Source organism: Lutra lutra, chromosome 4, assembly GCF_902655055.1.
Source record: "Lutra lutra chromosome 4, mLutLut1.2, whole genome shotgun sequence".
Taxonomy (NCBI): domain Eukaryota; kingdom Metazoa; phylum Chordata; class Mammalia; order Carnivora; family Mustelidae; genus Lutra; species Lutra lutra.
The window spans coordinates 50233285-50305373 of NC_062281.1; the positions used below are offsets into that span (position 1 = coordinate 50233285).

At 38.5% G+C, this 72089-nt stretch overlaps 1 non-coding gene across 1 annotated transcript; it reads left to right on the plus strand.

The window, feature by feature from the left end:
* The first annotated feature begins 24168 nt into the window (after window positions 1–24168).
* LOC125099444 (U6 spliceosomal RNA) lies at window positions 24169–24275 on the plus strand. Its single transcript, XR_007127171.1, has one exon. It is a non-coding gene; the product is annotated as a U6 spliceosomal RNA (small nuclear RNA).
* Window positions 24276–72089: the final 47814 nt, after the last annotated feature.

The following is a 72089-nucleotide window of genomic DNA, read 5'->3' on the forward strand; positions in this document are numbered from 1 at the left end:
ACTGGCCTATCAGCCACCACATAACACTAGTACTGGGCATGTGCCGGGGGTCTAGACTCAAAATAACAAATGTCAGTGGAACTGGAGCTAATCCCACTGTGGTTGTTACTGAAATCCTTAACTTTTCCCTGTAATTGTCCTGGTCTAGGGAAATCAGGGTTACACGGAAGGGTCAAGTTTGCTGGTTTGTTTTTGTTTTTCCGTCAGTAGACTCGTCTTGGCTGGCATTAAAGCTGAATTAAGAGCACTTATCAGCTGGGTGAAATGGAAAAGATAGCTGGAAGTAGACACCATATGGCTGGCAGTGAGGAAGGAAGTCAGCTCAAGCTTTCACGTTGGCCTTTGCTGATCAGTAGGGAAGATCAACTACGTAAAAATGAGTTAACAGTATATTAAAATGTGTGTATGTGTGTGTATTTTCTGGAATGTCTCTCTTTTAGAAATGCTTTCATGAGTTCTACACAGCCTATTTGATAGTCCTTAGAATTTTTTAAAAATTGTATTTATTCATTTACATCAGACCTATTTTCCAAAAACAATTTAAATTACTGATTCATTTATGAATTCCTACATCAATTTTTAAAAATTTTAAAATCTTGATAATTTGTACTTGAAAGTATTTGATGATCCCACTTTTATTTACATAGTTTTCTAATAAAATTTAACTTTTAAGCATGCCCTTGAATGATAATATTGCAGGTAGGGTCTCATAAAGTGCTCTTAAACTTTATCTTTAAGGCACTTTCCTGAAAAGTACACTTCTGGACAATTATACCACCCACTTGATCTGGGGTCCTTTGGCTGGCCAAGATATTGCTGGAAGAAGTTGCGTGAATCCAAGACTATGGGCACTTTCACCTCTCTTCATGGTGAACTCAAAACCCAAGGCAATCCTTGAATAGTCTTTCCCATCTTTAAATTGTTTTTCTCACTGTGGCCACTTGGCATGCCTTTCTGTCTTAGGGCTCAATGCAGATGTGAATTATTAAAGATCAAATAGTAGACTGATCAAGTGGAAAAATAGATTATAGACTGCAGAGATCTTTCAGCCCCAAACCCAAAGTGAGGAGAAGCTTGGGCCACAGGGCAAAAAAATCCAAAGTGATTCCTGAAATACAATTCAGCACTCTAGAACATCTAGACATATACTAACAAATAGAAAACAAAGTTTTTGTTTGTTCTTTAAGATGTGTCTTTACTAAGGGCTTATCAAAACTTTAGTCCCCAAATCAAGCAGATAGAAATAAATATAGAGGTCACTCTAACAGCTATATTCTCAAAGCCACATTGGTCCATAGTTGTGAAATACATGTGTTTTCCAAATTATATGGAAAGATAATTGGCTAGAACTGTTTTTAAGATATTAATTTTTTAAAAATTTATTTTATAGAATTAATTCAGTTGGGTTACATTCATCATTCTTTGGATGTTTTTAATCATTCTTTGGCTCTTTAATAGTATTTATCCAAAAAGCATTTTTAAATGCTTTTAAAATAAACATAACAGGATAGGGTATCATCAGCAGCATGCCCAAGCACACAAATCAGCCCTGTAATGCTTCTCACAGCCATTGACCCAGCATGGAGGGCAGAAGCAGGCTGAAACTTACTGCATTCTGAGCTCAGCCACATTTCCAATAGAATCTCTCATTTTTAAAAATATATCTTATGGGGGCACCTGGGTGGCTCAGTGGGTTAAAGCTTCTGCCTTCGGCTCGGGTCACGATCCCAGGGCCCTGGGATCGAGCCCCGCATCGGACTCTCTGTTCAGCAGGGAGTCTGCTTCCTCCTCTCTCTCTCTGCCTGCCTCTCTGCCTACTTGTAATCTCTGTCTGTCAAATAAAATAATAAAAAAAAATAAAAAATAAATCTTTAAAAATATAGCTTATGGTTTTGTACAAAATCAATCAGTGATCTGAATTGTTAGAGATCTAATTTAGCTATCCCTGACTTTTTTTTCATTCTCAAAATGCAAAACTGCCTGAGAATGTTAAAGTCCCAGCAAGAAAAGGCCAGTGCTATTTTGGGCTGTCTCTGAAGACTATCATGGAGAAGGGAGGGAGGAAAACGGAGGTAGACACATCTGGGATGCTATTTTCAGGTTCCTGGATTCCAGAAAGACTCTGGAAAGCTGGAAAGAGACCAGAAGTGTAAAAGGAAATGATTAATGAGTAAAGTCAGGACAGAAGAACTCTAGATTGCTTATTCAGGGTATGACTGAGACCTTGAAAACCAGAGAGAACAAGGAAAAGCAGGAAAGAAACCCTCACCTGTGCCAGTCCCTGGTGGGGTGGGGAAGAGCTATTACACATTTTAAATGAACCAGAGCTAAAATTATGTTAAGGAGAAAGAGGGAGAGAGAAAGAGAGACATTTGTCACATTAGTTTCGAATCCCACCAAGATCCTGAAGCTTTGGATAAGATATCCTAGGGACAGAGGGGCGGCTCTGAGCCCGGCTGCATATCAGCTTCCCCAGGAGAGTTTAAAAAAACACCCACGCCCAGGCCTCACCCACAAAAGCATAGTACTAGGAACAGCTTTCCACATTGTGAAAACCTGTAGAGATTACAATGATACTTGTAGGTTACATGAAAACACATTTTTTAAAGTAATATACAAGTCACAGATACTTTAAAATAGCAGTACGGTATTACATGTTATTGTAAAGGAAATATCAAAGTTAGTTAAATGGTTCAATATGAAGACTTTTCATTTTAATTTGAAGAATGGTAATAGTCACTCAACAATTTATTATGATCTTTTAACAAAGATTATTTAAACGAAGCTATGGAGACTATCTTCCTAGAGATCAGGGCTTCTCAAAGGTTGATTTGCAAAAGAATCATCTAGTTGATCTTATTAAGGTGCAGGTTCTGATATGGTTGGTCTGAATGGAGCTCGAGCTTTGGTTTCTAAGGCGTGGCTGATACTGCTGGTCTAGGCATATATGTGGGAGCAGAAGGCTGCGGAATTTTAAATGGCCTCCTTTCCCATATTCTCAGACCTGGAAGACCTCCAAAAATGATTTCTACGTGAGATTTGTCACGTTTATTTCCAATCCAGAGGGTGGAGTGGGAAGAAGAAAGACTTCTTTTTAATGTATCCTAAATGACTCAGCGTTTCCCTTAAAAATATATAGGTCACGGCTTCAACCCTCCCGTGCCCAAAAAGAGTTAAATCATGTACTCCAAAATTATGTCTTGACTCGAAGTGAAATGTTAAATGCCATAAATAAACTATCAGCACCAAAAAAGCAGCAATTTTTTTACGCTAAGAAAATAACTTGTTCCTGAGAAGGCTGGTTGTTCTGCACTCACGGCTGACTTAAGGTGCTGGCTATGCGGCGAGGAACGTAAGGAGGCCACGGGGAGAGCCAAGGGAGGCCAGGGAGCAGATGGACTTGGAGTTAACATCTTAAAAAATGTTTCAGATCATACACCATACTTAAGAATATTGCACGTGTTCTTTGGGAAATGTTTTCTTTTTTTCTCAATGCAAGCGAATTAAGCAAACCCAGATTCTCCTGTTTAAATAAAAGCCTGCTACCACAGGCTCATTGTTTCTTTTTGGGAATTTCTTTCTAAATAAGCCTTTTTAAAAAATGATAATTCCTTACCAACTTTTCGTTTAGTTTTTTTATTTTCCCTCCCTTTAAGTTTGAATTTTTTTGAGCTTTCAAAATACCTGTAAAGTGTCAGACTGTTATGTTTCAAATGCTCCTCAATTTTTGGCGCAAAGAACAGATTAATTTAAAACTCAAAGTATGTTAAATCCATGGCTACTGAGCTTATAAGTCATACTAAGATGTTCTTAGAATGCAAAAGAATAAGATAATAAGGAAATAGTGTTTGAGCACCTGGCAGAAATTAAAGAGGAAGTAATGTACTCTTCCTACTGAATATTTTTTCATTCTTTTTTTTTTTAAGATTTTATTGATTTATTTATTTGACAGAGAGAGCTATAGTAAGACAGGGAACACAAGCAGGGGCAGAGAGAGAGGGAGAAGCAGGCTCTTCACTGAGCCGGGAGCCCGTTATAGGTCTCCATCCCAAGATCCCTAGATCCCTAGGATCCTGACCTGAGCCCAAAGTAGACACTTAACCAACTGAGCCAGCCAGTTGTCCCATACTAGACATTTTTTTCTAGTCATATTCCCAAATATTCACAGTCTTTCGTATTTCAAAGACCACATGAGAGTTACTCAAAAAAGTAGCAGAAATTGCTCTGAACTTGAAGGTCGTGCTCTTGCCAAAGTTGCCCTACTAAAAGAAAGGTTAGAAAATGCCTCATTTTTTCCACATTCTTATTCCAGTGGCTCTTGCCTCCCCTGATCTTCTAAGAAGAATGTCTGTGTTTGAGCATCCAGTATGGTAGCCACCAGCAAGGCAAGGTGTCCTGTAAGTATAAAATACATATTCAATTCCCAGACTAGGTATAAAAAATAATAAAAGAAATAAATAAAAGTACCCTATTAATAATTTGATCTCCACTTTACAAGTAAGGATATTGGGCTTAGAGAGGTCACGTGATTTTGCTCGAGTCATGCTTCTAGTAAGTGGGAGAGATGGGTTCAAACTGACCTCTGTCTGAGGTCAAAGCCCATCTCTTAGCCAGGGTGTTACAGGCTAGGACCAGGGTGAGGTGAGGGAAGCATTTGCCATCGGTGCAAAATTTAAGGACACTGAAAACCTAGTAATGAAGATATATAATATTTTAATGGATTTTTTAAAAATCAAAATTAGTGCAAAAATTCCATAAGGAAGAAAATTTTAAGCAAAGACAGCATTTTTTTCTGGACTGGCATGATGCAGCCCTACTCACCTTACCCCAGTCTTGGCCCAGACCATTGGTCCACCTTCCGGAATGACTGCTCACTTTCGTATGTGTTACCTTTTCAAATATATTCGGCTCTTGGAGAGGGGCCCGAACCTCACATGTCATAACTTATGCTGGTGGCTCCCAGGCCTAGTGAAGAACATGGGAGGTAGTACTAAATACAGGAATAGAGAGGGGCGCCTGGGTGGCTCAGTGGGTTAAGCCGCTGCCTTCGGCTCAGGTCATGATCCCAGGTCCTGGGTTCGAGCCCCACATTGGGCTTTCTGCTCAGCAGGGAGCCTGCTTCCTCCTCTCTCTCTGCCTGCCTCTCTGCTTACTTGTGATTTCTCTCTGTCAAATAAATAAATAAAATCTTTAAAATAAATAAATAAATAAATAAAATAAATACAGGAATAGAAAAAGACTAAAAGGAAATAACCCCCGGTGTTTAGAGAGGACTTTCTGTGGGGGGGGGCGGTGGTGATGGGATGGGGAACCAGGGTGATTACCCCATCATCTAGCTATAAAACATTAGCAATTCAAAACGAATGCTTAAATTTAGCTGAATAAGCCGTGAACTTGATTTAAGATTGTGGAGTAAGCACATCGAGCTGAGAAAGGTAGTTAAAACAACAATTTTACACAATGGATGAAACACCATGACTTTCACAGCCAAACTCAACAAACTGAGTATGCTATTGGGAAATCCTGGCCAGTCTGTTTAACTCCCATTGTTCACTGTGTGAATCACAGGGTAGACCTTTTACAATAGGACTTTCCAAACACCAGTTGTATGACAGGGGCTCATAAGCAGACCTAAAGAAACTCAGTCATCCCTCTATATTGGAACGTCTTCATCAAGAGGGCCAAACAGAATTTCCTATGGAACTTACAAATCTTACTACCAAATGTATACAACTGTCCATATCTCTCTGTTCCCTTTCCCAGCTAAGCTGCTTCAAGAAATAACCAAACCCAGGGCACCTGGGTGGCTCAGTGGGTTAAGCCGCTGCCTTCAGCTCAGGTCATGATCTCAGAGTCCTGGGATCGAGCCCCACATCGGGCTCTCTGCTCAGCAGGGAGCCTGCTTCCTCCTCTCTCTCTGCCTGCCTCTCTGCCTGCTTGTGCTCTCTCTGTCACATAAATAAATAAATTCTTAAAAAAAAAAAAAAAAAAGGAAATAACCAAACCCCCAATCCTGCCTCTACCTCATTTCCCTGTTTAGTTCACTCGCTTCTGGTACCCACTCCTCTCTCTATGCAGAAACTACCTTTGTTACAGTTCTCAGTGACCTCCTTGTCGTCAAATCTAATGGACAAGTCATGACTTGCATCTTTCTTGGTCTATTAGCTGCTTTTGACACAGTTGGCTTTTGCCTCCTTTAATTACTCTTTTCTTGGCTTGATTCTCTAGTCTCCTGGTTTTCATCCACATTCTTGGATATTCCTTCTGAATTTCCTTCAAAGGAATTCTGTAGTGGAAACACACTTTCAGGGGGGCCTGGGTGGCTCAGTGGGTTAAGCCTCTGCCTTTGGCTCAGGTCATGATCTCAGTGTCCTGGGATGGAGCTCTGCATCAGGCTTTCTGCTCAGCGGGGAGCCTGCTTCCCCCCCCCCCCCCCCCCCCCCCGCTCTCTGCTTGCCTCTCTGCCTACTTGTGATCTGTCTCTATCAAATAAATAAATAAAATCTTAAAAAAATTAAATAAACACACTTTCATCTCTGTCTTGTCTCCCTTGCCATAACATTCCCCATCACTGATGTCTCCCCAGTCTTCATCATATATATCAATCTCCCTTCACCTTTAGAAACCTCAATTCTTACTATGGGTTTGTATTGCTCCACCAGGATCTGTCCCCCGTCCCTAAATGCAAATCATGCCATCAAATGTAGCATGGATAGGATCATCAGAATTTGAGGATCTGACAATCATTATAGGTTACTCTACTAAAATCATCCGGTTTCTTTGTCTTCCCAATTAGGCCTTGTCTGGCTCATATTTGCCATGGTAGCCTCAGTGCCTGGAGAAGAACTTGGCACATATTAGTATATATCAGCATGATTTTGGCTGAAAATGACAGAAATCCCAACTCAAAATGACCTAAACAAAAAAGAAAGAAAGCCTATCACAGAACTGGAAGTCCAACATCGAGTATGCCAGCGGCTTCATGATGCCAGCAAAAGCTCTCCTTAGTTCTTTTCCAGGTCATCTTCATCCTAAGGCCAATTTCATTCATCAACAAGGCTGCCTGGGGGAAGCAAGGGGAACTACACGACCCTTGTTCCAGAAGAAATGCCTGTCCTTTTATTTTTCTGTACCTCTAGTCAACAGTGGCTAATCAAAAAACCGTAACTGGCCCAGCCATTTTATTTGCAGGGGACAGGAGGGAGGAACATCTATTTGGAGTACATTTCTCAGATGTGAAAGTTCTTGGGATGGTTAATATATAAAGCCAATTAGATTTCATATAAATAATTATAGAAACTATATTACCCAATTCAAGAGAAAAAAAAAACACAACTCTGAGATTTCCCCAACATTCCTTTAAGCCAAGCCCTTCCAGAAGCAAGTTGTTTGTTTGTTTGTTTTTTAAAAGATTTCATTTATTTATTTGACAGACAGAGAACACAAGTAGGCAGAGAGGCAGGCAGAGGGAGATGGGGGGAAGCAGGCTCCCTGCTGAGCAGAGAGCCCGATGGGGGGCTCAATTCCAGAACCCTGGGATCATGACCTGAGCTGAAGGCAGAGGCTTTAACCCACTGAGCCAACCAGGTGCCCCCAGAAGCAAGTTTTAAACCTTTGCTCCAAAAAATGTCCTTTATTTTACAAATCCCATTCTGCTTTTCCACTTCCCAATTCCTGGGACTATCTACCTCCCAAACCTTAAGGAATTAAAGTCTTTCTTTTCTGTGTGGTTCTCAAAGTTTTGTCCCAAATCTGGGGGTTGAGGAGAATATAAATATAGATATAGATATAAAATTTCAGAAACATTCTGAAAATTTTATTTGTCGGACAAATGACCCTCCTAATCACCTTCAGTTTCTTCTGACTGGTTCATGTTGCTCAAACTCCAGTCACTAACCCTAAAGTCACTAAAGACAAACCAGTTTTCCTGTCTCTATGATGCAAACTTCTAGATGCTTCCTAGCTTTTCTGTCACCCTTCCTCTCGCTCTGTTTCAAATCTGTGTTTCCTTTCCCTTGGCTTATCTGCTATTTTTAGCTCAGTGCTTGTCCTTTGGATTTGTCACTCACATTTATCTCAGATTAAGCCCTCGGTATTTTCTCAAAGCTCTGCTTGAACTCCTCCCTAGCTGGTTCTGCTCTCCACTGCCTTGGGCTGCCAGGCTCTGGGGTGTCAAATGCCTGCAGTCACCCTGTATGTGGCTACTTCTTCCCTTTCCTTGTGCCCTCTCCTCCTTTTATGTTTAAATTCCTTATTTTAATTCATATTTAGCAGTCCTAGGCAGTCCAAACACTAATTTCCCCTAGTTCATCCCCCATAACACAACCACCTACTGACAGAGGCATTTACATGATATTAACCACCCTTGGCTCTTCCAGTCATGAGGGACAGGCTCAAGCTCAGGCTAGCAAAGCTGATTTACTTTAGGGAGCCTGGTCCCTGTTTGGTTTCACTTGAGTTACTTGGGTCTAATTGAAGATCTGGCTCACTCCATAGAAATCAATATCTGAGCTAATCATCAGCTAGATCTAAGGAATTCAGGCTTGCCTGGTTCTTAACTTAAGAAATTGGGAAAGTAATAACACCAATTATTAAGAAAAAGAAACATAATAATTGAGACCAGAAATGGGCAAACTTTTCTGTAACGAGCCAGATGGCAAATATTTTTGGCTTTAGTGGGCCTTCTTGTCTCTGTTACAACTACTCAACTCTGCCCTTGCAATGTGAAAGCAGCCATAGGCAATCATAAATGAAGGGGTATGGCTGTGTTCCATCCAAACTTATTTACAGAAACAGGCGGTGGGCTGGACTTGGTCCACAGGTAGTAGTTTGCCAACCACTGACCCAGATGACCAGTACACATGCTGACTGATGTCCCCCCCTCCCCACTGCCCTGCCAAGGCCAAGATGTGTGCCAGGAAGATGAGAAGGCATGAAGTCCCTCCTCATGGAAGGAAGGTCAGTTTATTTGGTGGTAAATCATAGGAAACAATTTTATATTAAAACAAGCCCAGATATTTTATGAAATAGAAAACCACTTTGGACCTTGTTGAGGCAGGCTCTCAGGAATATGGTTTTGACTCTCCTCTGCTATTAGGGGATCTCTGGTGGGAAAGTTTAAGAAATGCTGACTGGGAGATACTTTTATAACTAATGACTACATGGTAACACCAATGCCATCTTGTCTAATTGAAGTGTCTTTGTTTCCCCACACAGGTCTGAAATGTGGCTCATGCTGGACCTTTTGTCCTAAGACTAACAAATTTTGTTCTCTTTCAGGATTTCACTGTAATCCCTGCCTGCCGGCCAGTGAGATCCTCAGACTTTCTTCGGCATTTCTAGAAGAACCCAGTTATTTTAGTACAACATCCTGAAGCTTTCTGCTGTTCTTCTGCTGAGGTTGCTGCAATTATGTGTTTTTTTTATCTTTTTTTTTTTTAAAACTGCAGTATACTTGACGCACAATGTTACATTAGTTTCAGGTTATTGTCTTTTCTGGCTTATCCCACATCTGAATATTATATAGTGAATCTTCATTATTCAGATTCCATATTTGCAATTTCACCTACTCACTGAAATTTATTTGTAACCCCAAAATCAATATTCATGACATTTTCACGGCCAGTAGCAGACATGTGCTGAGAGGCAAAACATTTGAGTCACTCCATTTGCATGTTCCCAGCAGAGGTCAAACAAGGTGACATCTGCCTTCTTAGTTCAGCTCTCATACTGGAAGTCTGTATCTTTTTTACGGTGTATTTACTGCAACACATCTGCTTTTTGTTGGGGATTTTGCTTTTTACATGGCTCCCAAGTGCAGTACAGAAGTGCTGTCTGAGGTTTTCCTAAGTGCAGACAGGCTGTGATGTGCCTCACAGAGAAGACACTTGTGTTAGAGAAGCTTCACTCAGGCATGAGTTCTAGTGCCGATGGCCATGAGTTTAATGCTAATGCATCAACAGTACATCCAAAATGTCTTTAAACAGAAAAATACATAAAATAAAGTTATGTGTTGATTATCGGCAAAAATAGTGTAACCGGAGGCTCATAGGAACCTAGCTCTGGATTTCCCCTAGGATCCCAATTCAGTATTTGCTAATTCAGTGTTCAGTGACTTTACAGAACATAACTACAACAGATAAACAAGAATCCACTGTAATTCCATTTGCGGGGCCCTGTTACTCTGTGCTCAGTTTTCGGCGTTCTCAAAGCTGCCCCATCATATTGCCATCTACTTCTCTAAGACAGGTCTTGGGAGGTCTTGCCACTCACACGTGGATCCGCAGCAGCAACATCACCTGGGAAGTTGTTAGAAATGTGGAATCCCAGGTGCTCCTGGCTGGCTCAGTTGGTTAAGCATTCAACTCTTGATTTTGGCTCAGGTCATGATCTCAGGGTAAAGGGTTCCAGCCCTGCATCAAGCTCTGTGGTAGGCAAGGAACCTGCTTAAAATTCTCTCTCTCCCTCTGCCCCCAGCCCCACCACCTTGCATGCTGTCTCTCGAAAGAGAGAAAGAAAGAAAGAAAGATGCAGAATCTCAGGCCCCACCCCAGATGTAGTGAATCAAATTCTGTATTTAAACAAGATTCCTGGTGATTCATATAGACATTGAAATTTGAGAAGCACTCCTTTAACACACCTCCTTCATGCCCACAATGATCTCACTGGTCACAGTTGTTTTTTTTTTCCTGGTTATACTAGAATCACCTTTACTTTCTATATGCCAAATAGTGGCCTCTCATGGTCAGTTCTGAATTTCTAGTCTGATACCATCCATCCACCAACTCATGAATCCAGTAATTAAACCAACAAGCTTTTTTTGAGAATCCATGTTGGAGTAGATATAATTCTGAAAGTGAGTTTACACAGAAAAAAATGTCCTCAAAGGACCTGCATTCTGTAAGGGAGATAGCCTGCAAACCAACACCATAAATTACCAACTAAATAGCATGAATAGATTCACAAAAGAGACACAATGGTAACATGGAGATTAACACTGATGGATATGGTCTATGAATACTTCCTGGAGGAATTATTTTGAACACAAAATAACTTTAATCCTTGTCAATATGATTCACATTCATTAAACATTAATCCTTTCAAATCTAATATGTGACATCCTTTGTTTACACACACAACTACTTTAAAATAGTTTTCCTACACAGGAGCAAAAAATAACAACAACAAAAGAAGCGCAACTAAGAAATAACAAAGAATGTGTGCAGAGAGATGGAAGTGTTTTCATACCTACTCTTCAAGTTTCTTTGAATCCTGGTATAATAATTCAATTTCCCTTTCCTTTCCTTACAGATTCTGATGATCCTGCAAAATGTGAAAGTTCTGGTCATTTTGTGGTCTACTTTCATGTAATATGACCCCTCATCAGGCCAGAACTCTATATAAGAAATTAACTTTTTTCCAGTATGTCTTTTAAGAAGGCACAAGTTCATTTCCCCTCTTATATGAAATTAGATATGATAGAAGTATAAAACAAATACAGAAGAAATATTGAATCAAATGAGCTACTGACTATTGGACTGAACAGTCACTTAGGTCTTGGAGAAGAGCCTTATCCTCTGAGTACAAGAAAACTGCAATTTAACTTGCTATCATTTTTCACTGATTGTCACAAAAATGACTCACAGCCGGTCTGTATCGGCCGCTTCAGTTCACCAATAAGAAACCTGAGGCACTGGAAGGTGAAGTGATTTTATGCTATGAGTCAGCAGAGCCCTGGGAAGCTGTGAGGGAATATGAGCTGTGGGCAATTTGGGATAAGAATGTTCTAAGTCAGTGAGCAACATTATGAAGAGGTAAATTTGAAATTAAAAGCTATAATTAACTCCCTAAGCTGGAGCTTTGTTTTATCCTCTTCATTTTGGAATAACGAAAACAGTCTCTTAATATCTTGGAAAATAAGTAAGGGAAGGCTGAGTAGAAATGTGAACCTCTGTGAGTCGTGTGTGTGTTGCGAAGCTGGTGGTATTGTGACATGTACAATTGGGATACGTGTGTAACAAGGTAGGCGTGGATGTTCCAATGTACATTGTGAGTAATTTATACATATATTAATGTACTCCTGGGTAAAAGGAGTCTGCGTCATCCAGCAAGTATAAATACATAAATAAACAAACAAACAAACAAATAAACAAATAAATGCAGAATTCCTCACAATTCACTTCTATAGTTGCAGGAAGCTGGCATGTTATTAAGTGATGGAGTTTGACATAGGGAACAAGAGTAGCAACCCAAGGTAGTACTTCAGGAAGACAGAGAGGTCGAGAAGCTGAAGAAACTGAGACTTTGGAGTGCACGGCTATAGATTCTGCTTTGCTTCTCACTTGCTGTCTTCCTGGGCAGGTCCTTTCCTTTCTGTTTCTTCATCTGCAGTGAGGAAAGGTGGCTGGACTAGGGGGTGTCTGGCATCCCCTACACACGGTTCTTGTGCTATCTGTATTTACAGAGTGTGCTCTCACTGGAGTCCCGAGAGAGACCCACTCTACAGCCATCACCCCACAAACTCAGACCTGTTATTCCTCTCCCTTTCTTTGTGCTAGTAACCTCATTCCTAGAGATGCTATTTCCTATCTGGGAAAACTCCTGAGATTTTTTTTTTTTTTCCCCCTGCTATGACAGGAGGAAATGGTTTGAAGTCTGACAGACTGTCCAAATTCTGTTTTCCCTAAATCATTGACTGTGTACTGGTGTTGGTTCCATGCTTACTAACTGTGTGACTGGAAGCTCTTGCTAGACCTCAGTTTCTTCATCCATGAAATGGGTATAATAATATCTATTTCATAGTTTCTTGAGTAAATTCAACAAATAAAGTAATGCTAAGTGATTCTGCATGAAATACTAGGTACATAATAGATTTCAAAAATAGTAGTTCCCTTCCTACTTTCTCCACATTCTGTTGTTTGTTATACTTAAAAGGTTAGTCCTCCAAAAGTCAGACCATAATTCAGTGGTTGAAGACAGATTCAGCTTCTCACCCTTGAAACTCCATTATGTAGGCAATTACATATTCTGCTTAAACAGCAGATCCAGGCCTTAAGTACACCACCAATTCTCTTTTTAATAGATGGGAAAGGTGGGGCCTAAGCCAACTATCCACTAAAGACTGAGTGAGAGTAAATAACAGCATGTAGGCACTTTGCACAAGTCTGACATTCCATATTTATGCCATACCTTTGGGGCAGAAAAGCTAAAATAGAACATAGAGATCTTTCTAATGTGGGCAGTAGGGGCCACTTGTAATGATGCTGAGGTAATGCTTGGATGAGCTCAGAAGAGCTGAAGCAACCAAAATCCCCCAGAGAGCAATGAGGAGAAACAGGTACGATCATGGCCCAGGAGGAAGGATTAAGGTATGCTAATGCAAACACCGTGATTCTTTTTTGTATATTGAAGCCAACTACACAGCAAGGGAGGGATAAGAAATTTACTCTCTCAACTCGGACTTTTAATAAACAGCATTAATGTGAAGGTTCCTAACTATCCACGGAGTCTGATAATGGCGCAAAGAACATTTAAGAAAAGCTGTATGGCTGGGCAATGTGTCTTTAAATTGTTTGCTGGGAGAAACCTCTCACAGAATGCAAAAGCTCTGGTCTTGTGTTCAGCTAGGTTGATAACCCCCCTCATCTGAAATGGGCTCCCACCGACCCCATCCCACCCCCACCCACTCTCTTCCACCACGCACACATTGCTTTTTCTCTTAGTTTAAATTCTATGGAAATTGACCATGGTAAAAGCATGGCAAAGAAAACTTAAAATGCTTTATATAGCACTTAGAAAGTTTGAGCCCTCCTTTGCAGAGGAGAAATCTAGGACAAAGCATGACTGCGGCCTGTGCGAAGCCACACACTAAAGCCTGTACTGTAAAGAGAAACTATGTTACTAGTCAGAGAATCGGGGATGATTCTTAATGTGTCGCCAGTTTATTTTGTGCTGGGCAGGAAGCTGGGATTGGAAGATACAAAAATTAAGAAGGTATGGAAAGTCTCAAAAAAAAAAAAAGGAAAAGAAAAAAGAAAGATGGTCTCTAACCTTAAGGTGCTCACAAGTTAATAGAGGCAACAGATTAAGCCTCCTTTACTGTTAGCACAGTGGGAGCTCAGCATGGTAACTTCCATTTGCAGAGGTAGCTGCCTGAGGAGCAAGATGTCAAGATGTCTCAGGGACAGGGCAGACTGAGGGGCTGACCGGTGCTAACCTGGTCACCACACCCCCACAGTATGCCCACTCTTTCCTTTGTGCCTGATGAGCCTAAGGCTTACAGCCTCACAGGTGACCAGAGCACTCATCTTAGGACCTCTGGGCTAATTTTATGTTGCAGAGCACTCTGCAAATATCTTATTCCTGTAGGTTTCTGGTTTGAGCAGCCTAGATTTGCCATGTGTATACGGCGATGTGTACATTATGCCATCATTTTTATATTCCTTAATGTTTTCTAAAGATAAAACTTAAAATGAAACAAATGTGTTATCGTCAAAACGAAGGAAATCAAAGTGTTCTGCCAATTTTGTTGTTCTAACATCTTGAGAAACTGAATACATAACAGACTAATTTGTGCTGTTATTTTCATAGTCTTTAAAGATAGTGATGATAAACCCATTATTTTTAGACTTTAATTCAGACAAAATACAGTTCTGGGGGAAAAAAAGTCAATTTTAGCACAAATCAGGGTGAGCTTGGCTTTCAAAGTAAGTATCATGCATTATGAATTCTTGACACATCCTATAAAAGAAAGATAGTGTTATTTGCATATACACAATATAAAAAATACAGGCTAAGTCTGGGACTTACAGAGTTAAATGATGCCATCATAATGAATCATTGGGATTATTGGTTTTTCCTAAGCTATACTTATTTTCTCACATTAGTAATCGTGTGCTTATGCTCTGATGCCAAGGTGTGCAGGTGCTGTTGCTGATCTGTCAGAATTCCCATGCTTACTCTGTACCAGCTTGACGAAATGGGCCTGAAGGAGTCATAGATACATTTGCAGTCAGGCTTTGGCATGCACACAGAAGACATTGAACTTGACCATCTTAACTACAGGAATTTTAAAAGGTTGGTATGGGAATGGTAAGATCTTTTCTAAGAGACAGTGGATGTGGGTGGACCTACTTATAGATGAGATCTATTTCCTTTCCATGAAAATGGGTATCAGGTTAGAGACCTTCCTGAGACCAGCAAGGATCCAAAAGAACCATCCAGCCTCATAGGATCTGTTCTATTATTCAAGCAAGACAGGTTAACATAGGGAAAAAGAAAAACAAAGTGCAATAAGAGGAATGAGCACTTCTGCTTGAAGGTAAACATTTGAAAGTCAAATGTTTGAGATACTCAGGCTACATTCAATAACTCAAGAATGAGCCTACTAATTCTTAATATTCCATCTGCTTGGTATTCTTTTCAAATTGACCAAGTTTATATAAAAGAGTAGAATTTTCCCTACTGTACATGCTTTCTTTTTTTTACCCTGTATAATCCCACAAATCCTATGAACAAATACATGAGGATATTGTGAAAGGAAAGTAAATGATCTTGAAGTAATTTGCAGGACTACCCATGTAGCAAGAGAGGGCCTGCAGTCTTGAACCCCAGTCCAGCCCCCACTTCTGGAGACACGGTTGAAGCATGAAAAATTACATTTGTGTGCTCTCTTTTAAAATAAAGACCCTTAAAAAATAAGAGAACAGCCAATACATTCTGGAAAAAAAAAAAAAAAAGAGCTGACCAATATTAAAACAGTGTATGTGTGTGTGTGTGTGTGTGTGTGTCTGTGTCTGTGCCTGTGTCTGTATCTGTGTGTCTGTGTGTAAAACAGTGAGGCAGCAGTGCATCAATAGACAGAATAAAAGAACAGAATAGAACGTTCTAGAGACGAATAGAGAGTCAAATGCAAGAAGGAATTTAGTATTTGTTAATGGTTTCATCTCAAATAAATGTAGGAACAATGGATATTTCAATATATAGTGTTAGACATCTGGATGGCCCCCTGGGAAACACAAAGTTGGATCTATATTCACTCTGAGTTAACAGGACAACTCCCATAAGATAAAAAAAATTTAAATGTTATAAAGGGGTAAATTCTAAAACTATTAGAAGAAAAATGTGGGAGGATTCTTTATGACTTAAAATCAAAAATCACTAAGGCAAAATTGCTAAACTAAATACGAATTTATTTTAAAAGTCTGTTTAGGAAAATAAACACTGTAAACAACATCAAAAAACAACTGACAGGTTAGAAAAATATTTGCAACTCATATCACAAAAGGCTAATTCCTCTAATAAATTAAGAGCTTCTAAAAAATCGGGAGAAAAAAACCCAGTAACTCAAAAGAAAAGTGAGCAATGAATGAACAGATGGTTCACAGAAAGTAAATTAAAATGATTCAAACAAATGAGGAGACACTCAATCTCAGTAATGAGGTGCATGCAAATTAAAACTACGCTGAAACACAATTAAAATCCAAAGTAGGGCACTCTGTTGATCTGATTGTAGAGAAACAGGTGCTGCCATGTACAGTTGGTGGGGTGGTAAACTATTACAACTCTTGTGGAGAACAATTTCATGCTGTCAGAATTATAGGTGCACATTATATTTCACCAAGCCATTCTACTTCTTAATGTATACACAAATTTTCCACTATACCACTTTTTTTAAATTATAGTACAAGTATCCATCTGTGAGAGAGAAGTTAAATGAAATTGTAATATATTTACATGATGGAATGTAAATCAGCTGGTTTTACATATATATGTGTGTGTGTGTGTGTGTGTGTGTGTGTGTGTGTGTGTGTGTAGACTGATATGGAAAGAGCTCTCTGATTCATTGATAAGGAAGAAAGGTTCAGTAAAGTATGCCCTCTCTGGGGTAAGTAGATGGGAAGTAAGAACCTCTCTTCACATTTGTTCATGTACTCAGAGACTCTGGGAGGATACCTGAGATCTTCTTAACAAGAGCTGGGTGGTGAAGGGATGGAGGAGAAGGGTAGAAAGATTTTCAGGACTTGGAAAGAAGTTTTCAAAACTACAGCTGCGTGGGATCAGAGGCACAGTCTGGGGTTATGGAACTGACTGAACTGAGTGGTCCCCTCCGCATCAGACAAAAATGGCTTTGGCTTCATCTTCCCAGAGCTCCTGCCAACAGCACTGGGCAGCTCTCAGCTCATTCTAGAATCAAAGAGCAGACTTAGAAGACACCACAAGGGGCCATGGCACTAGAACTTGGATGCCAGCCATCGGCATCCCTCCCCTTTCCCAATTTTCTCCTTCGCTACACTAGTAGTTCTCAACTAGGGGTGACTTTGCCCTGAGGAGGCATGTTTGGTTGTCATGGCTGGGAGTACATCTATTTGGCTTAAAATGTCAGTCGTGTTGAAGTTAAGAAACCTGGCACCAGGGTAAGATACCATGGAAAGGGTGAAACCTATGAGGGAGAAAGCACAGGGAAAATGAGGAATGTGCTGTCATTAAGAAGCCTGAAACCTTTACACCCACCCCTGCGTCTGAGGTAACTCAAGAGTCCTGGGTAGAGGCAAGAGATGGATGATTTTTCTGTGCCCTGGTATGACAAACACTGTGAAACTCAATCTTGAATAAAACATGAAACAGATCTAAAAGCACAGTGCTATAATTCAAGAATAACAACTCCTTAAATCCCCACATGTATTGGGCATCTGTGTTCAGTGTGGGCCCCTCTCATTATTGCCCATTCCACTCACAGCGACGCCTGATTCACACAAGACCCTGTGTGTGGAAACACCGGAGAGACTCGGGAAAAGCAGCGCTCCCACTGCAGGCTGTTGTCTCTGGAAGGTAATTCAGCAGCTGTTAACAAGTCTCCATTTACTGCAGAGCAGCTAAAGGAAAGGAGAACGCTGTGCTGACTCACTAATTGCCAGACACTTGGGGCGGGTGCGCGGAAGGGAGGGGAGGGACTGCTGGAGGACACCAATCACTCGGTGCGAGGGGCTGACTGGAATGAGGCCAGCATTCCAGGCTTCACAGGCTGATGTTCCGAAGCACAGGGAATCATCTGCAGGGGCAGAAACGACAGTAAGAAAATGCATTCTGATGCCAGGGAAAACAATCAGGGAGAATGAGAGCAAGTGAGAAAGAACAGATAATTAGCAGAGTGGTAGAGGGCATCAGGTGCAGAGCTGGCATCCTCCTCCGAGGGGTCTGCCGGTGACGGAGACCCAGATTCCCAATGGGTGCTTTGTGGGTGAGGACCAGACCCGCACACCGCAGCCTGGGGCATTCTGAGCGAGCGCACAGCTTCCGCAGGGTGTGTGGTATTTATCCACGGAGCAATGGGAAATGGGCTTGCCCTCTCACTTTCCAGGAATTTCTCTTAAAGGGAGCTACCGTGGCCCTCTGCCCTACTTGGAGCTTGGTTTTATGGAATTTTGCCTGGTTTACTTATGGAGCTAGTCCTGTACTCTCAAAGAATTAAATGCGTGGCCTTCATGGACATTTTCCCATTCTTCACTCTCCTTGGGTTGGTTGTCACTGAGCCATTAGGTCTCTCTCTCTCTTTTTTTTTAAATTTAAAATATTTTATTTATTTATTTGACAGAGAGAGAGATCACAGGTAGGCAGAGAGGCAGGCAGAGAGAGAGGAAGGAAGCAGGCTCCCTGCTGAGCAGAGAGCCTGATGTGGGGCTCCATCCCAGGACCCTGAGATCATGCATGACCTGAACCGGAGGCAGAGGCTTAACCCACTGAGCCACCCAGGCGCCCCAAGTCAGTCTCTTTTTGACTATTCTTTCTCCCCCTCGGAACATGAAACTCTTCCTGGTGTTGAACAAGGAAGTGGACACATAGTACATTCAGGGCAGGACGGAGAAAGTCAGTCTCATAGGTCAAAGCAACTCAAACAGTATTTACCAATTATTTTTGGCCATTATTTTGTGTCCTGATGGGGAAACACCAGCAACAAAACTCCTTGAAGAATGACCGAAGATAACATTCTCTCCTCAAGAAATGAAGCGTACAAATGCACCTCAAATCTTTCACGCCTTTGAAGGCTTAGGGAAAAATTTCCGTGCAGAGGTCAAGATTTAAGATTAGCTACTCTAAGTTTCAATAACGAGATTCTCCATTTCCTTAGAATGGTACTAAAAATCAGAAAAGCTTCCATCCACGCCATCCTTAATATTTCAGAAGGTTGCTATATACATTCTCTTGTTTACTCCTTGCAGCAACCTTGGTGAGATTGCCCTAGTGTCCGCATTTTAAAGACCAAGAAACCAAGGTCCAAAAAGAAGACTGTAAATTACTTAAGGTCACAGAGCCAATAACACAGCTGTTTCTAGACTCCAGTGCTACAAACACTTCTCAGCTACCACAAATAACTTAGCCAGGCAGGGGTGGGAGGGTGGGGGAGGTGTAGGGGGTCCTGGGGGGGTAGGAAGGAGGGGAATCAGCAGCAAAGATTTATTTAGTATTCCCTATGTGTTCAGCACTGTGTTAAACACTTGCATTCTTTACTTTTTTAATGCTAGTCACAATCCTGCAGTGTGGGGATGTCATTTCCAACATCGTCTAATAACAATACCTATGTATGGTAGGAAGGTGGGAGCTGGGTAATAAAAATTAGTAACACCTGCTTCACCAGCTGAAAATATAATCATATCTCTCTCTCTTTTTTTAAATTAACTGTTTAGGAATTCACATGCACTCATGAATAGAAAGTCCAAGGTTGCTCTCTGAAAGTATGAGTATATATGTTCTCCCATTATAAACTGTTCAAGAAAGCCACAAACACACTCAGTTCAAAAGAATTAATCCTCCCTCTGAATGCCAGGTGGAGAGAAAACTGAAGTGTCTGGCTCGTCCATTCGGGTCATTGATTCTGCTGCTCTCCTACAGAGTCCGTTCCGGTCCCACAGTGTCCTATTGAACACTTCGATGTTTCCAAGGCCCAGGGTCCAAACAACATTATTCTGTCAATGAAGCCTGTGTTGGTCCTGACTCTTGCAGAGGCTGCTGGAAAACCCATTAACTGGGGCTCTGTAGTTCACATTCACATACTCAACCATTGATCCCCAAACAGGATCAATATGCCTGAGGGGATTGGGTCTGCAAGGGGATCAGCCTCATCTGCCCACTGTGCCGGAATTAGCTCCCGGCCCTGAGTCTCTAGACCTGAGTTACAATACAGGCTCCACCTTCATTCAACAATACAGGCTCCACCTTCATTCAACAATACAGGCTCCACCTTCATTCATGGTGTTTTCCACTCTGAGGTCTAGAATGTCTTTTCCCACCAGAGGATGTCTGTCACTGCGTTGGAGCACAGTAAAGAGATTTTTTCCAATGCTTAAATTAAAGAAGAAATGGGGTCTTGATTCCTTTCCTTCTAAGGAAGGAAAAAGGTATCCAGGAAGGAAAAAGGTATACCTTTTTCTACCTTCTTCCTGGAACCAATACCCATTTTACATGGAATTTGGAGAGCTACTTTCAGGAGGGCACACGTGGTTCTGAAGTGAGACAGTGAGGTTCGAAGAATGAATCTTGTGGACAAAGGAGAGCAAGTAAAGCGTCGCAGTTTTATTAAGCAAGGATATAGTAAAAATCTCCCAGGAGTGAGAGGGGTCCCAACAGGGTTGCCACTGAGGGTTTTTAGGGTTGGTCTTTTATTGAAGGCTAACCAGGGAACTTAAATCTTTTAACGTCTCTATAGATAGCACCACTGAGTAGGAACTAATGATAAGACCTCTAATGGCTTACTTCCTTTTGGGGGTCGAGCAATTCTTTTTTGGTCACAAGAAGCTGTTAAAACAAGACCTCACCTCTGACACCTAGAACAGTATTGTCTAATTTGTTCTCTCATCTCTGGTTTCCTTACACCTCTGCATTTTGGGGATTTCTACGAGCCTGATCCCAGAGCCCCTAACCTATCTCTCCCTACCTCCCCTCATGGGTCCCTCACTCAGTTCTATTATTTTCCCCTCTAGGATAATAGGTGCATATTGGGCTTGTGTTGTTATAACTAATTTCTGCCCCCAAAAATGATTAAAAAAATGTTTGCCTCAAGGTGACTATGTCTCCAAACATAGAAGAACCTGGCACAATTTTCAGAGCTCCATCTTACCAGACATCCCTTACTTCCCATGTGACTCCATCAACTGGGTGACATTGCTAATCTCACCAGTGTTCTCTTTCCCTCTAAAATCTGCCCAGCAAAACAGTTTATATTGCTGTCTAAACTACATAATTTCCCAGACTACTGAAATAAAACAGAAACAAAATATCTAAGTAATTCCAGAACATCTCAAAAACAAATCCATTACTGTGGAAGTCACAGCTCATAAATATCTTGCTTCTATCAACATATAGTTATGTAATATTAGACTTGGTGATGCAGATGGTATATTTCCTCATGACACTTTGCAAGCAAGCTAAAAATGCACAAATACCTCCAAAACAATGACAGAGGAAAGGGAAACAAATTCCAAACCAGAGGAGGCAGTTAGAATCTCATTTTATGAAGCCATGAGACATTTTACACAATGCAAAGTAACTTCTGTTACTCTGGGAAGAACATAGAACACCTAAAGAAAATTACCTCTACCAGATAGATTGGATTGAACACATATATTTTCTTCTCTTGTGTTTTCCCAACTCCCTACTAACACACAAAAAACAATGGGTTTTGTTTTTAGGATATAAACCCCACAGAGGCAAAGAAATGAGCATGATACCGTCAACAATTTGAAAACAAGAAAGATGGAAAAGGCAGTGGACCCAAGGAAGATAAATTTAAAACCAGTAGCACAGAAAGCTGAAAACCAATCTGATTTATTGAGACCCCAAAGGCTCTGGAGTTGACAGCACCAGGTACCTTCAGAATAGGATGAAGAGAGATGATTTGGCTAAAATAAGGAGAATGACTTGAGACTATAGCTAAGAAGCAGCGGGATCAGATTGTTTCCTTCATTCCAACAGGCTGGGTGATTAAGCCTCCCCACTCTAGCAGAAAATGGCAAGTTTATTCTTCGGAGAAAGTAAAAAGAGAGTCTCCAAACTGGGAGACTTAAACACATTAAGGTTGGTGATTCTCTTTGGGAGTGACTACTCTACTGAAGCTCATTCAGGCTCCATAAACAACCAGCTCCATCTTTTGAGGCACACACAACAGACAGGCATGCATAGACACTGGAAACCATTATTTGTAGTCAAGAATTAGAAACAACCCAAAGGTCTATCAGCAATAGAATGGATAATTTAATTGTGGCACATTCTTAAAGTAGAAACTCACAAAAATAATGTTGAATAAAAGAAGTCACACACAAAATGGTACCTATTGTGAGTAGTGATGAGGGAACTAAAGGCAAGCAGAGGACAAAGCAGAAGCTGACATCCTGAAACCTCACCCCCCATGGGATATATGTGACATTCTCAGGCACTCCTGGCTACCCTAAAGGAAAAACAAATAGTTTACCTGTGGAGATCACAATCCTGCAAGACCCGAGTCTCCCTCAGTTGACAAATGTCCTAGTGATTTATAAGGAAGAAGCTTTCTTCTCAACAGCATAACTTCCAGAGACCCATAACTCAGTTTCTGAAGCCCTAACATCATCCTCCCCTGCATAAAATTGAGGGAGGCTGAGGCAGAAGGATATGTAAATAAAGTTGAATTTCTTCTAAACCTAAAGCTTGACAAAGACATGTGATAGGAGGAATATGACATTCCTCCAGGAAGCTCCCAACTATCTTAACTGTTAATGCCTTACTAAAAGGAAAAACAGCCTTAACTTGACAAATAGCAAAGCCCCCAGTATCCTGTGTGTCTTCTTTAATACATGAGAGTTCTTTCAAAACCTCCCTTTTCCTTACCTCTCCCAACACCATAGTATATAATCAGCCACCCAGCAGCAGCTCTTTCTGCCCACGGGTCCTGTCCCTGTGCTTTAATAAACCACCATTTTGCATCGAAGATGTCTGAGAAATTCTTTCTTGATTATTGGTTCTGGACTCCACCCCACTGAACCTGACCTGTACTCTAAAACTACATCAGTAGGAGGGCATAGAGTCTGATAGACATTGAAGAGCCTTTCAGATGCTGGCAATTTTTTATTTCTTGAGCTGAGTGTGGTGAAATGGATATGTTCACCTTGGGATAATTTGTTGAGGTATATACATTTATGATCTTGTTGCTTTTTCATATACATGTAATACTTCAATAATGAAGTTTATTTTTTTAACGGACCAGCTAATAGATCTACACAATTCATATCAACTTCAGAAGTTAAAGTTAAAATTAAAGTTAAGTTAAAGTTAAAGACCCTATTTTCATTGTAGGTATGGGTTTCTGCATAAAACTTGCCATTAGTGGAAAGGAAATGGGTAAGACCATTGGGAAGGAAATTTTCTTGGCCCACAAACCTCTACTGAGAGGTAACTTATAGACCATGACCTCCATCATTTAGATGACCAGTCAGAATAAGCTCATTCTCTCTATACTGTAAATGTGTAGCATTAAGGAGATCTCCATTTCTTCCTAGCTCATTTTGGTAAGCAGAATCTAAGAATTCCCCAAGATTTCAGGCCCCTGATATACTCACACTTTCCCCCAGTGGTTCAATTAAACATCAATTTACGTACCAAATGAAGGGAATTTTCAGATTTAATTAAGTTCTCAGATCTTTGACATTAGGACCAGGAGGTTATCCTGGGTGAGCCTGTCTTGATGAGAGAGTTTTCCTGGTTGGTCACAAAGAGAAAATCAAAGACAAGGGCTCTGGCTAGCCCAGAGGAAATCAAACCTCCTTGCATGAACTGCCCTCAGAGGCCATGTAGCCAAGTGCAGGCAGCTTCTAGGAATGAAGATCTCTAGCAAAGGCTACTGGGAAAATGGGGACCTCAGTCCTACAACCATAAGAAAATGAACCTTTCCAACCACTACAGAGACCCCAGGCCCCTTATGAAAATCACAACTCTTGATTTCAGCCTGATGAGACCTTGAGTAGAGAATCCAGCTTTTCCATGCCTCAGTGTCTACCTACAGAAACTTAGATAATACACTTGTGTTGTTTTAAACCACTAAGTTTGTGGTGATTTCTTAGAAAGGGATACAATCATCCTCCCCCAATATTATCAGGCACCTGCTCACTTTCTATGTTGTATTTTAAAAAGTCACTAATTATTGTGCTCACTTTAGCAGCACACATATTAAAATTGGAACCATACAGAGAAGATTAGCATGACCCCTGCGCAAGGATGACACACAAATTCATGAAGCGTTCCATATTAAAAAAAAAAAGTTACCAGTTATTAGTTACATTTTCCCTCTTTAAACTTCCTAAAATTCTTTAATAGAGTTATCATGCATTTCTCCCTGTAGCAGACAGATGATAGTGTCTCACAAAACTTGATAACTCATTGGTCTGTACTCTAAAAGACTGAGAGGGGTCAAAGGTGAAACTCAGAAAACAAAACTTAGTTTGAGTAAAGGGAGCACAAATTTGCTAACCGCTCTTGAAACATTAACATGAATGAATAATCTTTGAGAGGTAAATAATAATAATAAAATAAGATGTAAGTACATTGTCACATAGAATTGGTTTCACTTAAGGAACAAACCACAGACTTCGTTCCATCTGTAGGATAGAGATAATTTAGATTTTTAAAAGCTTTGAGCCAATTTGTGTGTGACAGAGGCAATAGATGGCAAAGAAGAGAAGGTGGAATCCACTGTCTCTGGGACTGACTTAAGGAGGGATGACCATATCTTCCCACAGCCCAGTGTGTACGTTTCTTTTGGCACTGGACCATTGTCTTAAAAGCAGCATGGGTAGAATAAAATGGCAAGTCCTTTGTCTCTGCCATGCTGATGGTATAATTTGTGCGCCTAACTCTTCTTGTCTTTGCTGGATCCGTACCCTTTCTCTGCAACCTATAAAGGCTGCTTTGTATATCTGCATCATTATGATCAACATGATGATATCTTTTAAAGGAAGTTATAAATGATACTTGAAAGCAAACTTCCTAACTATAATTAAAACAATTTCTAGCATTTCCAACATACATACCTTCTATATTAAAATGGGAATTAAGTTGAGAAAAGCTGCACTTTATCAAAGATTGTCTACACAGGGGCTGGCTGAATGCTTGTGGATTTGTAGAGAATTCCACAGTGCTTTGTGGACTCTGTCAGTCAGGTGTCAGGGAATTCTGATAAATGGCCTAATTAAATCAGCACATAATGAAAGAAGACAAAATGCTCTGGGTCTAAAGACACAATGTGACTTTAGCCAATGCAGACTTTGACTGCATCTAAAGAAAGTGACCACATCTCAAGAGAGAAGGAGCAGTCAGTAGGAAAGATGGGACGTTGACAAGATCCACAGAGCTCCCAGGGCACTAGTCAAGTGAGAGACAGTGCATTTGGGAGGTTAGAGCCATCTTCTCACTGAAAAGATAGGACTACATGGGTGGCAGAGTTATTTCATCCAAGCTGCCTTAGACGTTAGAGGAGTTGTTTCCCCAAATTAAAATTCCTTCTCTGATTTTATAATCACTAAAAGAAATTCTTTTTAAAAAAGAAATTCTTATTTAAAAAAGTTGCTTTTCAGGTGCCATTTTATGAAGAAGGAGGTATTATGTATGGATAAATAACTGGAACATCGAAGGTTTTATGTTTAATTGTGACTTTGGTTGTCAGTGGTGCTTTATATATCTTACTTTTGCAAATTTACAAAACCATAAGGGTACTGTGGCTGCTCTTATGGTAACTTAGCTTCAGCCCATGAGGTAGGTCCTATTTCTGGTCCATTTTACTGTTGAGGAAACTCAGACACAGAAATTAACTTGTCCACATTTACCCAGCTAGTCAGTCAATGATACAAGAGGTGGAAGAAATTTATTTTCAGATTTTATTTATTTATTTTTATTTAAATTCAATTAGCCAATATATAGCACACCATTTCCTTTTGATGTAGTGTTCATGAATCCATTAGTTGCGTATAACACCCAGCACTCATTACATCACGTGCCCTCCTTAATCCCCATCACCTGGTTACCCCATCCCCCCATTCACCTCCCCTTCTGCAACCCTCAGTTTGTTTCCCAGAGTCAAAAGTCTCTCATGGTTTGTCTCTGATTTCTTCCTCAGTTTTCTCTGCCTTACACTGTGATTTTTTTAAGGGGGATTACATTGAGTTCATAGATTGGAAAGGAATCTAAACTTCCTAATACTGAGCCTTCTAATACATGAACATGGTGTATGCCTCAATTTATTCTACCTATAATTTCTCAACCACATTTTGTAGTTTTCTCTGTTGAGATTTTACACATCTTTAATTCATAGATATTTGATGGGATTATTTTTCTGCATTTAAAATACTTAAAAAATTTGGGGCGCCTGGGTGGCTCAGTGGGTTAAAGCCTCTGCCTTCAGCTCAGGTCATGATCCCAGGGTCCTGGGATCGAGCCCCGCATCGGGCTCTCTGCTCAGCAGGGAGCCTGCTTCCCTTCCTCTCTCTCTGCCTGCCTCTCTGCCTACTTGTGATCTCTGTCTGTCAAATAAATAAATAAAATCTTTAAAAAAATAAAATAAAATAAAATAAAATAAAATACTTAAAAATTTTAATATCTCATTGATTGTTGTCATTATGTAAAAATACAATTGCTTTTATATGTAGATCTTATATCTAGCAATGTTTTTATAGTCCCTTATTAATTCTAATGACTTGTAGTTAGATTCATTCATATTTTCTACATACACAAAGGTGTCATCTGTAAATAAAATGTTTTATCTCTTCTTTTAAAATCCTTATATCTTTTATTTCTTTCTCTGGCCTTATCACACTGGTTAGGAACTTGAGTACAATTTTGGCTAACAGACGTTCTTATTTCATTCCAGATCTCACCACGATGTTTGCTTTAAGATTTGTATAAATGGGGGGTCCTGGGTGGCTTGGTTGGTTAAACATCTGCCTTAGGCTCTGGTCATGACCCCAGGGCCCTGGGATCTAGTCCTGTGTTGGATTCCTTGCTCCATGGAAAACCTGCTTCTCCCTCTCCCTTTGCCCACCACTCTCCTTGCTTGTGCCCACTCTCTCTCTCTCTCTCTGTCAGATAAATAAATTAAGTTAAAAAAATTTATAAATGCCCATTATCATACTAAGAAAGTTTCCTTCTTTTCTTAGTTTGCTAATGCTTTCTACTATGAGTAAATGTTATATTTTAACAAAGACAGTTATTCCTCTATTGAGATAGTCATGTGATTTTTTTCTCTTCTATTCTGTTAATGTGTATATTGATTTCAATATTTGATTAGACCTAGAATTCTTGGGATAAACCTAACTTGTTCATGTTATATATTTCTAGGTTTGGTTTGCTAATAATTAAATAATTTTATATTTAAATCATGAGAGAATGCCTGCAATTTTTCTTTCTTGCAATGCCCTTGTTAGGTTTCAGTGTAAAAATTTTACTAATCTCAGGGGTGCCCTGGTGGCTCAGTGGGTTAAGCCTCTTCCTTTGGCTCAGGATCCTGGATTGAGCCCCGCATCAGGCTCTCTGCTCAATGGGGAGCCTGCTTCCCCCTCTCTCTCTGCCTACTTGTGATCTCTCTCTCTCTTTCTGTCAAATAAATAAAATCTTTAAAAAAATTTTTTTTTACTAATCTCATAAAACAAGTTAGGAAATATTCCCTCTATGTCTATTTGGTGAAGGACTTATAGAGATTGATGTCTCTTCTTTATTAATTGGAAGAATTTACTTGTGCAGTCTTCCTGATCTGAATATTCTGTGTACCATAAACAGACTTACCTCAAAGCTAATATTATACAGGCTTACCCAGTATCTTGACCCAAAGGTATGGGACCAAAGATCATACTGCACTGTAATGTTACCCTATGGCACCTAGCACAAAGAAGTGACAAATGTGAAACTTGAAGTTGAAATGTGGAAAATTCTTCCATCATCCATCAGATGCATAAATTTTAAGCAGAGAATACAGTTCTCAATGAATAGTCAAAAGCCCTCTCCTTTTAGGAATACACTTGATACTGCCTTGAAATTTTATAGCTCATATATGAAAGAAAATTGAGGGACATTTATCCCAAATTTGATAACAATCCCAAAATTTTGAGACATTACAATGAGTTATAAATCTGAAAGAAACTTTTCTAACTGACCAATATTAATAACATAACGTGATCAACTAAAAGAAAGATTTGAATTATCCTCACAATAGAAAATGACATTATAAAATTATTGTTATGTATGTAGTGATCAAACTGTTTACAGACAAATGATGTAGAATGAAACTTTTAGAAGTGTGTCAGGCATCTAATGAATAAAAGTACTATGTTATTTTTCTAGATTTGGTTATATATTGATATTGGATGGTTTTTATTACCTATATGTTGTTGTGATTTGTTTTCTCATTCAAAGTAATATTTATTTTCATATGTAATTTTGTATTTTTTTCTTACACGGGTCCTCAAATTTGTGTAAGTATTCCATATTGAATATAGAAGGAAGGAAAAAGGGAGAGAAGGAGGAAATTCAATAACTGAAGAGTACAGAATTCATTTGAAGAATAAGGGAGAGTATCTCTAAAACTACATTGGAAAATATAAGACAATAGAATGATATTTTTAATATTTTGAAAAATATATACTTTTAACTATTTCAAGCCAAATTGTTAATTGTGAGTGCAAAGATATTCTCAAATGTGCAATATATCAAATAATTTATATTTTCTGGAGCACTTATAAGGAATCTACTAGAAGTTCTGTTTTATCAAAAGGGCAGGTAAACCAAGAAAGAGATACATACAGAATTTAGGAAACAAGGGATCAAACACAAGAGAGGCAAAGGACACTTGTAGGATCACGGTAAAGTGGGATTCTAAAATGGTTGCTGTCAATGATCCCACACAGCAACCACTCCAGACTGGAGAAAGAGCCTTCTCTTTGAAGGACCCAAGTGTCTGAATGTACTCATAGTAAATTTACACAACCTAGGCAGGTGGTAAATTTTAGTATTGAATTAGTGTTAATTACATAAAAAACTATTCAAACAAAAATATATATAATTATGAGGTGAGCTAGTGAGTTGTGCAAGATAGAAAAAATGATCATGGTATACTACATGGCACTTACATAGTCATCATAAGACATAAACTGAATGTTGATTCAATCAAAATTACTATATAACTGGATTCAGTCCATGGAGTGAGATAAGTGTTACAGGAAGACATAGTAGAGGAGTGGAATGAACAAGAAGAGCCAAATCTTTATATTTCACAGTGAAAAGTTCATAAATAATGAACCATTCTGAAAAAGCAAGAAGGAAGATATTGACAATTATTAGGAGAAATGGTGGTAAGCTCTGAAATAATTAGCTTAAAAAGATGAAAAATGATTATTTGGGGAGAGCAAAAAATGTAACTAAATTGATGACCTTCAAGAAATTGCTCTATTTTTTTTTTCACATCTTGTGGGGGGAAAATTGTAGGAAAAAAATGGACAGTATGTACATAAAAATTTACATAAAATATGTACATAAAAATTTAATAGAAATAAAAACTGAATTGAAAATTTTTTAAAAAGATTTTATGTATTTATTTGACACAGAGAGAGAGCACAAGGAGGCAGAATGGCAGGCAAAGGGAGAGGGAGAAGCAGGCTCTCCACCGAACTGGAAGCCAGATGTGGGGCTTGATCCCAGGACCCTGGGATCCTGATCTGAGCCAAAGGCAGCCTTTTAACCGACTGAGCCACCAAAAAAGCCACCCAGGTGCCCCAAGAATGTTAAAATTTTTAAGTATTTTCCACTGTTACATATTTCTTATACAATAGAAAATCAATTTAGGGTATAGTGGGTAGGGAACTTGCTCTGCTTAATTGATTTCAAATTTTAATTCTTTGAATGTTTGGGGAAAGGAGAGAGTTAAGAAAAATTATGGTATAAATTACAAGTTAATTTGATGCAGTTGAAAATAATTTTGGTAACCATTAAGATAAAAGAGTTGTCAGATAAATTTCTGTAAATGAAATTACTGATCCTTCTGTAGCTCTCTTCCATTCTGTGCAGGGGTCAAGTTATAAGAGGGACTTTTCTGCTTTTGCTGCTGCGGGTCTGTGCCCCAAACACATTGCTCGTTCTCATTCATTCCCTTAATAAATACTGACTAATTACCCTTTATGGCTATTCCCATGATAAACACTGAGGATGTGTTGTTTAGAAAGATGAGGCTAGTCCCTGTACATGAAGTCTGAGGAAGACACACTTTAACTGACAATACTGACCACCCCCCTTTGCCTTATGACTGCTATTTCTCTGTCAGCTCTGACGTCCCATTTCTTTTTTAATCCAAGTCCTACACATCACACAAGACCTAACTTAAGCTGTTTCCCATGTCAATCTTTCCAAAAGATGCAAGAATTTTCTTCAACATTTTTGTGTGTTTGTGTCTGTAAAGTGGTATTTCTTTAGGACTTTCATAGTGATATGGGTTTTAAGTACACATGGATGAATGACTGAGTAAGGTCATTACCTGTTGACTGTGTCACAGGTATAGCGGGTGGTCATACCAGAAGCTGAGTCACATCTTTTTATTATTCCATACTGCAGACAAATTTCACAGTGTGTGAGTTTTCCTTGTGTACAAAACATCAGTGTCTATCTTAGAGCCGCCTTACGGCAATCCCAAAGCACAGTCAGTTCTAACCACTTCATAATAAGAGCTCACGTATATAGGTACTTACGATGTGCCAGACACAGTTCTGTGCGCTTTAATAAATTAATACCTTAATCCTTTAAGAGATCCCGAGATATGTGTATTAATTGTCCCATTTTATGAAGGACAAATTTGAGACTTGGAGAGATTAGGTAACTTGCCTACTGTCAACAGAGCTTGCCAGACGCCAAGCCAGGCAGTCCAGCTCCAGGATCTGCCCTGTTAGCCTCTGGGAGACACTTCTTATCAAAGAAATGCTCAGTGAGCAGCAGCTAGTGTTAAATTACAACAGGCAGATAATTTAAAGAATATATTGTATAGCAACTGTTCATTGACTTTTCTGTAGTTATGAAATGTAATTCCTCCATATTTCACGAATATGGTGTTTTGACTTCCAAATGAGGAACACTAATTGAAAATAATGAGAAAAAATCTCAGAATTTAAAATACATGAGTGACAGAGTTTATCTCATAGCGTTAGAATAATTTAAATACATGGTTTCAGAATTAAAACTTTTTTAGGTGAAAAAAATGTGAGAACAGCATTTTACCATGACTGTTTTATTGGTGCTATATATTAGATTTCTTGTTTGTTTGTTTCCATTTTCCCTGAAATAGATATTTGTACTAAGAGATGACCCTTTTCATCATCCCAAGGTTCTGGGATCGAGCCCCGCATCTGGCTCTCTGCTCCACAGGGAACCTGCTTCCTCCTCTCTCTCTGCCTGCCTCTCTGCCTAATTATGATTTCTTTCTGTCAAATAAATAAAATATTTATAAAAAAAAAAAAAAAGAGATGCCCCTTCCTTGCTAGAGCCCAAGTGTGAACGGCTGATTTCAGAAGTCACAAGTCTGTATGTTATTTCTGGAAAATTAAAGACATGAACTTTTGCTCTGTGGTTAATTACACTTAATAATTAGGAAACTATAATAAAAATTTGAAATGAGAAAGGGGAAGATCAAATTAATCATAAAACACAGGATGAAAATAAAAATGCTTAAAATTAAATTATTTGACAGAATAAAATTACAATAATAATTTTTCTAAGTTTTCTAGGCATATTAGTAAATAATAATGGGGCTTGAGAATCCTCAAACTAAAAACTCAAAGATTTCTTTAAAATAATATCATTTGGAAAAAAAAATAATAATATCATTTGGGGCTCCTGGGTGGCTCAGTCAGTTAAGTGTCCGCCTTCAGCTCAGGTAAATGATCCCGGGGTCCTGGGATCAAGTCCTGCACCACGACCCCTGCTCAGCAGGGAGTCTGCATCTCCCTTTGCCTCAGCTCCTCCCTCTTCTTGAGCTCTGGCTCATTATCTCTCTCTCTCTCAAAAAAAAAAAAATAGGTGAAATAATATCATTCTGCAAATAAAGTTATAGTACTAGTGCTAGATCACTTTGAAAACGTAAAAGCAAAGGAAGAAATAAAAATTGTAACTTTTTAATTTCACTGTAACTACAATCACCACTCTTCCTACTCTGGCTCTGAATAAAAACAGCAAGCATTTATGGTTCTTTCAAGGAGAAAAGAAGGGATCTGTGGGCTTCGGTAATTGCTGGTATTTCCCCATTCATTCTATCCCCTCCAGCCTTAGTCTACAGAAGAACAGAGGTGGAGTAGGCAGAAGTGTGAGGCAAACTTCTGAACTGGCAGTATATAGCTGGTAAATCAGTAGCGTGTCTGGCTCATGCAATCACTAAGAATTTTCCTTAAATGGGTGCAAAAGACAACATAAAGCTTTCCATGACTTGTCAGCCAGATCCCTTGAGGAAACCACTTAATCCCACTGAGTCTTTGTTTTCTCACATATTAAAAAGAAGATAAAAGTACTTTCCCGACTATCTAATCTTCTTGTTGTAAAGCTCAAATTATATGTATATATTATATATATACTACATACCTAATAAAAGATAGCCTATATAATATTACATATAATTTATAAGAGTGTTTTTGGAAAAGGAGAAAGTGTTTTATAAATTATAGTAACTAGCAATAAAAGCATATTTTTAAGTCATATACTATTAAGTAAAGAGAAGTAGAACTGGTAAATTCTTCCTCACACTGTCATTCCGTGCTTATTTAGAAAAATTACTTAACTCTTCTTTTTCTTTATTTACATTAAAGAATGATAATGATAGTGACAGCTACCATTTAACAGACCACTGGCAGTGCAAAGTACTTAAGTGCATCGGCAACCCTTGGAGGTAAGCAATTCAAGGTCAGAGTCAGAGTGGGTCACATCAGGTACAAAATTTAAGGGGGCAACAAAAAATTCAATTATCAAGATGAACTATATTTTAATGTTATATTTTTAAAAATCAAAAGTAATCCAAATAAATCACTGATGAAGAAAATATCAATATTTGAAATAAAGACAAAACAGTTATCTTGTGTAAAATTGAATACATTAATTTCTTTGTGCCTTTGCTTATTTCTCTATCTAAAATGGGGAAATACTACTACTACTAATAATAATACTTACTTCTTAGAGCTATGGTAGAGATTAAATGATTTAGTGTATGTCAAGTGATTAGAACAGTACCTGGCACAGTACCTGGTAAATGCTTGGAACGTGTTAGTTAAAATCATTTAAGATGACCATGATTACTGACTTTTCAACTTTAGATATGAGGAAATTGAAGAGTCAAAGGATTGAATGGTGTGCTCAAGGTTCCCAAGTCAGTCACAGGGTTCACACTCAGGACACTGTACTCCAGAGCCCTTTTCTTAATCACTAGAGTATAATGTTTCCCCATGAGGGTGTTATGAAAACTTATGGCTCTTAAGGTACTCTGATCGTGAGCGTGTGTGTGTGTGTGCGCGTGCGCGCGTGGGTGCACTGCACAGACAGATGAGTGAGTTGTATGGTGAGAGATATTAAAATCTCTCAGAATTCTACCTAACATTAATGTATACACTGAGAAATGCTTAACTGGCTGGAATCGTTCAGCAAAGAGGCAGAAAAGGAAAGAGAAAAAATACCCTCCAGGCCAACTGTGGAACAGGATCTTCCTTCATCCCACTAGAAAGGTTAGGACAGATTACATAACCAGGTCTTTTTAGATAAGAGGGCAATCCAGCTTTGTAAGGAAATACATCATCAATGGTTACATTCAGCATTTTGTGGCTTGCCCTGTTTTAATCTGTTCACTGAATTGAGCTGTAGACATATTTTTTATGAATAGCAGAAAACAACACACGCATGTGTTTATACAACTGTTTATACAGCTGCATCCATAACATACAGTTCATGGTACAGAAAAGTAGCACTCTGTTACTTAAAGGACTTACATCTTTAATTATATCTCTTGGTAAAGCGAGCCACAGATTATTTGTACAGATTTCTAGGTCGGTCACAGTCATGCTTTCTAAGAATGCAACTTAGTCGTTAAAACCTGTTATTCAGGGCTATCTATCCTGAGTTACTGCCTCTTATATGTTATCCTTTATCCAGACTTTGGAAAATAATTTCATTTCCCTTGTGAATGAACAGAAGCAAATTAGAGTGTTAATTTCTATGCAACTTCTTTTGAATATTTCCTTACTAAATACTAGAAAGATTTAAAGTACAGAGTCCTGGCTTCTAGTCTTAAATGTAATCCCATAGAGTAAAAAATGATAGACACACTCGTGCATAAATATGACAAAAAAGGCTTGAATAGATTTATATAATATTTCAAACCTCTTTAAAAAAATGCTGACATTTGCATGATGCCTTTTTCTTTTTTCTCCAAGATTTTATTTAAATTCAAGTTAGTTAACATATAGTGTAGTATTAGTTTCAGGAGCAGAATCTAGTGATTCATCACTTACAGACAACACCCAGTGCTCATCGCAGTAAGCACCCTCCTTAATACCCATCACCCATTCAGCCCATCCCCCACCCACCTCCTTTCAGCAACCCTCAGTTTGTTCTCTATAGTTAAGGGTTGCATGATGCCTTTTTCACAATTTACATATATTTTACAACTCCACAACATATTTATAAACCACTGGTTCGATGAATTGAAAGCATGCCTTTTATCACCTTCTGTCAGGGATCTGCCACTAATTAAACCTGTAACCTACTGTTTTGGTATCCCATTTCTTTATTTAAAAATGGGGCTAAGAAGAAGACCCCAAATTGTGAAGATCAAATAGATAAAACATGCAAAGTGTTTAGAAGATGGTGTGACAAAAATGTTACTTTGTCCAATATCACTATTTTTTAGTGATATTTATTTTCCAAGCTTTTGGAAAAAGCTTGAAATATGCCAATATAATTACACCACCTTTAATAATGAGCATGGAAATTTGCCCTCTTGGATCCAGAGGTTTTCTAAGGCTCTTCTACATCACAGTAAAATAGCTAACAGTCTGTGCCTTAGCCTCCTACAAGGAATGGTATAATGTTGAACAGGTCGTTGGGTGTAGAGGACTCATGGCATATATTGACTCCATAAACGCATCTAGTGTACACTCATGATTGCAGTCAGAGTAGCTTTAACTCTTGAAAATTAATCTCAGCCCAAAGATTTTCCTAAGTAGAGAAACCCTTGCAATAGAGTACAGTGACTCAATGACTTTGATTAACAATTACCTTAGGAAAAATTAGGAAAGATAGACACAAAACTTTTAGAACTTAATAATGGTTTTCAAAAGCAAAACTCCTTATTCAATAGCCAAAGTAGTAAGTTATTTAACAGAATCAGTGAGCCAACTCAGTAACCCAAGTTTGCATCATGTTCTAATTAGAAAGAAATGTGAAAAGGATGGCTTTCTATGTGGGAGTTAAAAAAGAAATGTAAGAGAAACGTCTAATATCTGTTGCAGTTTGGATTTGCATGACCTGTTGGTAAAGACTTGGGTTCTTCAGAACCAGCTGAAGAAAGAAACCTTATGGTTTAGACAGTTTGAACTTGCAAAATTCAGACTCATGTGCTGTCTCAGGACACTACCTGTTATATAAAAAGTGGAACTGATAATTACAAAAGACTGACTAGGAAAATGTGTTATTTCGTGCAGATGGCCAGTTTTGGAAAAGTCAGGGTACAGATGAGGAATATGGGATGATGACTGAGTCTACCTCTGACCATCTGGCATGGACCTTGGGACCTTAGCAGCAGATTCCACCCAGCAGTGCTAAATACGGGAAGCCTTCTGTCTGAGAATATTAAACTACACGTCTTCACCCTTCACCTGGATTCAAGAAACTATATGATAGTCATCCTGATTCTTTAATGAAAACATAAGAGAAAAGAACAAAGCAGTGCCTTTTTGGAAGATTGTATCACAATTAATTAGCAATTCTGTGTAATGACTATAAGAAGCCAAGAATCAAGATTAATCCTTCTCATCTTTGTGAGATATTCCTTTTATGTACAGTTTAGGATTTGCTTCTGACCTAGTCACTTAAATTGAACTCTAAGACATTGCGATGCCTAGGTGATCTTCCCAAATTAAGATCTGGTGAGCACTGACCTTTACAGAATGTGCACTCCAGTGCCCAGACTAGCATGCTCTGAAGGAAAGGCCGCGGTGGCCACTGGTGCTATGTTCACTTGATCAAGGGCATTTGTGGTTATCTTTCCAATTCAAAGTCTTTTGACATTTAAGAGCTCACATCATAGTCCCCTCAAAAGTAAGAATTACCCCATTACACACCCTGCGTTCTTTAGATGCAGCTTTTTAAAAACACCCCTACCGCCCTAACTTGCTTCTGCCAAGGACGCCATCTTGCCCCAGGCATTCAGCTCTGACCCAGTCTGACAGAAGCAGGACAGGCTAAAAATAGCAACAACAAAGGCTACCAGGGCTTTGAGGATGCTTTTGCATTTTCCTTTTTTCTTTCTTTTTCCTTTTTTTCTTTTTTCTTATTGGTGCAGTGAACCTTTATTTCAAGTCTAAAACATGAACTTTTGATAGACAATACACATCTAAAAGTCATACTACATAGGTCATAGTACTCCCCACCCCTCCTTGCTCCCCACAGTTTAAAAAATACACATAGACAAATTTGCCATGATTAATCCTAAGCAACTGTATCCTGAAATCTCTGCATGTATTTTGCACTCAGATCAGGTATAATTAGTTGCCCTTTCACTCTACTGCCATTATTTTGCTCTGACCACATCTTTGTATTTTAAGTACCTGGCATATGGTAATTACTTAGTGAGTGTTGAATAAATAAATTAATGAATATATATCAGTCAGGATAGCCCAGTTATGCTGCAGTAACAAATGTCTCCAAATGTTTATTTCTTGCCTGTACATTATGTCCATCAAACTCAGTGGTGGTTCCATTCATGTTGCTTCTTTTCATGGACCAAGGAAAGTCATATATATAAGGCTGACATTAGTCGGTTGGGACAATATAATCTGCTTTCAGGAATGGATATCAATTACCACAAATATTCACTTCTCTAAGCTCCCACATACAGAACACATTTACCCACTTCCCACAGGAGATAATCCTACTACTCACAGCATCAGGTTCAAAATTCTGGGGCTCATGATGGGCTTTACATTGGTTGGGAGACCTATTAACAAGTTATCCAGCCCATACTCATTCAGTATTCTATGTGTAGGCAGGATCAGGATAACTATAATAAGTATTTTCATTCAGAAGAGGAAAGAATGAGAGCTACAGCAGTCACTGGTCCATAAAAGTTTGAGATAGCATTGAGAAGTTGTAAGTAGCCCCTAACCACTTGCGGAATGTTCCTTAACAATTCTCTGATTGCAACCCTGGGAATGGTTCTGAAATTCATTATTCTCCTTGGTGTTAATTTTGCCCTCTGAGAAGTCTCCCTTTCTGTTATCTTTCTTGGCTACATCTGAAGAGAATATTGGGGCTCATACTTTCACAGGGAGCTGAAGTATAGTCTTAGTCACTTTTTACCCACAGAAATATAGGGGCCCAAGTCTCAGGAAATCAGTTTCTTCTCATCCAGATGATGGGGGTTTTTTGACAGTACCACTCACTCAGAAATGTAGCTGGCTTCTCATCTACTTGATTCCAGCAACTCTGCTTGTCAATAGACATGCCTCTCTTTCTGCATTCAGTCTAGGTATTTGAGCCTATCATGCCCCCTTGGTGCGCCACACACTTTGTCTCTTTCCCCTGGGCCATTTGTTCAATGCAAGAGGCAATTACTAGGTGTCACATTGATCAGTTCAAGGGTTTTAACAAAGGATATAATGGCCATATGCTCGACTTGTACCTAGCTGAATTTTCATTGTCTCCCTTTGTCATACAAAGACTGTCTCAATTTTATCATTCATGGGTTATACATGAGAATCACTTATATCTTTCAAACCTGCAAGTTCCTAACTGTCTTGTCTTTCCCTATTTCCTTTCATTTCTTCTTGCAAACTGGCCAATATTGTCTGAGCTTTTGGTCAAATGCACCTTATCAAATGCAGTCAGTAGCAATTGAGACACATGATACTGTTTCCCAATTTCTTGGCCAAGAGCAATGAGCTCATTAGGAACATTATTTGTCCTTTAAATTACTAGAGGCCACAGTTTTTATAAAGTATCTCACCATTTCAGAACATTTACCATGTAAACAACCTTCAGTAACTCTTCCTTTCTACCCATAACCTGGCTTTGAAGCCATTAACACTAGATTAGTTTATTTTGTTGTTCAGACCTTAATTTCTGTGTCAAGGTAGGCTAAGTTATGCTACAATAATAAACAATCTCATATCGCCAAAATTTTAGGCTATGTTATGCTACAGTGATAAACAACCTCATACGGCCAAAATTTACAAGGGTGTATTCTTTATAGCTCCTGCTATATGTCCATTGTGGTCAGCTACGGCTGCCCTCCATGTCTCCGTGTTTACATTAGGACCCAGTCTGATGGACAACTCTCTGGGCCATTTTGTCACTCTTACAGCAAAGTAAAAATGGAAATAATTTGTCCTGTTTTAATTTTAATTTGCAGTTCTCCAATTGTTATGAAGTTGAGCATCTCATGTCTATTTGTGTTTTTATTTATTTATTTATTTATTTATTATTTATTTGACAGACGGAGATCACAAGTTGGCGGAGAGACAGGCAGAGAGAGAGAGGAGGAAACAGGCTCCCTGGTGAGGCGAGAGCCCAATGTGTGGCTCAATCACAGGACCCTAGGATCACGACCTGACCCGAAGGCTTTAACCCACTGAGCCACCGAGTCACCCCAACATCCTAGATGTGTTTTTATTTATTTTTTAATGAATTCTCTGTTTATATTACTTGATACTTGTAAAATTGGGTAGTTTGTCTTTTTGGCCGTGACTATTGTGGTGCCAAGTATCATGTCCAAAGTCACACAGCAAGTGAATGTCAGAGCCTGGTTTAGAACTTATCTTTTATGACCTTTCAAATGCATCATGGGGGCTTCATTATTCCAACTTCACAACGAAAATTAGTTTCTTCCCATTTGGAGTCTTTTCTGCTAGTAAAATAAAACTCCTGCCACAGTCTAAACCTATTTAATTTCAATATAACATCTTTTGTCTATGTGCCTGATAGTAATAGGTAAGACTATTAAATCTTTATACATATACAATCTGGACCCCAGTTGAATATTTCTCAAAGTTTACCTCCCTAGTGATAATTGCAGGACATTAAAAGATAACCAGCTTTACTCACAGACCTAAAATCTTGCCAGAGGAATGAATATTTCTATTTTCATTTTTAATTAAATATACTACACAAAGACAGCTCCTCTTAGCTTAAAATTTTGAAAAAGTAGGTTTGATGATCTTTAAAGTGGCCACTTTAGGGGCGCCTGGGTGGCTCAGTGGGTTAAGCTGCTGCCTTCGGCTCAGGTCATGATCTCAGGGTCCTGGGATCGAGTCCCGCATCGGGCTCTCTGCTCGGCGGAGAACCTGCTTCCTCCTCTCTCTCTCTCTCTGCCTGCCTCTCTGCCTACTTGTGATCTCTCTCTGTGAAATAAATAAATAAAAATCTTTATAAAAAAAAATAAATAAAGTGGCCACTTTATCTTCATACTGCTCCTTTACAAAGCAGCTCTTAATTTTGCTTAAACCTATTAGTGGGACCACTAAATATAGGACTTAAGGAACCTAAGATATGTTTTGTTGATAAAGGAATTTTTTTTGATTAAATAATTTTTACATTCACCCCTAATTGCTTCTTTAAATAGGCTTCTCCCTACAACTCATGTTAACTGGTGAATACCTTAATTCCTGCTATTGCATGTGTGAACAGATATGGGCTTTATTCATTCTATTCCTATTTTAATAAAAATTTCTGAGAAGCAAAAGAAAAAAAAAAAGAAAGAAAAAAATGCCTGACTTGATTAGTAGGCTGTATATCAAGGGGAATACCAATGAATACCTAATTTATATCACATAAATCCTCTTCTAGGTCAGCAAAAAATGAAAATGATAGGGCATATAAAATTTCAGGCAACTCTCTACCATTGTCTCCTAATTCTAATCATGATTAAATTTTTGATATAGTTTAATATATTATGGCTCAGAGTACCGAAGACTCCAAAGCACGTCACTCACGCTTAGGAACCCTATTTTTTCCATGAGTTGCCCTCAGACAACTGTGTAAATCCTTTTTTGTTTTTCTACCTGGAATCTAATCAGCTGTAACTGTCCCAATTGGCAAAATTAGGTTTTAGATAGCTTCCCTTGGAGAAGTCTTGTACTAACCTCAACTGGCCCCATTATGATGAGTTCACTAATGCACTTACCAGAACTCTGCCAACAGAAGTAATCATTCTGTTCTAAAGTCCTCATCTTTGTGGAAGCAGGTGGAAATGTTTCAGATACTGACTAACAGGACTGTTTAACACTAACTCTGGTTCTGACTCATGAGCTACCTTTTTTTTTTTGGTCCCTGAAATTCCTTAAATATGATTCACTCTGGATGGTTTAAAATGAAGTTTATTCCATTTCTTAAAAATGTTACACCTGTCTTGCTAAATTACTTACCTGTTGTAAAGCTCAAGGCTCATTCAAACTTTATAATGGCTTCCTTCTTTTAAAAATTAATTAACTAATTATAGTAACATATAATATATTATTTGTTTCAGGGGTACAGGTCTGTGAATCCTCAGTCTTACACAATTCACAGCACTCACCATAGCACATACCCTCCCCAATGTCCGTAACCTAGCCACCCCCTCTAGCAACCCTCAGTTTGTTTCCGGACATTAAGAGTCTCTTAAATCATGGTTTCCTTCTTAGTGAATTAAAGTTTAGATTCTTTTGTCCAATATTAATATTGAGAGACAAATAATTTCAGGCATAAAATTCTAGTGTTGATAGTAATTTATATAATATTTTCAGGTTATAGAGAAATTAACGAAAGTGCATAAGCCTATGACTTTTACTGATTTTTCATCAAATTTTACTATATAGAAGCTGTGGTGGGTTATATGATTGCGCTTAAGATGCATCAAGTTAAAAATGCTAATGCTGAAACTACCGCTTGTGGAATTAATATCCATTCTTGATTTCTCCATTAGTAAAGGGTCCCTGTATTTTAGGAAGCAGCAATGCTCCCAGATACAAAACTATATGTCCCATTCCCATTGTTGATAAGATATCCAATTAACTGCAAGTAAATGCTACTAGGTGGGCATTCCAGAAAATAAAGGGAGCTCTCTAATCTGGAATGCATATTTCTTCCTTTTCTTCTATCACTTTTTTCCTGAGAAATTATGGCCAGAGTGGCAGTGACCAGCTCGTGAGCAGGAAGCTATATTGAGGATAGAAGCTGTGTGCCAAGATTGCCAAGACATAGAGATAGAGGAAGCCCAAGACAATGTGGACATTGTGGAACCCCATACACTCTAAGAGTGCCTCAAAAGGTGCTTTGCTATAATGGGAAATAAACCTCTATTTTGGTAAAAACCATTTTAGGTCCTAGCAATTGAATACAATTCCTAATTAAAAAAAAAAAAACTATTTTAGTAAAGTGTGTTTTGTAATAACACAACCAAAATCAGAGCTATAGTCTTTTGAAAGATCATACATCATTTCAAGTGGCATAAAAGTCAGATATATTCTATACCAACATTATTTAAATGTATGTCTTAATGAGATGAGGCTTTAAATGAAGTCAGTATTTCTCTCCTGCCTGTCCCCTGACCTAGTGAGTAAAGGGGGCAATGTCCCGTACACCAATGACAGGGTTTTATCATTGTGAGCTAGACACTAAGAGATCATTAAAATATATCTATCAATTAGAATGCTCAGTTGCAAGTAATATGATAAAACTGATTATGTGACAATATCACAGTAAATTATTTTGTCTTTCAGAATAATTTGGTATAATCTGAACTTTATATAGCAAAGAATATTTCACACACACTTACTAATATACATGTAGTGAACATATGCTGTTTTTGCTATTCACAAACCTCCTCCCACTTCTTCTGGGATCAGACATCCTTTTTCCTCACAAAATCTATTCCATGCTACTCAAATGGGGCTAACCCTCCATCCTCTCCCAAGCTATAGGGTCTGTATCTATCTCAACCTGGTCAATCAAATCATCTTTTATTTCTGGTCACAGTAAGTAACTGTGTATTGACAACTGACACAAGCTGAACCAGTCAGATCCTCTGAGGATTATTTTATTAAAACTATTTGGAAAGACTTTCTTTTTGTTCATAGGATATGAGTCTGGAGGTGCTGGGGGCCATTTGTCCCATCACAGGAAGATGTCCGATCAGAAGAATACAAAGATAGCAACTTGATAACCTGACATGATTTGAGCCCTCAGATTCAACCGTGCCTGAAGCCACAAGTGCCATTACATATGTTCACTTTTCCTTCTCTTTTAAAATAAGCTCTGAGGCACCTGGGTAGTTCAGTCGGCTAAGCAGCTGCCTTAGGCTCAGGTCCTGGGATGGAGCCCCATGTTGGGCTCCCTGCTCAGCAGGGAGCCTACCTCTCCTTCTCCCTCTGCCTGCCACTCTCCCTGCTCATTCTCTCTCTTTCTCTGTCTCTGTCAAATAAGTAACTAAAATCTTAAAAAAAAAAAAAAAAAAGTTCTGTCACTTGAATCCAAGAGTCCTGGTTAGCCAAAACTGGTATTAAGAGAGGGATGTTATAAATGATAAACACCAAAATATGTAATTATTCCAACTAAGATGAAATTATTCCAACTAAGTGAAGGACGAAGAATATCCTTCTATCCTCATTTTGGAAGGTGGCAAGTCTTACACTGTGTTTATGTCAGCTGATGTACAAGCTACTTGTGTCTTGTGACATGGCCATGGCCATGTTGCCACTGAGATTAGAGCATCAGGAGTCAGGAAAAAACATCAAGATGTCAGAGTGCGTTTGTCATTTCTTGTGGTCTTTAGTCAAATCTTAAAAAAAGGTACATACCTAATAGCAGACACACCTGGAAACAGAAACAGCATGCAGCCATGATAAGATGAAGTCCTTCTTGCCAGAGGCCAGACATTCATGATGGTCGAGAGTCAGATAATCATGGACCACAGGGGAATGAAAAAGTGGAATGTTCTGACCCAAGTTATTTATTTTATTTTATTTTATTTTTTTAAAGATTTTATTTATTTATTGGACAGACAGAGATCACAAGTAGGCAGAGAGGCAGGCAGAAAGAGGAGGAAGCAGGCTCCCTGCTGAGCAGAGAGCCCGATGTGGGGCTCGATCCCAGGACCCTGGGATCATGACCTGAGCCGAAGGCAGAGGCTTTAACCCACTGAGCCACCCAGGCACCCCTGACCCAAGTTATTTAAAGTTAATAGAAACAAAAGGAATCAGGAAGAACAGAGGAAAATAAGATGGGAATACAGGAAAAGCCAGAGAATGGAGTGAAGCCTGGTTTTTAAGTGCCCCCAAGCACTTGGTGAGCATTCCCAGCCCCACACAGGGAAGAACCGTCTGTACATAGCGTCATCCCGTGAGTTGGAGGCCAGGTACTACAGAGCTGATAGCCCAGCACCATAGCCCACTGGTTCGTATCAGCAGGCCAACATAACCTCAGGCAGAGGGTAACGGTAGAAGTTAGGTGACAAAAGGTGGAAATTACAGAGTTCCGATTCAAGTTGCATATCCTGGCTTTGGTTTCTAACCCTTCGTCTCAAGAACACAACTCAGTCAGCAGTCAGGTAGGGCATTAGGAGTCCCGAAGAACCAGACAAAACCCAAACCGGTAAGCAGAAATCTCTGCCTGCTCCAACCTAAGGCCTCCTCGAGGTTTCTGCACCGACCTTCATAGGAATTGCTAAAACAGAACATTCCCGAGAAGAGGAATCCTGCCAAACCACCTTTGTATACAAGGGAAAAAGAGCTCGCCTCAGGGAGCAGACCTGGGAACACAGGATTGGCTGGCCAAGAAACTCACTCCCCTGCCAGTCTCTGTTCTCCCATCCAAGGGCACAGGGTCCATGCCGTGGACTGGAGACCTCTCTGCTATACTCCTCCTCCCTTTTCCAAAAGGAAGCTTTTGTTCCAGTTTTGCTAGATGGGCTTATCAGTAAATTAAAGTTGTTAATCTTCATTTGAACTAACCAAAGGGAAATGTACATCCTTCAGAAGTATCAACTTGAAATTGGGTGCAGTAACTGAATGGGACTTTTAAGTCGCCTTATATATGCAGTAAGGATGAAGGGATTTTCAACTTTGCATGTGGCAAAAGCAAGCAATCTTTAAAAATCACATGTATTAAATAAAGATATATATGTATATAAATCTTTGGGGCACTTATAATAAATATATAAAAATCTGTACATCCATACCTATGCATTATGTATACATATATATATGTGTGTGTCTATATATAGTATATATGTACGCATGTATTATATATAATCATATATGTATATAAACGCTGTGTTGATGTGAGGGGAAATGCTGTTGACATCTGTTATAGCTGCCTACCCAGTATCCATTTTCCTTTCTGTTGCTAATAGAATCTCTTCCCTGGGGAACTCTAATAGAATTAATGAGTTTTTACTGAAGAGTGTTTGTCTAGGGTATGACCTCTATAAGAACAGCTGCCTAAAGGTACAAACAGATCGAGTGTAGCTTGTAAACATAAACTGTGCCTCAAACAACTGAAAAAAGGTATAAAAAGAAGCTGGTCTGATGGGCAGGCTTCTTCAGGTACCCTGATTCCAAAAGTATTCAGGATCTTCAAAGTGATGAAATACCCTTTCCATGCCACTTTACTACACTCTGTACTGTAATCTCGAAGATGATTAAATTACATATGCAAACAATTAATGAACCTGATCCTCTGTTTGCAGACTAATAGCTGCACCGCTATACATCCCTTATAGGTATCTATTCTGGATGTTTCAGGTGGAGGGGCCTACAGTCTCCCAGCCTCAAAAATGGGTACATGACTCAGCCCAAGCCACGTAAAGCATTCCACATCCAGTGATACCCAGAGATCGGGTCTAACCCTAGCTATACCAGTTGAGTCCTCACAGCCACTTTTCTGCCAAAATGATCAGGAAAGAATTTCTTTGCCTAGCAGGGATGCCAGCTGGTAAGAAGCAATCGGAGATGGCTGGCAGCAATCTTACCTGCTGCATGGAGAAAGCCCATCCATTAGAAGAGAAAAAGGAAGGCTATCACAGCATCCTTTGAAACCTTGCATCTAGATAGACAGTGAAACTCAGCTATGTAAGCCAATCAAGAATTCTCTTTATGTGTGTATTTGTTCAACATTTTATTATTTTGCTTCAGTGTTTTTGCTTAAGTTACTTTGAGTTCTGTTTTGTCACTTGTAAGCATGAAAACCTTAAGTAATAAATGGCAATTTCCTGCAAAAAGATTTAAAAAGCTTATGTTAGGATAATGTGGAAAGAAAGCATAATATGTCTTGCTGGTATGTTAGGTACCATAATGAAAGCCCCCCTCCTTTTTTTCTTTTTCTTTTTTCTTTTTCTTTTTTTTTTTTTTTTGCTTTCCCCCCCCCCTGCTCTTTTTTTACTTTCATGGAATTTTCCATTGAAAGGATTTATGGAATTTTCCATTGAAAGGATTTCAATGTCCATTGAAAGGAAGACTTTATTGAATCAATAACATAAAGTTATATTAAAGTAGATAATAAGTCCTTTAAGTTTTGACTATTTAACTAAATGAAAAGAATGTGGAATTCTTTGAAAGAATTATAGTATACAAATGAATTTATAAAGTATTTATTGAGCTACTATTATATGTCCAGCATTGTGTTACAGCTATTCTATGGGATTAGATTTGTGGGAGAAAAATGGACCTAGTCTGCACACAGAGATCCAGTAGTCTAGAATGGTAAAAACAGACCCCCGTATTAAGTAGATGTAAATATAGAGTGAATGCGTTCACCAGTGTTTTAGCTGTAGAGAACAGAATTCACTCTAGCTGGTTTCAGCAGAATAGAATATTGACAACAAATCTTGTATCTATCAATGTTCATTACAAAAAAGATATTCTAAGCAAAAAATGACTTTTTCAGGGTATTAAATAGCTTTCAGAATCATTGAAAGGGCAGAAGAAACACTCCAGATCTATTTTTTAGGTACTCTTCTGTGGCTATGCTAACCAGGGGAGCTGTGTCACCAGAACCAAACCCTTCCAGAGACAAGAAGAAACTGTCCCGACTGTGTGATGCTGTGATCAGGAAGCTATTCTTTTCTGCAGACAGTTCCAGACCTCATGGTGCCTGCTGCTTTCTGTGCCAGAAAAAAGGCCACCCGCGTCCTGCCACTCAATCCTCATAAACCACCCGGGGTCTTGTACCATTGCTAATGCTGCCCTGGCGGGGCGGGGGTAGAGAATGGCTCTTTGAGGAGCAGAAGTAGGGAAGCATGGCCTAAGCCTCCTTTCTGCCTTTCAAGAGCGGAGTAAATGACAAGCCAAACTTAATCACATCTAGAAACCTAGTTGCAAGAATTCCTTAACTATGTAATTGTAGTATTTTAGCCCTCCAGAAGGAGGTTGGGATGGACAGCTGCATGAAATTCCAACATGTCCACAACAGAGACCACCGCCATTGGTTTGTAAGTTGAGTGGAAAAATCCTGGTTTTAAAAAAATTACACTTCAGAAATCTTCTATTTAGAAGATCTTCACATGTCTGCTTTTAGCTGTTGATGCATTTAAAAGCCAGAGTGTTAATTTTCTCTTCCCCCACAGGTTTTTAAAAATTTTAAGTAGAAGGATAACGTGGTCCCTAGTTATTTATTGTTGAATTGACATAATAACCATTCAACTCAATTCAGGACTTCAGGGGCTCCTGGGTGGTTCAGTGGGTTGGGCCTCTGCCTTTGGCTAGGGTCATGATCTTGGGGGTCCTGGGATCAAGCCCCACGTGGGGATCTCTGCTGGGCGGAAAGCCTGCTTCCCCTCTCTCTCTGCCTGCCTCTCTGCCTACCTGTGATCTCTGTCTGTCAAATAAATAAATAAATAAATAAAATCTTAAAAAAAAAAATACAGGACTTCAAGGGCCAAATACAGTTGCTAATTTGGTACTATTTTTTACTTCAGCCAATTAACTTTAAAAAGTTAAAATTCCATTGTGAAAAAGCATCAAATACAGGTATAACCAAGTTATCAGCATCATTATTTATACATAAAATCATTAAAAAGTGAAATGAAAAAATGCAAAGTGAAGCTAAAGTTTGCTGCCATTCTTGTCCACAAAATACTATGACATGAATACAACCTTCTCAGAAATAGGTTTCTTTTTTTTTAAATTACATTTCCATATCCATAATGATACCTCTTTCTTCCAATTTAAAACAAATTAGAGGACATTCTTCTGCAGGATAGGATTACCCTGCATAGACACTTTAGCAGTTGACAAAATTGGTTATATTAATGCCAAACCACAGTGGAGAACATTTCAAAATTTGTGGTTTTCTGGACCGGTTTAATTTTGATAATTTGTATGTGAGAGAATTACTGTTTAAAAACTGCTGACAGTCTGTTTTGAGAGATAAAGAAATTAAATAGTTTTTAATAGATTTTATTTATTTAGTAATAATAAAAAATGATCTTTTAATTAAAAAAAAGGGTAAGGGGAGGTGCCTAGGTAGCTCTATAGGGTGTTTTTTTTTTTTAAGATTTTATTTATTTATTTATTTGTCAGAGAGAGAGAGAACACAAGCAGGCAGAATGGCAGGCTGAGGCAAAGAGAGAAGCAGGCTCCCTGCTGGGCAAGGAGCCGGATGTGGGACTTGATCCCAGAACCCTGGGATCATGACCCGAGCCGAAGGCAACGGCTTGTCCCGGTAGCTCTATAGGTTAAGTGTCCAACTCTTGATTTTGGCTCAGGTCATGATCTTAGGGTTGTGAGACTGAGCCCCTCTCAGGGGAGCCTGCTTGAGATTCTCACACTCCCTTTGCCCCTCCCCCGCTAATATGTGCTCTCTCTCTCCCTCTCTCTCTTTCTCAAAATAAATAAAATATTAAGAAAAAAAAGGTAAGGGAAATATCCTAAGGGTAAGAGATAATAGAGTACTTTTTTATTTTGCAATGATCTGGGATATAAATATTGGAGCTAGTGAAATTAGGTGCATTCCACAAATAACTGTTTGAAACTTTGGCTTTATTTTGGGACAAAAGAGCCATTTCATAGCAAGTGGTATAAATTCCAAAGCCTTTCCTTGATGGTTCACGGCCTTTTGAGAATATTCAATGGACTGGTGTGTTCCTGACAGAGGCAGTTGGTATCCAAGGTTAGCAGGAATCCCAAGAAGAAATTCATCACAAGAAAGGATCTTGTATAGGATGACCTGAGTTCAATGTCAAGTCTTTTGGTGCCAGAGAGGAAGACAAAGGACCAGTATATACCCACTTGATTCAACCTGCCTTGAATAAAATGACTGTGTATTTGAAATATAAGAGTTGAACACTAAAAGCAATCCCCCTTAGAAATTTCAACCCACTTTGTCATGTAATACTGTAGTTCAAATGTTGCGTTTGGGACAGAGAATTCCTGTGTATCCTGAGAAAGTTTGTAACATTAGACATGGATCTTGGCTAGTGGGCTGACTGACCATACCTTCTTGTTTCTTATTCTTGGAAACTGTTGAATTGAACTCTTTGGTTTAAGTAAGCACTTTGGAAAGAGAAGATGGGAAAGTGTGTTGTTCAGAGAGATTCCTGGGTTGTACCGGAGACCTCTTAGGTACAATTTTCAGTAGGTGTAGATTAAAATTCATTGTTTTTTGAAGGCACCCCTGGTGTAGTCAAGGTTAATAACCAACTGGGTTAGATCAACATGAACTAAGCATCGTATCCTTTCATTTCTTGTCCTTTCCTCTACAACCCTCAAACCCTTCTCAGATGCTAGATGAACTATGGGCTTTGTCAATGAATATACACCAGGAATTTAGCTTCTTTCTGTTTATATTTACTCTTTTGTTCAACAGTGGATGAACATTATGCACACTTATACTATACACCTCAACTGGATACTTAAAATCAGAATACAGTCTCTCGCACTCCAGAAACTGAGTAGATTGCTTCAACCTATTGCCAGTACTAGATGTAATGAACCACAGGCATCAGTTAACATTAGCACTGCGTGTAATTCTAAAAAAGAAAATCAATTGTTATAAAGTTAATTCCCAAATCTTTTTTTTTTTTTAATATATATAAGTAATTTCTCATGAGATTTTCAGCATTTCCAGTTACCACAGAGTTTGGAAAATTTGAACTCAGATGATTGTTGTATACCAGGATATTCTCACTTGTCTTAGCTCAGAATAATCAAAAAGACAAACAGAAACAAAACAAAACAAAAAAACAAACAAAAAAACCCAAAACAAAAACAAACAAACAAAAACTTACATTTGTCCCAATCCAAAGAAACATTGAGGGTAAATTTCTTTATTCAAAAGCAGCTCACTGCCCTTTATTAGATAAGTAAATGATTTTGATTATGTTTAGGACTCTCAAAGGGAAAAAAGCTGTTTCTAGAGTTCTTGGTTTAGAGGCTATTGTTTGCAGGTGATTTTAAATGTATTTTTTAAAGCCCCATTATGTTTCACCAAGGACAGTTTCCTTGGTTTCCAGAGTGATATTCAAAATAAGTGTAGGTGCAGTGAAAGAGAAAGATTACATTAATGGGTGGTTTAACATTTCTGTTGAATATGAAGGTTGCCCAATTTTTTTTTTAAGATTTTATTTATTTATTTGACAGACAGAGATCACAAGTAGGCAGAGAGGCAGGCAGAGAGAGGAAGGGAAGCAGGTTCCCTGCTGAGCAGAGAGCCTGATGTGGGGCTCGATCCCAGGACCCTGGGATCATGACCTGAGCCGAAGGCAGAGGCTTAACCCACTGAGCCACCCAGGTGCCCCTGCCCAATATTTTAATATAATCAAACTATTTTTTTAAGTCCCCATTCTGTAATGGATACATTTAACATCAGATGTCTTCTTATAAAATGAGTAATAAAACCCACTTTGGTTGAAATTTAAAACAGTTTCAAAGATATTGAAAGTTATTCTGCTCATATCTTGCTTTTATAAATATGATATGAATAATTACTTCAGGTAATTACTCAGAAAGCGCTTTTTAAATAACTGTGTTCATTGCCATATAAAAAAAAAGATTGGGGTAAGATGGGTGAACAGAATCAAAATGAGTGGTTCTTGCCCTCAAGGAACTTACATGGTCATTTTCAATCTATTGATGGACTCTAGCCAGTGGTTCTGTTTAGAAGTTAATTTCCACTATAGTAACAACCAAATATTTATGTACCTAATACAATAAGGAATAAAAAAAAATTATGTACCTAATGAAATAGGGGGTTAAAAAAAAATAAGGTTGATGGGGCGCCTGGGTGGCTCAGTGGGTTAAGCCGCTGCCTTCGGCTCAGGTCATGATCTCAGAGTCCTGGGATCGAGCCCCGCATCGGGCTCTCTGCTCAGCAGGGAGCCTGCTTCCTCCTCTCTCTCTCTGCCTGCCTCTCTGCCTGCTTGTGATCTCTGTCAAATAATAGATAAAATCTTTAAAAAAAAAATAAGGTTGCTTATAAAAAACCCTTAGGATGTGTTTTATCTCTACCTATGAACTATGTAGAATTGGCTCGCTTAGAAGCCAGACACCTGCTGGGTCTAGTGAATTATTATTGAATCATTTTAGGAGAAAACAGAAGCAACAAGATGTCTTATGGCATTCATTCAGCAAACAACTATTCCCCCAGTTACTCTCAACAGTTACTCTCAACAGTTACTCTCAAGGGATTCTCATAAATTACATGAGCAATGGTCCTTAGAAAAATTAAAAAAAACAAAACAAAACAAAACAAAGAAACAAACGAAACAAAACCCAACTGTCCATACTAGCCAACCATGAGGAGAAAAATATTAGAAGATTATTAGAAGGATCTAATTTAAGTTTTGAGATAGGAACCTCCAAAGTGTGTTGGCTATATATTGATAACAGTCTTTCAGTATTCTGGGTTAAACATTTAGTTCTAAAGTGTGCTTAAGGAAGATTAAGACTGGAGCATAAGCATTGTTCTCAAAGGGTTCTCAGTGTTCTTTTAAAGTTTTATCTATATCTATCTATCTATCTATCTACCTACCTACCCAACTACTTACCTATCTATTCAGTTGAATATTTATTGAGTGCATGTTGTATGCTTTCACTGTGCTTAGCATTATGGAGAGGAAAAAGAGACATGGTCTCTATTTTCAGCTCATGGGGTGATAGACCTAAGTCAAAAAATCCTAATCACTGCAGTGCGCTACGGAGAAGTAAGTATTAACCCTGGTAATGAGCCTATGACAGGAAGGAATTAGGGGGTCAGGAAATACTCTCAGAAGACAGAATGTATAAGACAAGACGTGAAGCAGATGTAGAAGTTAACCAGAAAGATGGCCACTTTCTCCAGAGGAAGAGGAGGAACCAGAGATAAAGATGAAGAGGTAGAGGCAAGATCACACAAGTCTCTGTAGTCCATATTTAGAAGTTCTAGCATTGTTTCAGGAGCAGTCAGTGTTAAGGGTCATTGAAAACTCTACAGAGACATGGGTAGGTGTCAGATTTTTGTGTTAAAGAGTCACAGTTGTGAAGATTAGAGGGTGAGTTAGGTGCATTTTCTTTAAAAAGCAGTAAATAAATAGCAGAGAAAGTAAGGTTTTTAACTCTGACTTGGGGTTCTCTAAAATTAGTATTTGGGAAACAATAGGAGCTGATTACCCACCCTATAGCATGGGCTTATTTGTAACCTAGTAAGTGTGTAAGTTTTAAAGTGCCAAAGTAAAGTCAGATTGTTAAATCTATATAACCTCAAACTGATCATTACAGTGAAAGATGAAAATATGATGATTTACAGACAAGTCTGGATTGCCGTTCTTAAAGTCCCATGTGTTCTAATGAAAATGATAATTGAAAAGAATGGGTGAAAAGAATAAGTTCAAGGCAAAATATTCAAATACAGGAAAAGAATATTTTCCTTATCCCTCTAGCATTTGAAGACATTAGAATTATTGAAATATATGAAATATATATTGAAGACATTCCCCAAATCTAGGCAAAGTATTCCTGTTTTCTTATCTGCAGCCATGACAAATAGGTAAAAACAGGTGGGGTTATAAAGATACTACAGGCTGATAAGAAGCAAATGCCTCAGACATTTTAAAGGATTTATGTGAAAAAAAAGATCTCTTTAGAAAGACATAAGAAGGGCGCCTGGGTGGCTCAGTGGGTTAAGCTGCTGCCTTCGGCTCAGGTCATGATCTCAGGGTCCTGGGATCGAGTCCCACATCGGGCTCTCTGCTCAGCGAGAAGCCTGCTTCCCTCTCTCTCTCTGCCTGCCTCTCCGTCTACTTGTGATCTCTCTCTGTCAAATAAATAAATAAAATCTTAAAAAAAAAAAAAAGACATAAGAAGGAATTTTTTAAAAATGAGGAGAAAGGGAGAAGATGCCCACATCAAAATAAATTGCAATTCATTTGTGTCTCAAATACTGGGAGATAAACTTCCACTTGCCTCCTGAGAGGGTAACTGGTATCAGATTTGCCCTTCACCCATAAACAAACATGTGAAGATACTGTTTGTCAGATAAGAGGCAGAGCAAGACTATGATCCTTGAACAAAGGAAGTAACCTGAGCCGGGTACAAGAATTGCCTAGGGCTTCAGGCTGGAGGTGTTTTGGGGCAGGGCCAGGGGAAATGGAGCCCAAGCAGAGTGAGTACTCAAGTCCTGTTGAGTTGAAGAGGAAGACTTGGTATTTGCTGTGGGATTTCTTTTCCTTTAGTGCTCCCAGTTCTTGGTCACGCTGTTTGGGAGAATGAAGAGGTAGACCAGATGAAGAGTGGTGGGCAGCGGGGCAAAGGCTCAGAAATAGTACAAAGCACTGTTGTGCCCGAGTTTTCGCGTCTGAGAGACCAAGGAGTCAAGCACCGATGCAATCACACGAGGGTTTATTTGACAAGCTTAAGCTTGGGCCCAAGTATACCCAATGCAGTGGAGTAGGGACTTGGACCCCGAGCTTAGTTAAGCCAGGGGTATTTATGGGTTCCTGTTACTAAAGCAGGGTGGGGCTTCCTGAAACCAAAACAGGGTGGGGGTTACTAAAGCAGGGTGGGGGGAAGTTCAGCCCTTGGCCACAGGGGTCTGAGATGGCTGTACTTATGCTAAGACTAAACCTGAGGTGAGATGGCCTTGATTTTTCTCAGCCTCCACAGCACCTGAAGAAGAAGGGGACCGAGGGTTGATGATTTGTGGCTAAAACTAAAGGCTTTATGGGTCCTTTGGTGTGGGCTGTTTTAATCTGATTAACCCTCCCTGTGCCTGTCATCCAATCAGGTTGTCACATACCTATCCCATGGGTGGAGGGCTCCTTCCAGGGTGGTGTAAAATTCTTTTAAGGGTGGTTTCTTCCTAAGACAGATCCCTTGTGCCTGCCTGCATGCCTGCTTCCACCCTTCATCACAGGGTCCAAGCAGACAGAGGAGAGCAAAAAGGCAGTAACAGAACCAAGAATGAGCGAAAGAATAGAGAGAATGATACAGCAGAGTAACATTTAAGAAGACTTATCTGGAGGCACCTGAGTGCCTCAGTCAGTTGGGTGTCTGCCTTTGGCTCAGGTCTTGACCCCAAGATCCTGGGATCGAGGCCCAGTGTTGGGATCCCTGCTCAGCCAGAGTCTGCTTCTCCCTCTCTCTCTACTGCTCCCACTGCTTGTGCCTTCTCTCTCTGTCAAATAAATAAACACAATCTTTAAAAAAAAAAAAAAAGGACTCATCTTGGGGCACTTGGGTGGCTCAGTAGGTTAAGCATCTGCTTTCCACTGAGGTCATGATCCCAATGGGATCGAGCCCCATGTCACCCTGCCTCTCCCTCTCCCCCCAATTCATGCTTGTTTTCTCTCTCTAGTGCTCTCCCTCTCTCAAATGAATAAATAAAATCTTTTCTTTTCTTTTTTTTTTTTAAGAAGACATATCTGTATTTTCTTGGCATTTAGAGACTAATTTGAGGCCCTCTCTAGGTTGGCCATAATATCTCTACATAAGAGGAGTGTGGGGCTTTCAGGCATTATTAAGAAGGAGTGAGGAAAAAATTAGATCTCCCCAGGTGCATTCCAGAGAGCCAGAAAAAAGTTGTTATGGGCTGCCAATGATGCTCTTAATAACAAATACTGTGATAGGACAGTTGGTCCTGGGTAGAGAGTAGAGCAGAAAAGGTGGCTTCAGAATTAAGAAAGGAATTGACTGGTTTACCTTCTATTTCCAAAATCACCCAAAGCTCTGGGTTTCCTATGATAAGCTGTTTTGGAGGAACCACCATGTACATCCACAGGCCTCATCAGTCCTGATCGGGGCATGCTGGGTTCCCGAGCCCTCACAGATTGAGGTCCCCGAGGGCATTCAGATTTCCAGTGTCCTCCTTCACAGTGGGACACGGGTTACAGGGCCTTGGTTTTTGTCATTGAGGGCATTCTCTCTTCCAGTATCCCAGGCAGCCACAGAGATGGCATTTGGGGCCAGGGCCTTGGGAGGCCGAGCTGGCAATGACATGCAAGGCTGCCACCAGTGCCTCAGGCGTCCTCTTTAGCTCCTTCTCCTGCTCCCTACTCGCCTCCTGGTCCCAACTGTAAAGACCAGCTTGGCAGTGCCTAAGAGCTCTTCTAGTGTTCCCTGAGGTCCAAGAGTCAACTTCTGCAATTTTTTCTGAATATCTGGGGCTGACTGGATGACGCATTTGTCTTTAAGGATGATGCCAGCCATGTCTCACCCTCCAACTTGTATTGTGGCCTTTGCAGGTTGAACTCTTCCCAGGTAAAACCCAGAAGACATTCTAAAGGAGTCCACCTCTATTGTGGCCGTGCCTCAGAACAAAAGAAAATGAGCCACTTTATCCCAGTTAAAAGCAGGAAGGCATTCTTTAGGAGTATAGGTTTTGGTCAGAGAATTGCTGCTCCATAAGAAAAGAAGAAAAGGTATGGGGCACCTGAGTGACTCAGAGGGTTAAGCCTCTACCTTTGGCTCAGGTTATGGTCTCAGGGTCCTGGGATCGAGTCTCACATCAGGCTCTCTGCTCAGCAGGGAGCCTGCTTCCCCCCCTCTCTCTGCCTGCCTCTCTGCCTATTTGTGATCTCTCTTTCTGTCAAATAAATAAATAAGTAAATAAAAATCTTAATTAAAAAAAAAAAGAAGAAGAAGAAGAAAAGGCATCCCTTACCTCAATGTCTTATGATTAATCAGGAAGACTTTTGGGAAGAGAGGAAAAGGCATCTCCCACTTTAGTTCCTTATCCTTTCCTGATTTATAGCCCTGCCACTCAGGGGACAGACAGCCAGAGCCTCTCCCATGTCTGTGAGCTGCTGGAAGTAGTTATACTTACACAGCCTTAGCTGTAGCTCTAGAGAATGACCCTGGTTTACCCCACCCTCTCCTTTTTTGTCCCTTGCTTCCCTCCCACGGGACTCGAGGGGTACCCACTATGACCAAACAGACTTGGTAGAATTGTTCTATCTGGTATAGCCACATAATCATTTTGCTAAAGGCTAACTCTTGGAGGGAAAAGATACAGTGCCCAGGGAGGGGAAATCCACTGGGATAAGCCCTGTGGAACTGGAAGTCAGAAGATCCCTTTGTTAGACCTTAGTTCCCTTGCCCTGCCTGGCCTTCCCTTCACATAGGTGGTGTGGCCACTGGGGTGGGGTGGGGTAGGGTGGGGGTTCTAGTTATGCCAGGGATAGGAGGAGATGGAAATAAGAGAGAAGAAATTGAGAGCTGTGCAGAAAAGAAGCTTAAAGTCTGCATAAAAATCTCCTTAATTCTTTGTCTAAATAATAAACTCTGCATGTAGGTCAAGACCCTATAAGATCCGGCACAGAACAGATATTCTGAAGCTGTGAGCCGAATATAGATTCTGGAGGTCACGCAATGCTTGGAAACACTGGAGTTTTGACCAACAGAGAATAGACAGACCTCAGTAAACACCCTGGATATTTAACTGAGGCTTCAGAAAAGCCACGTTTTAGTGTAAAAACTTCTCTGAACTAGAAGTCATCCAAGTTTTTCTATAAAGGACTGGAGAGTAAATATTTTAGTTTGCAGGCCATGCAGTCTATGTTACAACTAATTGACTCTGACACTATAGAGTAAAATCAGCCATAGACAGTAAATAAATAAATAAATAAGCAAGTATTGATGTGTTTCAATAAAACTTTATTTATGAAAACATTTGGTAAGCCAGACTTTTCCCAGGACTGTAATTTATGCATCCTTCCTCTAATCCTTCCATAACAAAGCCTAAAAATGCAGCTTAAAATAACAATATGCTTCATTAATAAATTAACTGTCAGATCTAAATTCAATGCTCTGGAGATAATAAAAAAAAAGATTGTCAAAAATATAACATCAGAAATGTCCCACATACAAAAAAATTACTAGACATACAAAGAAGCCTGAAAATGTGACCCATATACAAGAAAACAAATAGTTGGGCACCTGGGTGGCTCCATCAGTTAAGCAGCTGACTTTGGCTCAGGTCATGATTCCAGTGACCTGGGATTGAGTCCCACATTGGGCTTTCTGCTCAATGGAGAGTCTGCTTCTCCCTCTGCCCCTCCCTCCCTGCTCATCCTCTCTCTCTCTGTCTCTCTCATGCAAAATTAAATAAATAAATAAATAAAATCTTAAAAAAAAAAGGAAATTAATATTCAATAAAGAGAGCTAGAGATAACAAAGATATTAGGATTGACAGACAAAACTTTAAAATAGCCATTATTACTATGTTCAATAATTAAAGAATTTAAAGATTTTAAATATAAATTAAATATAAATTAAATTAAATATATTTAATATGTGTATATTAAATATATATATACAAAAAAGTTAGAGGCAAAATTAAAGGAAAGTATATATTATGCAAATGCCAACTAAAAGAAAGTTGAGTGGCTAGGATAATATTTAACAAAGTAAACTTTAAGATTAGTAGTAGTAGTAGAGATTAAAAAAGCATTTATTCATGATAACAAGGGCCAATTCATCAGGAAGATACACTGATCCTTAATGGGTCTGTACCTAACTATAGATATTTAAAACATACCAAAGTAAAAACTTATAAAATTGAACTGAGGAACAGACAAATCCATGGTTATAGTTGAAGATTTCAACATTCCTTTTTTGATAAGTTCTAGAAAAGGGTGACAAAAAATGAGTTAAAGATATAAAAGATTTGAACAACACTACCAACTAATGTGACTTCGTTAACATTTACAGAAACTATATTCAGCAATGCAGAATACATATCCTATTCAAGGGTGTATGAAACAAATGCCAAGAGAGACTATCTTTTAAGTATAAAATAAATAATAGATTTTAAAAGATGAAAATCATATAAGGCATATTCTTTTACCATAGTAGAATTAAATTAGAAATCAATATCAAAAAGATAATGGAAAATACCCAAATATTTGAAAATCTAATAAACCACAAGGTAAAGAATAAATCACAAGGAAAATTAAAAAGTATTTTGAACTGATACTGAAGATATAATATATCAAAACTTGTGGGATACAGCTAAAGCAGTACACAGAAGGACATTTATGGCTTTAAATGCTTATATTAAAAAAATAAAAAAGGTATAAAATCTGTCACTTATGTTTCCACCTTAAATATCTTTAAAGCAAGTAAAAAGGGACTTTTGGTTTTTAGTCCAGCATGTAAGAAGCTGGAAGTCTCCACTCTGTCCCCAAAACAAGTAAAAAGCAAATCAAACTGAAAAATGAACAATTCTTAGATCCATGGACAAAAATTACTAGTAGCATAAAAGAAAAGGAGATATCACTACAGGTTCCACAGACACTAAAATGATAATCAAGAAATACTATAAACAATTCTATGCCCACAAATTCAATAACTGAGATGAAATAAACCAATTCCATGAAAGACACAATCTGCCAAAACTCACAAAAGAAAAAAAAAATAGACATTCTGAATAGATCTATATAGATTAAATATATTGAATCACTAATTAATAATCTTGTAAAACAGAAAGCTTCAGGCCCAGGTGAGTCCACTTGTAAACTCTACAAAACATTTAAGGAAGAAATTATACAAATTCTCTACAATCTTTTTAGAAGATGGAAGCAAAGGGAATTCTTCCAAACTTATACTATGAGACCAACATCACTCTAATATCAAAACCAGAAAAAAACATTGCAAGTAAAGAATACTACAGACCAATTTCCATGAATATGATGCAAAAATCCTCAACAAAATATTAACAAAGTGAATTGAATAATATATAAAAAGAATTATATAGCACAACCAAGTGGGGTTTATCCCCAGTAAGCAAAGCTGGTTCAACATTCAAAAACTAATCAATGTAATCCATCATATCAACAGGCTAAATAAGGAAATCCAAGATCTTATCAATAAATTCAGAAAAAAAAAATCTAACACTTATTCATGATAAAAATTCTCAGCAAATTTAAAGTAGATGGGAATATCTTCAGCTGGATAAAGAATATCTTTATTCTTTATCTTTATCTTTATTTTATCTTTATTTTTATTCTTTATTTATTCAAAAGACCTCTGGCTAATATCATGCTTAATGTTGAGAACCTTGAAGTTTTCCCATAAAGAACAATCATAAGACAAGGATATCTCCTACCACTACTGCATTCCAACCTGTACTAGAAGTCCTAACTAAAACAATAAGACAAAGAAAGGAAGGCATACAGATTGAGAAGGAAGAAGTAAGACCGTCTTTGCTGATGGCATGATCATTTAGAAAACCTGAAAGAATCAATAAATAAACTTTTAGAAATAATAGGCAATTATAACAGGATTGCAGTATATAGGGTTACTACACAAAAATCAGTTGTATTCCTATATAACAGCACTGAACCAATGGAATTTGAAACTAAAAAACATAATGCCATTTACTTTAGAATTCCAAAAAGTTAAATAGGTATAAATCTAACAAAATATATACAAGATCTCTATGAGAAAAAAACACAAAAACCTGATGAATGAAATAAAAAAAAAAGAACTGAATAAATGAAGAGATATTCTATGTTCATGGATAGAAAGATTCAATATTGTCAAGATATCAATTCTCAAAAAAAAAAAGATATCAATTCTCAACTCATTTTATAGATTCAACACAATTTCAATCAAAATCTCAGCAAGTTATTTAATGAAAATTGACAAATTGATTCTAAAGTTTATTTGGCAAGGCAAAAGACTCAGAATAGCCAACACAGTATTTTTTTCTATATTTATTTATTTATATATTTATATAATTTTTATATTTAAATATATAAATATATAAATATTTATATATTAAATATCTATATATTAAATATAAATATTCATATTAATATATTTTTTTCTATTATTTTATTTATTTACTTCTCAGAGAAAGAGCACAAGCAGGGGGAGCAGCAGGCAGAAGGAGCAGTGGGCAGAAGGAGAAGCAGGGTCCCCATTGAGCAAGGAACCTGACATGCGAGCTGATCCTAGGACCCTGGGATCATGACCTGAGCCGAAGGCAGATGCTTAACCAACTGAGCCACCCAGGCATCCCTAGCCATCACAGTACTGAAGAAGAACAGAGTTGAAGGACTGACACTACCTGATTTCCAGATCACTATGAAGCTATAGTAATCAAGACATAGTGGTATTGGCAAAAGAATATAGAAATAGATCAATGGTACAAAATAGAGAGCCCAGAAACAGACCCATATGAATACAGTCAACTGGTCTTTGACAAAGATCAAAGGCAAGACAATGGGTCAAAGATAGTCTTTTCAACAAATGGTGCTGGAATAACTGTACGTTCTCATGCAAAGAAAAAAATTAATCTAAACACAGACATTACACCCTTCCCAAAAATTAAATAAAAATGGACCATAGGCTAAATGTAAAACACAAAACTATACAGCTCCTAGAGGATAACAAAGTGTAAAATCTAGATGACCTCAGGTTTAGTGATGACCTTTTTAGATACAACACCAAAGGAATAATGCCTGAAAGAATTAATAAGCTGGACTCCTTAAAAATTTCCAATTTGTGAAAGACACTGTTATGAGAACGAAAAAAGCCACAGACTGGGGAAAAAAAAATATTTACAAGAGGCATAAAAGATAAAAGACTGTTATCCAGGGGTACCTGGGTGGCTCAGTCAGTTATGCTTCTGCCTTCACCTCAGGTCGTGACCCCAGGGTCTTTTGTCAAGCCCTGCATGGAGCCAAGCTTGGACCCCGCCTCATGCTGGGGCTTCCTGCTGGGCAAGGAGCCTGCTTCTCCCTCTCCCTCAGCTTGTGCTCTCTTGCTGTCTTTCTCAGTCAAATAAATAAATAAATAAATACTTAAAACAAACCAGCAAAACAACCTGTTATCCAAAATATACAAAGAACTTTTAAAAATCAACAATGTGAAAACAAATAACTCGTTTAAAAAATTGGTCTAAGGGATGCCTGGGTGGCTCAGTGGGTTAAGCCTCTGCCTTCGGCTCAGGTCATGATCTCAGGGTCCTGGGATTGAGTCCCGCATCAGGCTCTCTGCTCAGCGGGGAGCCTGCTTCCCCCTCTCTCTCTACCTGCCTCTCTGCCTACTTGTGATCTCTCTCTGTCAAATAAATAAAATTAAAAAAAAAAAAATTGGTCTAAGACCCCAACAGATACCTCAGTAAAGAAGATATGCAAATGAAAAATCAGCGTATGAAAAGATGCTCCACTTGGTAGGTCATCAAGTAAATGCTGATTAAAACAACAATGGGATATCACTGCATACCTACTAGAATGGCCCAGCTCTAAAACACCAGCACCAAACATCAAACAATAGGAATACTCATTCAGTGCTGGTGGGAATACAAAATGATACAGCCATTTTAAAAGACAGTTCAGAAGTTTTTCACAAAAGTTAACACAATCTTATCATATAATCCAGCAATTGTACTCCTTGGTATTTACTCAAAGGAGTTAAAAACTTTTATCCGCACAAAAACCTACACATAAGTAACAAATGTTTATCCATAGCAGCTTTATCCATAAAGGCCCAAACTTAGAAGCAACCAAAGTATCCTTGAGGAAGTGAGTGGTTGAATAACTGGTACATCCAGACAAGGAAATATTACTCAGAACTAAAAGGAAATTATCTACTGAGACATAGAAAGTCATGGAGGAAACGTAAATGGGTATTACTAAGTAAAAGAAGTCAATCTAAAAAGGCTACACATTGTATGATTTCAACTATGTAGCATTCTGGGTAAAGCAAAACTATGGATACAATGAAAGATTCCTGGTTGCCAGGGGTTAGGGGAGAGGAATAGTTGAATTAGCAGAGCAGGAGGATTTTTAGAACAGTGAAACTTCTCTGTTTGATACTATACTGGTGGATACATGTCATGCATTTGTCCAAATTCATAAAATATACATGAAGAGTGAACTCTAAGGTAACCTATGGACTGTGAGTAATAATGATGTGTCAATGTAGGTTCATCACTTATAACAAAGATATCACTCTGGTGGGGATGCTGATATTGGGGAGGTAATTCATATTTGGGGGCATGGCATATATGGGAAAGCTCTAACTTCTGTTCAATTTTGCAGTGAACATAAAACTGCTATAAAAAAAATAAAAATGAAATCTATTTTTTAAAAGCAAGAACAAATTAAAGCCAAAGGAAGTTTTATAAGGGGAAATAACAAAGATGAAAGCAAAAAGAAATGAAGTAGATATTGACAAGTGAATAAAAGCCCTAAAAATGGTTTTTAAAAAGATCAATAAAATTGAAAATATTATGATACCATTTTTATATTGGAATTTTTAAATCTTCACGTATCTTAATTTTTATGTGTGAGGGTTAATTTTGTGTGTCAACCTGTCACATAAAGGATGCCCAGAGAGCTGGTAAAACACTGTTGCTGGGTTGGCCTGTGTGGGTGTTTCTGGAAGAGATTTACATTTGAATCAATAGACTAGGTAAAGAAAATCACCTTTGCCAATGTTGGAGGGCATTAATCAATCCATTGAGAGCCTGAATAGAACAAAAAGGAGGAGGTAGGATGAATCTGCTCTCTGCTTGAGCTGAGACATCCATCTTCTCCTACACTTGGATATTGGTGCTTCTGGTTCTCAGGCCTCCCAACTCTAACTAGGGCTTACTTCTCTGGTTTCTCTGGTTCTCAGGTCTTTGGGTCCAGACTAGAACTATACCAGTGACTTTCCTGGGCCTCTACCTTGAAGATGGCAGATCAAGGAGCTTCTCCACAAGCATGTGAGCCCCACAATATCCTTCATAATAAAGTTATTTCTGTAAATCTGTATATAACCTATTACTTCTGATTCTCTAAAGAACCCTAATACATTATGTGAGTTAGATTTACTGTTCTCATCACATTTTCCTCCCACCAGTGTGTTGTAATTTGTTACTAGTAATAAATTATCAAATTTTAGAGGAATTCTTTATAACTAGAAATTATTCAAGTTTATTCCTATAATGTTATTCCCACTAAAGTTCATTATTATATGTATCTTACCTCCAGCTGCTGTAACAAACACCATACACTTAGTGGTGTAACAATAAAGACTTATTTCTTATGGTTTTGTTTGCTGGGAAGTTCAAAATCAAAGAGCCAGCAGATTCAATCCCTGGTGAAGGCGTGCTTCTTGGCTCTAGAAGGCTTCTAACTATATCTTCACCTGGCTCAGAGAGAGATGGTACTTCTCTTGTCTTTTCTTGTAAGGGTACTAATTCTCTTCATGGGGGCTCTACCTTCATGACCTAATTATCCTCCAAAAGGCTCATCTCTTAATCCTCCTAATCTTAGGGATTCAGGCTTCAACAGATGAATTTGGAGGAAACACTTTCAGTTCACTGTGTATAGGCTTTCCTGAAAGAGAAAAAAAAGGTGAAGTTATACTTTGAGAATTATACATAAGCACTGATATCTCCATGGGAATATGTCCCAAATTTGGACATCATTTGCCATACTTGTTGAAGTGGGGGGGGGGGGAGTTAATCAGTAACTAGCCCAGCTAATGAGGTCCCTATGTTAGAACATGAAAAGTTGTCAAAACAAAATTACTTGGAATAAAATCACAGGACAATGATCACAGGACTTGATCAAAGGATTGAAGAAAACCAAGAGTCAGGTCTGTTGGCACCCACACCCATTCCTGTGTGAGACTCCATTAGATCCTAGGCCCAAGTTTATAGAGTTCTTTCTAAAAATAAACTCTGCCCTTTAAGTTAAGAGAAATGTTTTATGTTTCACGTGAATCTTTCTGAAAACTTTAAGCGATGAATTTACAAGCAGTGTCAAAATCTTTCAGGATAATGTAGATTAAGTGGAATTATATTACTTAAATTTGTATTTTCTTTGTCAAATTCCTGACTATCCCACGTATATTTTTAGGTTCTTTCTTTGAATGAGGAGGACCATGACAATTTTACCTATCCAATGCAGACATATGGAAGTAGGCCTGGGTCTGAGCAAGGATTTGGCAAGATATATTATGAGGAGAAATTGCCAAACTTCCTAACTCCATGGCTACTTTCTAGAGCATGTGCATCTTCTAGTCATTCAACAGCAGATTTATGAAGTGCTTAGTATGTGCTAGGCACTCTACTGGGGGCTTGGGGACGCATCACTGACAAACAGATGTCTTCGCTCACAAAATTTAATTTTCCCAAAGCAGAATTTTAATCATTTTATAAGCCTGCTTAAAAACTTTCAGTAGTTCCCCAGCTTCTGCTAAAATAGAAACAAATTCCTCGATACTTCATTGAGAGAGTCCAGAAGCTGACTCAAGCTATCTTTCCATGTTTTTCTCCCATTTTTCACTTTCCTTGTGATGATTTTACACTCCAGTCAGACTGGAAGATTCTTACCCTCCCGTTTTCACCTAACCAGAACGCCCAGATGCCTTCCTTTTCTGCCATCTTCTTTAGTCCTTTCAGTTTTTATTTTTTCCTTCCTCCCTTCTGATTCTTTCTCCCTTCCTACCAAGCCAATTTATTTCCTCAGCAAACATTAATCCTGTGCCTACTATGTGCTGGACACTGTGCTAGATGCTGGGGAGGTAAAGACAGTTTTCTCTTGTTTCTACTCATTGAAATATACACAAGCTATGCTTAGATTTGAGCACAGAATACAAGTAGAACTTGGGTGAGGCAGAAAAATGTTACACAAATGTCCTTCTGCCTATTTATTGGCTAGTGTCAAGCTATAAATTCCAAGAGAGCAGGACTGTGCATGCTGTTCACTTTTTTTTTTTTTTAACCCCTGCACCTGGCACATTCCCTCTTATATTGCTAATACTCAGTTAATAATTCCCGAATGAATGAATGAATGAATGAGAACTAGCAATAAGACCACAAAATGACTTTAGAAGAATAGTAACAGATGAAAAAATATTTGAGTTGCCCAGGATCCATGAAGAGAGGGAACTTGAAAGCCTTGGAGTCAGAATTATAAAACCAGTTAGGGGCTGAGTCTCAAGTAATTTTGAATTGTCACTCCTCTGAACTATCCCTAAGCCTGCTAAGGTATGGGAGAGAAAATATTTATTTTAAAGGTATGTTTTTTGAATCCGGGGACCAAAAATTTTTTTTTCAGGTGTACTTCCTTTTATCAGGCCATGAATGTCACATCCATTTCCCTTTTTCATTTATTTGCCAAGAAACTGAGCTAAACAGGGCTCAACTCAACTCATCTGAGCCTCAACTGTAAATCCAGAGGCCAATGTCTTGCCCATTGGGGTCTAGTGAAGATTAGATGTGATGGGGCGCCTGGGTGGCTCAGTGGGTTAAGGCCTCTGCCTTCGGCTCAGGTTGTGCTCCCGGAGTCCTGGGATCGAGCCCCGCGTCGGGCTGTATGCTCAGTGGGGAGCCTGCTTCCCTTCCTCTCTCTCTGCCTGCCTCTCTGCCTACTTATGATCTTTCTCTCTGTCAAATAAATAAATAAAGTCTTAAAAAAAAAAGATTAGATGTGATAACTGATCGCAAGAGCACTGTTCATGTTCAGTTACATAGGGGAAGCTCACTTAGGGCAGCTTAATTAAATTCCCCAGAACACTTTTATGGTCCTGCTGCTTCAGAGATAGGACGAACTGTTCGTAGATTCTAGTCATGTGATAGTAGCATGTCTTGCAATGGTAAGTGGCTGAAAATCCTTGCTGTGTCACATCTCTTTGTTTCCTGTCCTATAAAACAGGTATAATTTTAGTATTTACTTTATAGGGTCGTAAAAATAAATGAGTTATAAACATAAGAGGCTTGGTGAACATTCTCAGCACAGAGTAAATATAGAGTGAATATTAACTCTTATAACGCTCGTGGTTGTAATCAACCCAGAGCCTTCATAGCTGAACAACATAAAGATTAAGAGCAGGATTACTCAGATCAAGCTGCTTGAGTTCATTTCTTAGGTCTACTAGCTTTTACTTTCTTTGTGAACTCAAGCAAACTAATGTCTCTGGGTTCAAATTTCCTTATTGCTAAAATGAAAATACTAACAGTACCCATGTTGTAAAGCTTTGTGAAGTTTAAAGTAACTAACTGATCTGACACTTAAAACAGAATCTGGCATGTAATTATAGATCTTTTAAGCGTTGTTTCTTTCTATAATGAAAAAGTGTTCCTGGTCCAGTAGGAGAGAGAGAAAGAGAGATGTAATAAACGATTACTACATAACATGGTAAGTGTGGATAGACATGACCATACTTTGCAATCAGTGTATGAAACTGATTTATTTATGTGAAACATTAAGTAAATTACCACCTAACTGGTAAAGTTAACACAATGTATTTACTCAGGGATACTACTACCATCATTTAATTACTTGATTGGAATAACAAATATTGACAAAGGGAAGGAAACCCTGCTAGAGAAAATAAGCATTCTCTTAATAAGATGGCTTTGTTTTATCATAAATGACTTAAGTGTACTTCATTTGTTCTAGCTTTCCCGAAAGATTGTTCAACTGTGATAATAACAGTGGGTCTGGCTCTTACTTCATAAAGGCAGAAAATATGCTTAATTAAGATTGCACATCACAACAGCCCTCTGTAAATGTGCTATTTTCACAGTTTGCTTCACACCTCTTCTACCAGCACCTGGTAATTCTTTGTGTATCTTTGTCCTCCAGAAGAAAACGCTGTCATCCTTTCAAACTGTGTCTAAATAGGTTGCGTGTACCCAAGAGTTCCGTGCTATTTCCTCACACTCATCAATCCCATCTGCCTACCATCGTCCTTTTGTTCTTTCCATTTTGATTTTTTCCCTATGGCTATGCTGGAAAGATCAAAGAGCAGACATCACTTTGTATGAGTATATTATTAGGATGTGAAGTCAGGAATGCTTAAACCAAATTCATCAGAACCAAAGTTATCAGAGCATAACATGTTAGAGTCTTACGGTAGTGTTTTAGGACTGTTATTACATAAGATAGTAATCACTGCACCTGGTTCTATATATATGCAGATTAGTAGAACATTCTGGTTAATAGAATTCTGAACATTTGAAAATATAAAAGACTATGCTTGACTTCTCTATTTTTCTGCTTGTTTCTTAGCTTTTTGGTTGTATTTTAGTTCAGATTTAGTTTGAAATATGTTTTCATTACCCTTTCTTCTCCTTGGAGAGGAACGGAGAAACTTACAGTTAATGGTCATGTGAGTGATAAGAGATATAATACCCAACCAATCACACAAAAACTCCCTTCCTTCTCCAGGCCAATGAAAGACGTTATGTGCCAGAATTATCTTGCCAGGACTGAAAGACTATTGCCACTGCAAATAATGACCTGAATCTTGGGGAGAAAAATTTTACTTTCTTAAAGAGCTTAACATTAGTCCATTTTGGCTCATTTATGAAGAGAAGTCTTGAGAGTGTACTTGCCCTTAACTGTAAGTAATGCTGAATAATAAATTACTTGGCAGGAATTTTACTAGTATGTTAGTTGGAGTCTTTTGCCATTCTTCTTTATCAGCTGTGATATCAGGGTCCATGTGGTATTACAACATCTGCCAGCAACTGCAGCCCTACAACCTTCCAAATGCAAATGCAATAGAATTCCAGCTTCTCATTGACCTGAACTGAGTCATATGGGTAGGTTGGTGGAATGCCCACTTGATTTAGGCATGGGTAACATGCTCTTACCTGAGCCTTAGGACTGAACACTGGGGAAGGATGGCTTTCATGGGAAATTTAGGGTATTATTAAACAAGCAAAAAAGATGAACTGGGATAGTAGGCACTCATAACACAACAAATGACATAACAATAAGTGATAACATGTCACTTAACAATCAGTTAACATGTACTGTACACTTACCATTTGTCAAGTCATGTTCTGAGTGTACTGACTCTCAAAAGAAAATAATTCCCTGTATTACTCTGCGTTACAATATCCCATAGAATTAGATAGAATTTTGGTTTTTTTCTCTAATTCTTCATTCATACCCATAATTAAAAACTCAATATACTTGACAAGAAATTAAAATTATAGGATATTAAAGCTGGGAAATGTTTGGAGCTTTACTATAGAGATAAGTGCCACGAGAGGTAGTAAACATAGTGCAGGATTTCCAAACCATTTTGATCAAGGTCTTCTATGCATAGAAAATTATTGAATATGTGTGTATATTACTAATGAACTATAATCTTCTACTACTCTATTAATGTATTGAATATGTTATAAAATGTACACCAAAAACGGAAATTACAGAACCATTCTATTTTATTTTATTTTTAAGATTATTTATTTATTTATTTGACAGACAGAGATCACAAGTAGGCAGATAGGCAGGCGGGGGGTGGGGGGATGGGGGAGCAGGCTCCCTGCCAAGCAGACAGCCCAATGCAAGGCTTGACCTGAGCCAAAGGCAGAGGCCTCACCCACTGAAAATGAAATAGATGATATTTTATAATGTCTTGCTAACCATGACATCTTCTTGTTATCATTTTTTGCACAATATTCACTTCTCAGGATTCATCACTACGATGGTGGATGAAAATCCGTAGTTCAACTATTCTTTTGATAATTTCAAATACTTTGACCAACTCATTTCCAGTATTGATTAGACAGGCTTTTGAAAATATCAGGTGATATTGCTAATAAAAACTAGTAATAAATGTAGGAAAAGTGTCAGTTGTGCCATTTTCTTGTATATCTGTGTCTGATTTATTAGTATCTGCTTCAGTCTGTGGTTTGGTTTGGTTTGGTTTCTTACAGGAATATTTGTACACCACTGTCTATTCTTTAAGTATTATTTTATTCAAAATAAAAAATATTACATCTGTAAATCCTCTTAACTGGGCATTAGTCATCTGCACTGAGAGGAAAAAGTCCTCTGTTGAGGACCACCCACTCTTTCCTCAGGACCCCTCCCACATCTTGAGTGCTCAGTTACGGCCCAATGAAGGACAGGTGTTGTCAGTCTATGTACTATATATTGAAAAAGCTGATTTTTTCCTCATTTTTTAAAAGATTTTATTTATTTATTTGACAGACAGAGATCACAAGTAGGCAGAGAGGCAGAGAGAGAGGAAGGGAAGCAGGCTCCCTGCTGAGCAGAGAGCCCGATGCGGGGCTCGATCCCAGGACCCTAGGATCATGACCTGAGCTGAAGGCAGAGGCTTTAACCCACTGAGCCACCCAGGCACCCCTTTTTCCTCATTTTTAAAATAAAGATAAAAATGAGTGCTATTTTTTTTTCCTCCCACCAATTCCCCACTTGTGAACTGCCTTGAACAGTCCAGATCATATCCAGATTATCTCTAGAGATCAGAGACTAGTGGCACAGAATGAGGATAGGCAGATACATTGCATGACCTGGTCCTGCCTGCAGCCCACTGCGCAACCTTTATTTGTTGTTCATCCATTAAAGGAGGAATATGAGGTCATCCTCATGGAATTTCATGACAATTACATGAGATAATTATTTCAAATTACTTCAAAAAGATTGCTGAGCAATCTTTTTTGAAGGGGAATTAGGTGCCTTAATTAGGATCTTGTGTGGTCTGAAGTCAGATTGCCTTAGCTCAAGGGCCAAGTCAGCAGTCTATGTGGTGGAACCTTGACAAGCTACTTATGCTTTCCAAGGCCCACCTCCTCCCTTGCTAAGTGGTAGATAATATTGGCGGCACCATCTTCTAGGGTTGTTTTGAGGATTCAATGAAATAACATTTGCAAAGTTCTTAGCACAGTGCCTGATGTAAGGAAATTCTTTGTGAGAGTTAGGTCTTATTTTCATGGTTATTCTAAGGATCATTTCAGAAAAAATAAAAATTTTTACTGATAGCCTTCATTCAAAATTATGATTATATATAATATTTTACACATAATATGAGCTTATATACTATATAATATATGTTCTATATAGTGTATATTATACACATATTTGTATAATTGCATATATAAATTATATATAAAATATATCCTTTATGATTAGATAATACTTTATATTTAGATAAAATATGTCTTTACAATTTAGACCAGTGACTCCATCATACAGAATGGTGGTCACAAAGTGAAGCCTGGGATTCCTGGGGTCTTCAAAGCTCATTCAGAAGTACCGACAGGTCACAAGCATTTTCCTAAAGATACTAGGAAGTTAGTTTCTTTTTCACTCTCATTCTTTCATGAGTTTATAGTGGGGTTTTCTTGGAGCTACATATGTGATACTGCAACAGACTAAGTGAAGAAGAAGCCATGAGAATCCAGCTGTCCTATATGAGTCAGACATTGTAGAGATTTGTAAAAATCTTTTACACTCTTCTCACTAAATTTTTTTGAAATAGAAAGCTACTTTTCATAAAACATATATTACTTACATAACAGGCTTTTAAAAACCAAATTAATAAATACTTACTATTTAAAGTTCTCAGCTGGGGAGGAGGAATTGGAAGAAGCAAGGCAAAGGGTCCAAACTTCAAGTTACAAGATAAATAAGTACCAGGGATGTAATGTACGACAGTATGGCTAGCCAGTGCTTCTGTAAAGTCATTAAGACAGTAAATTGCAAGTTCTTATCACAGGGAGAAAAAAATCTTGTTCCTTTTTGTCTTTTCTTCTTTCTTGTCTTTTTACTTTATCTACATGAGAAGATGGATGTTAATGGAAACTGTTGTAGTCATCATTTCACAATATAGGTAAATCAAACCATCATGCTATACACAGTGATATATGTCTATTGTTTCTCAAGAAAATTGGGGGGGAAATGCTCTGAGTTTTAATTTTCAGTAAGGTAAAATTTGATAGATATAACCCATATAACCAAAGATATTGTGGATCCTTAATTTTTGTATAGAGTTTTAAAACCAAAAAGTTTTGAGAATTATTGATACAGAAAATTGTCAATGAAAAAGTTGACATCATTTTTAGCCACCAAAATTAGGATGCATTCTATTCTTTCAGCCTGGAAGTAGACCACAGCCGCTAACATGAGATTAAGCTGGGTAGGTGAGGTGGTTCTCAGATGCTGGTGTAAATATGGTCCTGGTAGGTGCCAAAGGATGAGTAAAAGGGAAGTGCCACAGCATCATGGTAGTTGAAAAGGGACTCGGAAATGTCAAATATCTTCATTATGGTTTTAGTGATGGAACTAGAATACCAAATGGGGTGTTCCTTCTCCAAATTTTTATCTGAGGGTAAGATTTCAGATATAAAGATTACAGAGCTTTCAAGATTATTTCTGTCTTATGATTCCTCTGAAATGTAGTAGAAATAAATTATAAAACATACGTTTATTAAATTGTATTCTATCTGAATATTACTATGACTCTTATGTTACCATTATCCATTTCAACTAGATCTTATAAGATCTACCACAGAGAGGCAGTTTAACATTTTTTTCAATTGTAAACTATCTAACTGAAAGACATCATCATTTGTCATGTTTTTAGGTCCCCTTACAGAATTGTTTAACCTAGAATCTGTATTTTCCCAACAAAATGTCTTTTTTAAATAATTTTTTTAAAAGATTTTATTTATTTATTTGACAGACAGAGATCACAAGTAGGCCAAGAGGTAGGCAGAGAGAGCGGAGGAAGCAGGCTCCCCGCTGAGCAGACAGCCCAATGTGGGGCTCAATCCCAGTACTCTGGGATCATGACCTGAGCCGAAGGCAGAGGCTTTAACCCACTGAGCCACGCAGGCGCCCCTACAAAATGTCTTATACCAACGTTACATTGCTCTTTTCCATCTACCTTGCCAAACTAAAGAGATAAACTAAGGTAATTCAAACTACCAAAAATTGAGTTTATTTTAGAATAGCAGGGGAATCTGCAATACAGGAAGCACAAACGACCCCATTGGTTTGAGATGAACTGTATTTTGGGGCCAGGAGTGTAAAGAAAGAAGTCCGGACAGAGTCCGAGCCGTAAATTCATTGACTTGAGGATGGGGAGAGATTCTCAGTGGATGTACATTGGTCAGGAGATAAATTCTGGTTTTCTGGAAGTCAAGCATTTATGGGAAATTAGTCTTCCAGTTCTTAAGTTTTGTTTTCCTGAGTTTGCATGTGTGATTCTCCATTTCATAACCATTTTATTTTATTTATTATTTTTTAAGATTTTATTTATTTATTTGACAGAGAGATCACAAGTAAGCAGAGAGGCAGGCAGAGAGACCGGGGGAAGCAAGCTCCCCGCTGAGCAGAGAGCCTGATGCAGGGCTCGATCCCAGGATCCTGAGACCATGACCTGAGCCGAAGGCAGAGGCTCAACCCACTGAGCCACTCAGGTGCCCATCGTAACCATTTAAGACTGAAATCCTTTAACAATATCTAGTGATATTAAGGCCTTTTTTTCTTTTTTCCTTCCTTCCTTCCTTCCTTTCTTTTTCTTTTTTCTTTTCTTTTCTTTTCTTTTTTTTTTTTTTTTTTTGAGTGGAGGGTTGGAGAGATAGTGGGAGGATAGATTGTTAAATATATCCCATAGGAGCAATGGCATATTTCTTCCCTT